Source organism: Chlorocebus sabaeus, chromosome 11 (assembly GCF_047675955.1).
Source record: "Chlorocebus sabaeus isolate Y175 chromosome 11, mChlSab1.0.hap1, whole genome shotgun sequence".
NCBI classification, from domain to species: domain Eukaryota; kingdom Metazoa; phylum Chordata; class Mammalia; order Primates; family Cercopithecidae; genus Chlorocebus; species Chlorocebus sabaeus.
Genome location: NC_132914.1, coordinates 90575585 through 90647673, shown reverse-complemented (window position 1 = coordinate 90647673; position 72089 = coordinate 90575585). Strand labels below are relative to the sequence as shown.

The 72089-nt window shown below is 41.7% G+C and overlaps 1 protein-coding gene and 2 non-coding genes across 3 annotated transcripts in view; 2 read left to right on the top strand and 1 right to left on the bottom strand.

The window, feature by feature from the left end:
* LOC140712822 (protein GVQW1-like) overlaps nt 1–1540 on the top strand; it is a 6860-nt gene extending 5320 nt beyond the window's left edge. Inside the window, exon 2 of the mRNA XM_073021311.1 lies at nt 1415–1540. Within this exon, the coding sequence (XP_072877412.1) occupies nt 1415–1540 (126 nt within the window). The remainder of the gene's footprint in view (nt 1–1414) is intronic.
* Nucleotides 1541–52642: 51102 nt separating this feature from the next.
* Nucleotides 52643–52722, bottom strand: LOC119624045 (small nucleolar RNA SNORD74). Its single transcript, XR_005240134.1, has one exon. It is a non-coding gene; the product is annotated as a small nucleolar RNA SNORD74 (small nucleolar RNA).
* Nucleotides 52723–53006: 284 nt separating this feature from the next.
* LOC119624077 (small nucleolar RNA U13) lies at nt 53007–53110 on the top strand. Its single transcript, XR_005240165.1, has one exon. It is a non-coding gene; the product is annotated as a small nucleolar RNA U13 (small nucleolar RNA).
* Nucleotides 53111–72089: the final 18979 nt, after the last annotated feature.

Genomic DNA, 72089 nt, shown 5'->3' with positions numbered 1-72089 from the left:
TCAAACTTGCACTTCATATCAAAAATGTCACTGCCACATGGCTGATGGATAAATACTTCATTGCTAGGAGCAGAGCCAAATAAACAATCACAGCTTTCCCTTGCCCTGTTTTATAACCCACTGTAACTATCTCTCCATATATTTATTTCATTGCTGCAAAAATTGATGTTTGCTGATTCAAAGTCTAGTTGGGGCTCATCTCTAGGGTCAACTAAAAAGGTCTTTGTGTTTGGAGAATCAAATTATAATTTCAGCCAGTTTCATCATCTCTTCAGCAGAAAAATGGGTGTGTGACCAGAATGCACACTATGTATGTAGGCTGGAAGGTGGGACTTCATTATTCCAAAGCTGCAGCCAGGCACCAAAGGGCACAAATCAGAGAAGGAATGGGTATTGTTGGAGTCCTCTGTTTTCCAGCCCTCTTTCTTTCTGTGTGACCTTGGACAAATCTCACCTCTCTACGTTGCAGCTTCTTCCCTGTGAAATCAAGAGGGTGGATTGGATTATCTGTGGGCTCTGGAAGGCAGCCAGAAAATTTACTGAGGGGGTTGTGGAAATCTCTTATTATGGAAAATTTATTTGGGAGGGTTGCTAGGGGGCTCAGTGGGGTAGCTTTTGGCTGCTTTGAAACCAGTGAGACAGAGAGAGACAGAATAGAAAATTGTGCTTACTGTGTAAACAGTTAATAGTGCTATCAATTTCGACCTCATTGCCATATAATGGAGATAAGAATCTCATTATTCAGAGACATGCAAATGTGGCGATTTTAGTCTTTACACACAGCCACTTAATCACCATGCCACTCACACTATGTAATTTGCTCTGTGAACTCAGGCACATAAAAAATGTCACCCTAATCACTGCCAGTCATGGCATCACTGAAGACAGCACCAGAATAATAGGTGTTTGAAAGGGGACATGCTGAGGACTGCACTCTTGCAAGGCAAAAACAGACAGCCTAACATAATGGGCTCTGATTGGCTTTGCAGAGCAACTGGCTGGAAATTGACACGGCTGCCCCCAAAATGGCGGCAAAGTTTGAAGTTGGCCCTAAAAGATCAGTCTTCAAACTGGACTAGTAGGATTGGAAATGAGAGCTCTCAGTGGCCTTGAAGAGAGCCATGTCACTCATTTCCACTATGCCAGAAATATAGACCTTTAGGAATTTCTTTGGCCTAGATCTGTGCTGTCCAAGATGGCAGCCACTAGCCACATGTGGCTACTGAGTACTTCTTTTTTTTTTTGACAGAGTCTCGCTCTGTCACCCAGGCTGGAGGGCAGTGGCACGATCTTGGCTCAATGCAACCTCTGCCCCAGGTTCAAGTGATTCTCCTGCCTCCCGAGTAGCTGGGATTATAGGCACCTGCCACCATGCCCAACTAATTTTTTTTTTTTTTTTTTTGTAGTAGAGACAGAGTTTCACCATGTTGGCCAGGCTGGTCTCGAACTCCTGACCTCAGGTGATCCGCCTGCCTCAGCCTCCCAAAGTGCTGGGATTACAGGTGTGAGCCACTGCACCCAGCTGCTACTGAGTACTTGAAATATGGTCAGTGCCACTGAGTGTAAATGTAAAATGCACACTGGATTTCAAAGACTTTGCCCAAAAAAAAAAAAAAGAAATAAAGAAATGTAAATCAAAAAGAGAATGACAGGCGCAGTGGCTCACACACTTTGGTAGGCGGAGGAAGGCAGATCATTTGAGGTCAGGAGTTTAAAACCAGCCTGGCCAATGTGGTGAAACCGTCTCTACTAAACATACAAAAATTAGCCAGACATGGTGGCACGTGCTAATTAATCCCAGCTACTCAGGTGGCTGAGGCAGGAGAATCGCTTGAACCCAGGAGGCAAGGTTGCAGTGAGCCGAGATCAAGCCACTGCACTACAGCCTGGGTGACAGAGTGAGATTCTGTCTCCAAAAAAAAAAAAAAAAAGTAAAATAGCTCAGTAATAATTTTTATATTGATCACATGTTGAAAAAATATATTGGATATATTAGGTTAAATATAATGTATTAAAATTAATTTCTTTTGTTTCTTTTTACTTTTTTAGTGTTAGTATTTAGAAAATTTAAAGTTATATGTAGCTCACATTTTGTTTCTGTTGGACAACACCGGCCTACAGAAATGAGATGCTTGCTTCCTCTAGTTGCTAAGAGACTCTATCTTGTTTTTCTTGCTGTCTTTACAAACTCAAGTTCCTTTAAAGATTCTTCACGTTGATACAAGGAGCCTGCTTCCTCATTTGCCATTTGGGTAGAGTTCTTCCTATCAGCCCACTCATCATGCTCATCATACCTTGCTGCCAACAAGACTCTCTATGCTGATGACTTGAGGAAAACACGCTCCTCTGGTTGCAAATAAGGCATTGTTTCTAAAGGCATCTGTCTCATAGTTCTAGATGGATTATGACCCATGGCGGTCATTGGACTGTAAACCTGACACAGGTTTAACCTTCTGATGGAGCTTGGTTTTTGTCCTAGAAAAACTATAAAGGAGAAAAACAGTGGCACATAAAGAACAGCTTATGGTGTAAAGAGAAGTGGGAGTCCTGGGTCGATGTTAGAAGACATGAATGCAAATCCCTGGCTGGCTATTAACTAACTTAGTTTGATTTGGACAAATCACTGTATTTGAGCCTCAGTTTCTCTATCAGATGCCTATAAAATGAACTAAAAAATGCTTTCTTCAGAAAATTGCCCAAGTATTAAATGACCAGCCTGGCCAACATGGTGAAACCCTGTCTCTACTACAAAAAAAAAAAAAAAAAAAAAATTAGCCAGGCATGGAGGCAGGCACCTGTAATCTCAGCTACTCCGGAGGCTGAGGCAGGAGAATCGCTTGAACCTGGGGCAGAGGTTGCATTGAGCCAAGACCATATTTGTGGGCTGAAAGTAATTGTGGGCTGGGCATGGTGGCTCACACTTATAATCCCAATACTTTGGGAGGCTGGAGTGGGAGGATTGCTTGAGCCCAGGAGTTCAAGACCAGCCTGGGTAACATGGCAAGACCTCATCTCTACAAAAAATAAAAAACATAGCCTAGCATGGTGGCATGTGATTGTGGTCCCAGCTACTTGGGAGGCTGAGATGAGAGGATCACTTGAGCCCAGGAGGTTGAAGCTACCATGAACCACATGTCACTTCACTCCTGCCTTCCAGCCTGGGAGACAGATTGACACCCTGCCAAAAAAAAAAAAAAAAAAAAAAAAAAAAAGAGCTTGTTAATTACAAAGCTTTATTTATGGTGGCAGTTTTATCATAGAGGGGTAAATCCTGTGGACAGATTGTTGTGTTTGGCCAGAAAAGTGTTTTTTGTTTAGTTGAATGGGAATGCCTCTAGTTTGTCACAGTCTTTATCGCTTTTATCTTAATTCTCCTGCCTGGCTGCTGAAGACAGATATGTTTGTGTACCTTGCAAAAGTGAGAAGTGCAATGCGTAGTAACACAGCTATGTTACTGAGCGTAGCCTGTGTAGTAGGCACTATGTACTAGGTACTATGCTAGATGCTAGCTGACGCAATTCCTATCCCTGGGAGCTCTTAGCCAGCACACAAATTATAGCACAACCAAGGCCAGATGAACAGACACTTACCAAGTACCTGCTGTGGGCTGGCCACTGTTCCAAGCTACTGCGATAAAATTTGTTCTGCTTAGAACAAATTATATGGGGATTAGGAAGAAAGACGAGCAACTAACTGCCTTGGAGGCGGCTGTTCAAGAGGAAGTGGGGATATTCAAGAAAGAAAAGTAACGTTTTTGAGCCAAGACTGGGCCATGTGTAAGATAAGGCACTTGTCATGCACTTTCATCCTCTGAAAACAGCTCTCAGAAGCAGATATTATTATCTTTGTTTTGCAAAGGAGTGCAGCTTATGAGACCTGCCCGAGGCTACATACAAGGGACAAAGCTAGGATGTGAATCCAGGTCCTTCTTAGTGGGCCTCAGCCCACAGTAAGCCCACTCTGCTTCTCCCAGGGATTAATGAAAGAATGATTAATCACAATTGTTTTATTTCTGTTTGTAGGGTTTTCTCTCCTACACCCTAATAAACCCAAAATTTATTTACTATTAAAGTTATAATGAAGTACTTATGAATGCATACAAATTTGTACAAGTGCTTATTTTTTCAAGAAAATTACCTGATATAATATTAACGACAAGATGAAATAAAGATACGACTCATGACTTTTGTCTTTTTTTTTTTGAGATGGAGTCTCGCTGTGTCACCCAGGCTGGAGGGCAGTGGCGCGATCTCAGCTCACTGCAAGCTCCGCCTCCCGGGTTCACGCCATTCTCCTGCCTCAGTCTCCCGAGTAGTTGGGACTACAGGCGCCCGCCACCACGTCCGGCTAATTTTTTGTATATTTTAGTAGAGACGGGGTTTCACCGTGTTAGCCAGGATGGTCTCGATCTCCTGACCTCATGATCCACCCGCCTCGGCCTCCTAAAGTGCTGGGATTACAGGCGTGAGCCACTGCGCCTGGCCTTGTCCTGTTTTAAAGTCACCTTATGGAACAATACATCATGAAATCAATCGTTGTACCTCTAGGAAATTTACCACTGGAGCTCTCTTCCACTGGTGTGGATGTTCTAATTGGTTTCAGGTGGCTGTCTCTGCCATTTTGGTGACTGGCTAGAATCCAAGGGTATTTTTGAAGATGGCACCTGGAATTCACAAAACACGGCTAATTCTTCTGAAAAGAGATGGGACACGCACGTCAAAGAGGTGTCGTAAAAACGTCAGGCATCAGTCGGTGCTCCTTCATCTCCTAAGGAGCTTCTCCCAAGACAGGTCTCTGTTCCCGTATTCTTTCCTTCTGCCTGGAGGGTAAGTTCCCGGATGCCGGAGGTAGTTTGTTTGCCCGAGAGCGCTGACCAGCATTGCTTGCTGAGGCAGATGGGTCCGGTGGTGCAATTTTTTTTTTCAGACGGAGTCTTGCTCTGTCGCCAGGCTGGAGTGCAGTGGCACGATCTTGGCTCACTGCAACCTCCGACTCCCGGGTTCAAGTGATTCTCCTGCCTCAGCCTCCTGAGTAGCTGGAATTACAGGCGCCCGCCATCACGCCCAGCTAATTTTTCTATTTTTAGTAGAGACGGGGTTTCACCATTTTGGCCAGGATGGTCTCGATCTCCTGACCTCGTGATCCGCCCGCCTCAGCCTCCGAAAGTGCTGGGATTACAGGCATGAGCCACCGCGCCCGGCCCCGGCGGTACACTTTGAATCCAGCAGTGACCAGAGCTGTTTGTTTACAAAAGCCCGGGGCTCTGGTTCTCCACTGTAGTGTCATTCAGCAATGATTCCTTCGTGACAAACAACCCCGCCCTAACTCCAGGTGAGTTTGTCCCTTTACTGTTGCTATGCCAACCACGAGGCTCCGCCTCCTTACCCCAGGCTTCCTTGGGATTGGCTTTTCCAGTGGGCAAAGGTCAGGGAAGGAGGGTTGCCACGGATCATGCGCAGCGCAGTGGCTTTGGCTGTGGGTTTCCGCCTGTTTGCCTTTCTTCCGCTCTCGGGGTAAAGGTCACTAGGGGCTGGTTCAGACCGCGGGCCGTCGAATCCGCCACACCTAGGTTGGAACTTTCACCACCGTCCCCCTCTCCAGCCACATTCTAGTGAGTTACCTGGGGCAAGTTTAGGTCTAAGCCTCAGATGTTTTCTTCAGATGTAAAAATGTGTATTACCAAGGTTGTGAGATTTTGATGATAGCCGCACGCACTTCTACATTCTTACAACATGCTAGGTGTTTTACTGAGTGTTTTACATATGCCACCTCAGTTCATCCTCACAACAACCCTACAAGATAGGTACGTTTGTCATCCCACTTACAGATGAGGAAACTGAGGCATGGGAAAGTTACAGGACTTTCTCAACATCCAGTAGTTTGTAGATGCAGATCTGAGACATCAAAGCAGTGTGAGTCCAGGAAACACCTTTGGACGGCACATGCTTGTAATCCCAGTGCATTGGGAAGCTGAGGCGGGAGGATTGCTTGAGACCAAGAGTTCCAGACCAACCTGGGCAAAGATAGTGAGACCCCCATTTCTACCAAAAAAAAAAAAAAAAAAAAGAAGAAGAAGAAGAAAAACACATGCCATTTTGGGACACAGTAGGTATTTAATAAATTCTGTTTGTTTTTAATCCCATTACTATTATTGGTTCTGGTTTTCATGGCTTCCATGAGTCACTTTGGAAGTGGAGTGAGACAAAACATTTTGGTGAGAGTATGATTTAAGAAAAATATTTTTGGACTGGCTGAGGTGGCTTGTACCTGTAATCCCAGCACTTTGGGAGGCTGGGATGGGAAAATTGTTTGAGCCCAGGAGTTCCAAACTAGCCTGGGTAACAGTGAGGCCACATTTCTACACAAAATAATTTTTGAAAATATATATGGTTTTGAACTTGAGTAAGGATAGTGTGATTGAATTCAATTTCTCTTTTAACTCCAGCTTATTAAAGCTTAAGATTTTTAACACATTTTGCAGTTTACATTTTTATATACATTGTTCTTAATGATGAACATTAGTATCTTCTTGTAGGCTTCTTCTAGGCTAAAGTGAGCTAATATGTGTAAATAACTTAAACAAGTTCTTAGTACTGAGTATGTGCTGAATAAGGAAAGTATATATGGAGGGTCCTGAAGGTATGACTGATTTCACCTGGTCCCCAACTCTAATATTTCCTTGTGGGGATGCATTTGTTCCCAGGTTGTCTAGGACCAGTTGAAGCAGTGTACATTTGTACACTGTATTGCCAGTTGCCAGTACAAGAGTGGGGAGCTTCTTGAGGCTAGAGGTCTTCTTGAGGCCACTTTGCTATTTAGGAAAAAGTTCACAGAGGAGCAAACAGCTGCTGACCACCCAGGAGAGGTAGCCTGATGGGAGCCTGCTCAAAGGGGTTTGCAGCCCCTTCTGAAATGCCTGCAGTGGGTTTTTCAATGGAACTAACAGTGTTTTATATGTTAATTGCGTATTAGAAATAGAAAATACTTGATCAAAATAAGCAGTAGACTGCTAACTGAGATGCATAAGATACCAAAGCCAGACTTCCAGGGTCAAATCTCACCTCCAACACTTACCAGCTGCGAGTCCTTGGGCAGTGGCTTAACTTCTGTGCTGCAGCACCTTGTCCGTAAAATGGGGATCATAAAAGTAGCAAGCTACCTCATGGGGCTATCATGAGGATTAAGTGAGCCAGTACACATAATGCTTTTAAAGCAGTGCCTGGCACATGGCTGGATCTCAATAAATGTTATATATAATATGTGGGTATATATACATACAAAGAAATTATGTACAGGAATCCTAGTTACACGAACAATGTAAGAGAAAAAAAAATACACACAGTCTTTTTATTGTAGCTGTGATCTCTTAACCCTGTTTTCTATGTAATGTGACATTTTCATGTCTAACATTTTGCTTAAGGTAATGTTGGCTTAGCTGCTGATTTGCCCAAAGGATCTGTTCCTACTTGTGTCATGAAATCATTTAAATCAAGGACGTAGACGGTGGAGTAGAGAGTTGAGAAAATGAAGACATGCTTCTCTTGGTCTTTCTGCCTTGCTTCTTATGGCAATTGGCACAAAGAAGTGTAATTCCATTTCTTTCGAAGTTAATGCTTCCTTTTAGCATATGTGGTGGATGTTGTCCCTTAAGACAGGGGGCCCCAGAATGTGACTGTATTTGGAAATAGGGTCTTTAAAGAAGTGGTTAAAATAAAATTATGGGTGGGCCCTAATCCAGTATGACCTTACAAGAAGAAATGTGGATATAGACAGGTACAGAGAGAAAACCGTCTACAAGCTGAGGAGAGAGGCCCTAGAAGACACCAACCCTGCTGACACCTTGATCTTGGACTTCTAGCTTCCAGACCTGCGGAAAAATAAATTCCTGTTCTTTAGCAACTCTGTGATACTTGGTTGGGCATCTCTAGAAAACTATCACAGCCAGGGTGGGGCTCTAAGCAAGGCAGAGAGAGACCTTAGCATAGTTGAGGCTGGAAGCTTCGGGCAAAGAGGTGAGTGTAGGTTTCAGAACTTTGGGACTGCAAGGGGAAAGTCATTTTTAGATGCCTCTCTGGATGAAAACAGAAAATGGGTGGTATGATTGCTCACTTTAAAATAAATTCTTCACTTTACAAATGACTCACTTGTTATAGCCAAGAGATAGATTAGAAACCATGATAAAAATACTAGAGAATCGGAATTAAAGTCAGTGGAAAAGTATTATTTGTACTGTGAACATCTCCTTCACACAGAATGTTTTAGGAATGTGTTTACCTCAGGAAGGCAGACAAGTGGGACCATGTACAAAGGATTAGGCAGGGTCCCTGGAAGGAACTGATTGGAAATACAAGAAGAGCCCTAGACTGAGGACAAGATTATTGCACTCATACCAAAGGGAAAAGGAAATGCAGAACCTTGATTATTTGCTAAGTAGGTTTACTGCCCCTACCTTTGTGTTTCATCTGTATTTAAGTCTTTTATTTATTTTTGAGATGGAGTTTCACTCTTTTTGCCCAGGCTGGAGTGCAATGGCGCGATCTCAGCTCACTGCAACCTCCGCCTCCTGGGTTCAAGTGATTCTCCTGCTTCAGCCTCCTGAGTAGCTGGGATTACAGGTACCTACCACCACGCCCGGCTAATTTTGTATTTTTAGTAGAGACGATTTCACCATGTTGGCCAGGCTGGTCTCGAACTCCTGACTTTAGGTGACTTTAGGTGATCTGTCTGCCTCGGCCTCCCAAAGTGTTGGGATTACAGGCGTGAGCCACTGGGCCTGGCCCGGTCTTTTCTTTTTTAAATGTTATATTTCCTGGAGATTTAGACTTAGCAGTATGGCCAGGTTCTAGCATGGATTTGATAAACCTGGGACAAGTGGATTGGCAAGGCTAAGGGGATTGAGAGAACACCTAAAATAGATTTTGCCCTCTAGCCATTATTTCCAGGATTTGACCACTGATGTCACATCAGACAGGCAGAGAGACAGACACAACTTGCTTTCACAGGACTTCATCTGAAGTCATTATCCTAGTGCTCGGTCTATATTTCATCTGTCTGCTTTTGGAAAGTGCTGAGAAGAAAGGCTTCCTTCTTTCTCCCCACACCCTCCCCCAAGTTTATACTACACATTTTTAAAAATGTTATTTTAAATGATCATACCATAAGTGGGCAAAAGGATGAGTTTCCTTGTTTTAAAGAGTCACTTTTTTTTTTTTTTTGAGACTGTTTTGGTCTTGCCACCCAGGCTGGAGTGAGTGCAATGGCACAATCTCAACTCTGCAACCTCTGTCTCCCAGGTTCAAGCAATTCTCCTGCCTCAGCTTCCCGAGTAGCTGGGATTACAGACACCTGCCACCACATCTGGCTAATATTTGTATTTTTAGTAGAGGCAGGGTTTTACTGTGTTGGCTAGGCTGGTCTCGAACTCCGGACCTCAGGCGATCCACCCACCTCGGCCTCCCAAAGTGCTGGGATTACAGGCATGAGCCACCGTGCCCAGCTGAGTCACATGATTTTTTAACATTGAGTATGACGGGCAGACATTCTGGTTCTAATGATTTTTCTTTCTTTCTTCTATTGGAAAACTCTTCTGGGGAATCTCCAGCAGGCAGAAAGCATGAAAACTGTATGATCAGACTGAAGGTTTGACCTTTGAGCTCTGCTGAAAGTATTCACTCAGCCATAGACCATTTTTCTGTCATAATGATTTCCACATAAAAGTTTTCTCCCTGTTCATTCATGAAAAAAGTAACATGCAGGAGGCTCTCTGGGATGGAATGCATTTCATGTGTCAGTCACTGGCGTTTGGTAAGATACTGTCAGTGCTGGCAAGGGGCAGAGAGAAGAGTGGGTCACTGGCATGAGGTTCACTGCTGGGCGGCCTTTACATGGGACAAGGAAGCTGGGATCAGTCTTGTGCTGAGCATAAGATGCTGCATTACCTTGGTGGTGACAAGCCATCTTACCTCTGGTAAGAAAAAGTTCTATAGCTATGATTATCTTTTTCTAACAGCCTGCTCTTTCTTTAGAAGGTAGCCTTACTGTCTATTGTGTCTACATAAAGGTTTGCCTAGTAAGAGTGAATGAGTAGGTGATTCACACTTAGAATAAGCACTGGGTGTGCTGCCCAGATCTCCCACTTCAGGGCTGAAACTGGCAGTCTGATTGGCTGACAGCTCACACCTGTCTCCTCCTGCGCTCCTACAACCCTAGTGATGAGAAGCCACCTGTCCAAGGTCACTTCCCTTCACATCATGATGTGAGGTCTAAAGGTCCAGCCCCCTTGCTTTATTTTGGGATATTTCTGTAAGGCCATCCTAGCTCGAGGGCTCCCCAGGAGATGGGCAGAGGACCTTGCTGTGACTGTGTTGCCGCCCAACTTCTCCCTCTGCCTTAATCAACAACTTTGGTATCCCCACAGGTGCTGATCCCAAGATCACTTCCCAATAAACCTCCTGGGTGTAAGCCTCCATCTCTGAGTCTGTTTCCCTGGAAACCCAACTTGCAACAATATTTTTCTTAAATATGGCTGTTTTATTTGTACCTTTTTTTTTTTGAGACAGAGTCTCTCTTTGTCGCCCCGGCTGGAGTGCAGTGGCTCGATCTCGGTTCACTACAACTTCTGCCTCCCAGGTTCAAGTGATTCTTCTGTCTTAGCCTCCTGAGTAGCTGGGATTACAGGGACCCGCCACCATGCCTGGTTAATTTTTATATTTTAGTGGAGACAGGGTTTCACCATGTTGGCCAGGCTGGTCTCAAACTCCTGAGTTTAAGTGATCTGCACTCCCCTTGGCCTCCCAAAGTGCTGGGATTACAGGCATGAGCAACCGCGCCCAACCTTAAGTCTTCTAAATTTGTTGAAATTGGTTTTATGGCCCAAGATATAGTCTATTTTGGGATGTGTTCCATGGGCGCTTGAAAATAATGTGTTTTCTGCTATTGTTGGGTGGAATAGTCTATAAATGTAGATTAGGTCCTATTGGTTAATAGTATTATTAGTCTGGAAGCAGTGGCTCACACCTTTAATCCCAGCACTGGGGGAGGCCAAGGCAGGAGGATTGCTTGAGCCCAGCAGTTTGAGGCCAGCCTGGACAACATAGTGAGGCCCCTATCTCTACAAAAAATAAGATAACATAAATTAGCCAGGTGTGGTGGCAGGTGCCTGTAGTTCCAGCTACAAGGGAGGTTGAGGTGGGAGGAGCACTTGCATCTGAGAGGTCGAGGCTGCAGAGAGCTGTGATCATGCCACTGCACTCCAGCCTGGGTGACAGAGTGAGACCCTGTCTCAAGGAAACAAACAAGAAAAGTATTCCCGAGGTCTTCTACATCCCTGCCAATTTTCCACTTGTTCTATCAGTTGTTGAGAGAAGGCATTGAAGTTTATGAGTATTAGTGTGGATTTGTCTATTTATTCTTTCAGTTCTATCAGTTTGTGTTTCACATTTTGCAGCTCTGTTGTTTGTTGCACACACATTTAGGAAGCTATGTCTTCTGGATGGACTAACCCTTTTATCATTATGGAATGTTTTGCCCCATCTCTGGTAATTTTCTTTACTCAGTGGTCTACTTTGTTTAATATTAATATAGCAACTCCTGCTTTCTATTAATTAATGTTTAGATGAGATATATTTTTTCTATTTATTTACTTTGAATCTACCTATCTAATTATGATTGGAATTTCTTGTAGACACATGTATAGTTGGGTCATGTTTTTTCATCTACTTTGCGAATCTCTGTCTTTTAATTGGTGTGTTAGGTCGTTTACATTTGATATAATTATTGATGTGGTAGGACTTGTGCCTGACATTTTATTTTTTGTTTTCTATATCTTTTGTTTTCTCTCAGTTTTATGTTTCTGTTTTTTTTTCTAACTTCCTATGGGTGATTAAAACTTAGTGCATTTAGGCTGGGCACGGTGGCTCACACCTGTAATCCCAGCATTTTGGGAGGCCAAGGTGGGTGGATCACAAAGTCAGGGGATCAAGACCATCCTGGCTAACACGGTGAAACCCCGTCTCTACTAAAAACACAAAAAAAAAAAAAAAAAAAAGAAAAAAAAAATTAGCCAGGTGTGGTGGCGGGTGCCTGTAGTCCCAGATACTTGGGAGGCTGAGGCAGGAGAATGGCATGAACCTGGGAGGTGGAGCTTGCAGTGAGCCGAGGTTGCGCCACTGCACTCCAGCCTGGGCGACAGTGCGAGACTCTGTCTCAAAAAAACAAAAACAAAACCAAAAAACAAACAAAAAAAACTTAGTGCATTCAAGTATATCTTTGCATAGTATTTTTAGTGGTTATATATGGTTATACATGTATAACTTATCACAGTCTACTGGTATTGAGATTTTGGCAGTTTCAGTGAAGCATAAAAACCTTACTTCTCCTTATGTCTTTTTACTCTCCATATTTATAAGTTTTTTTTTTTTTTGTGAGACAGGGTATCACTCTGTCACCTAGGCTGAAGTGCAGTGGTGCAATCATGGCTTACTGCAGCCTCTGCCTCCCAAGGCTCAGGTGATCCTCCTGCCTTAGCCTCTGAGTAGCTGGGATTACAGATGTGACTCACGGTGTCTGGCTAATTTTTTTGTTTTTAATAAAGATGGGGTTTTGCCATGTTGCCTAGGCTGGTCTTGAATTCTTGGGCTCAAGCGATCCATCTGCCCCGGTATCACAAAGTGCTGGTATTACAGGCGTGAGCCACCGCACCCAGCCCATAACTTTTAAATAGTCCATCTATATGCATTTATAACCACATCACTGTTATGTTTGCTTTAGCTATTTAAAAAAATCTGGAAAACTTAAGTGGAGAAGAAAAATACATTATTTTTCTCATAATTTTACTGTTTCTTCCTGATGTTCCAAGATTACTGCTTTTATCATTTTTTTTTGTGTGATGGAGTCTCACTCTGTCACCTAGGCTGGAGTACAATGGCATGGTCTCAGCTCATTGCAACCTCTGCCTCCTGGGTTCAAGCGGTTCTCTCACCTCAGCCTCCTGAGTAGCTGGGACTACAGACGTGTGCCACCACACCTGGCTATTTTTTTTGTATTTTTAGTAGAGACGGGGTTTCACTATGTTCCAGGCTGGTTTCGAACTCCTGACCTCGTGATCTGCCCACCTCGGCCTCCCAAAATGCTGGGATTACAAGCATGAGCCACTGCGCCTGGCCTAGCCCTTCTTTTAGCTTATGTCTGATGGTGACAAATTCTCTTAGTTTTCTTACATCTGAGAATGTCTAAATTTTCCCTTTATTCCTGAAGATATTTTCTCTGGATATAGAATTCTGGATTGATAGTTCTTTCCTTCCAGCACTTGACAAACACTGTGCCACTTCCTTCTGGCTTCCATGATTTCTGATGAGAAACCTGTTGTCATTAGAATTGTTTTCTCCTATGTGTAAGGTGTTATTTCTGTTTTACTGCTTTCAATACTTTTTTTTTTTTTTTTTGTCACAAACCGTGGATGAGACTTAATTTAATAATTTTTTTCTTTGTCTTTAGTTTTCTCAAGTTTGACTATGATGTGTCTTGGCGTGGATTTCATTTGGTTTTTCCTGTTGAGGTGCATTGAGCTTTTTAAATCTCTAGATTTACATCTTTTGCCAGACTTGAGATATTTAGCCATTATTTCTTCAAATACTTTTTCAGCTCCATCCTCTTTCTTTTCTTCTGGGATTCCAATGATATTAATGTTAGATTTTAAAATAATCTATAGATCCCTATTGCTTTATTAATTTTTGGGAGGTGGGGTATCTATTTTCTTTCTGTTGTTCAGACTGGATAATTTCTAGTTGTCTATCTTCAAGTTCACTGTTTATTTCTATTGTCTCTTCCATTCTGCTGTTGAGCTCGTCCACTGAGTTTTAAACTTTTATTGTTGTACTTTTCAGTTCCAAATTTCCATTTGATTCTTTAAATCTTCTATTTCTTTGCTGAGACTTTCTATTTTTTTCATTTGTTTAAATATGGTTATTATAGCTAATTGAAACATATTTATAATAGCTGTTTACAAATATTTGTTAGATAATTTTAATGTCTCCATCATGTCACTGTTGGCACCTATTTGTTATATTTTTAAATAAGTTAAGATTTTTCTTGTTCTTACTACGATGAATGATTTTTTTTGATCAAAACCTGGACATTTGGGTATTGTGTTATGGGACTCTGGATCTTATTTAAGCCTTCTGTTTTAGCTGGCTTCCTCTAATACTGCTCTGGCTGGGGATGAGGGAATCACCTCTTTATTAATGCCAGGTGGGGTAGAAATCCAGGTTCCCCGCTCAGCATCCTCAGGACAGAAAGGGCTCCTCATTAGTGCCGGGTGTGGGTGAGAATTCTGGCTCCCCATGTTGCCTCCACTGATACCACAAGCATTGGAGTGGCCTTGTTACTTTTGAGCATTGGAAAGTCTTCTTATCTCCACTAGAGCTCTTCTGACACCATCCCAGTGGAGAAGGGGAAGGGTGCCCCATTAACAGAAGTGGCCGTCCGGACTCCCTCTTTCACCTTTGCTGGCATGGATGGAGGTGGAGTCAAAGTTTTTTCTATGATGTTTGGCTGCAGTAGAGTGGTTATTATTAAAAAGTTTTCTGTCTTGCTGTTTGGCTAGACTTCTCTTTTCCTGGTCCTTTGGCTAGAGACTTCAGGTTTTTTTTGGACTTTCTTTGTCTATATCCATTGGCATTCTGTGCATCTACCTTCTCCAACTCCAGCACAGTTTGGGATATAGGAGGCAATAAAGAAGCCCAGAGAATTCACTGCCATGTCATTCTTTGGGTCCTGAGATACCTAGTAGTCTGCATTCTTCTTTCCACCTTTATATATAAGGTCTAGGATTTTTAGTTGTACTTTGCAGAAGGAATAGGGAAATGTACTTCTCCATTTTTCTCAAAGCAAAAGCCCCTAATGTATATCCAGCCCATTTATTTAGAAGTCTCTTTAATTCTGCCCCCCCAAAAATGTGGATATTAATGAAACCTTAGTCTTCCAAATTGAATCTAATTATTATTATTGAGACAGGGTCTCCCTCTGTCACTCAGGCTGGAGTGCAGTGGCATGACCCCCAGGCTGAAGCCATTTTCCCACCTCAGCCCCCTGAATAGCTGGGACCACAGGCATACATCACCATGCCCAGCTAATGTTTTATTTTTAGTAGAGATGGGGTCTTACTATGTTGCCCAGGCTGGTCTTGAACTCCTGGGTTCAAATAATCCTCTCGTCTCAGCCTCCCCAAATGCTGGAATCACAAGTGTGAACCTCCGCACCTGGCCAAAATTGAACCTAAATAGAAGAATTGTTGAGTTTGGATTATTTGAGACATTGAGACTCACTCACTCTTAGGAGTAAACCTCATGCCCTAGATTTTTCAGGGAAGTTTGGGTTTTAAATAATTTCATTATTTTAACCTCCCCAAAAAGACATTTCATCAACTAAAAAAATGTGATATTTTAAATATTAAACAACTGACAAATATGAGAAAAACCTGTATCTGACCTCAAGTCCCTTTTTTTTTTCATTTTGGAAAATGAGGTTACTTTATCTAGTCCTGAGATACAAGAGGCAACCCATAATAATTATTTTGAGGCATTCTTTTGCTAAACATCTGGATGATTGTTAGAGAATAATAACAATGATAATAAAAGTGAATATTTGAAGAATATTTTACTATAAATCAGGTAGAATGGTGAGTTTATGTTCACTGTCTCATGTAAAATTCACTGTATGCCTATTCAGAATATTGTAATATTTTCTTTTCTTTTTTTTTTTTGAGATGGAGTCTCGCTCTTGTTACCCAGGCTGGAGTGCAATGGTGTGATCTCGGCTCACCACAACCTCCACCTCCCGGGTTCAAGTGATTCTCCTGCCTCATCCTCCCAAGTAGCTAGGATTACAGGCATGCACCACCTGGCCCAGCTAATTTTGTGTTTTTAGTATAGACGGGGTTTCTCTATGTTGGTCAGGCTGGTCTCAGACTCCCAACCTCAGATGATCCGCCTGCCTTGGCCTCCCAAAGTGTTGGGATTACAGGCATGAGCCACCGCACCTGGCCAATATTTTCTTCAGTTTACACATGAGTAAACAGTAGTTTAAAGAGGTTAAGTAGACCAGGCACGGTGGCTGACACCTGTAATCCCAGCGCTTTGGGAGGCCTAGGTGTGTGGATCACCTGAGGCTAGGAGTTCGAGACCAGTCTGGGCAACATGACAAAACCCCCTCTCTACTAAAAATACAAAAATTAGCCAGGCGTAGAGGCAGATGCTTGTAATCCCAGCTACTCGAGTGGCTGAGGCACGAGAATCGCTTGAACCCGGGAGGCAGAGGTTGCAGTGAGCCAAGATTGTGCCACTGCACTCTAACCAGGGCAACAGAGTGAGACTCTGTCTCAAAAATAAAATAAAATAAAATAAAATAAAATAAAATAAAATAAAAAAATAAATAAAATAAAATTAAAAAAGAGGTTAAGTAGATGGCTTAAAGTCACACAGCCAGCAAGTCGGGGGAGCTTAGTCTCTGTGACACGATCACCCATGCTGTAGACCATCACCATCTGATAGAAATAATGTGAGCCACATATATTATTTAAAATGTTCTAATAGCCACATTAAAAGGTAAAAAGAACCATGTGAGATTTTAATAATGTATTTCCTTTAACCCAATATAGCCAAAATATTATCATTTCAACATGCAATCAATATAAAAATTATTAATGAGACAGTTACTTTTTTTGTGCTAAGTCTTTGAAACCTGGTGTGGATGTAACACATAGCACATATTGGTTTGGAGACTAAATTTTCATTGGAAATATTTGATCTGTATTTAGATTTCATAAAATTTCATAAAATTAGATTTTATAAAATTTAGATTTCACAAAATTTACAGTTGAAAAAGTAGATTTACATATCAAAGTTATTCCAAACATGTGCAGAAGTTCTCCAATAACTAAATTATGTAGAAGTTCTTCAATAACTAAATCTGGTCTAAGTTTTCAAATTAAAGCTTAAATTAATTACAATCTCCTTTCTCTGTCACTGTAGCTATATTTTGAGTGCTCAGTAGTCATGGCTGAGTGCTCTAGAACATTCTGTTACCCTGCCTGAATTATTTCTGTTAAGGGCTGAATCTCAAGGGGAACAAAACTTATGCCATAGCCAGAAAGAGGTAGAAAATTCGTGGAAGTGGAAGAAGGATCAGCCAAGGGTCAAGAGAAAAGACCTTCTTTTTTGGCTGCTATTAAGGTTACAGTAAGTTCTAGAGTTTTGGTAACCAGGGAAGGAAGCTAAAAGTGTTTTCTTTCATTTCTGAGAATACGTCATGTGTGTATCTTACTAAACCTGGCTTTTCAAAGAAGGCTATGTCTTGATCTAGGAAAGATTAAAGCCAAATGAAAATAGCACTGAGCTCCTGGCAGAATAGCTCACCAGCTGAGCATGTCCATGAGGTCACAAGCTCTGTGTATGTAATGGTTAGTCACTCAGTAAGGGGTCCAAGTCAAAGCTAAACCCTCTACCACAAACCCTGGAATGGAAAGGCCCTCACATTTATTCTTGTCGTAGTTGTTCATGGGGATCACTGGGTTATGGAATATGTCGCAAAATGGCAGAAATTATACCTCGGTGCCAAGCAGTAGTTCCTGATCTTTTAAAACTCAAATCTAGGCCGGGCGTGGTGGCTCACGCCTGTAATCCCAGCACTTTGGGAGGCCAAGGCGGGTGGATCACGAGGTCAGGAGTTCGAGACCATCCTGGATTACACGGTGAAACCCTGTCTCTACTAAAAATACAAAAAATTAGCTGAGTGTGGTGGCGGGTGCCTATAGTCCCAGCTACTTGGGAGGCTGAGGCATGAGAATGGCATGAACTTGGGAGGCAGAGCTTGCAGTGAGACGAGATCACGCCACTGCACTCCAGCCTGAGCAACAGAGTGAGACTCTGTCTCAAAAAAAAAAAACAAAACAAAACTCAGATCTATTTTACAGTAATAAATAAATGTTATGACCCCCTCTAAGGAACTAAAGTCATTATGTTATTTCTGCAAAGTAGTTAGAAAATAAAGAAATGATTTTAGGTTTTAAAAAATCAACTTAATGCTGGGTGCAGAGGCTCATTTCTATAACCCTAGCACTTTGGGAGGCCGAGGTGGGAAATTAGTTGAGGTCAGGAGTTCAAGACCAGCCTGGGCAACATAGGGAGACCTCATCTCTACAAAAAAAAAAAAAAAAAAAAAAAAAAAAAAAATTAAGGCCTGGCGCAGTGGCTCATGCCTGTAATCCCAACACTTTGGGAGGCCGAGATGGGCAGATCACCTGGGGTCAGGAGTTTGAGACTAACCTGGCCAACATAGTGAAACCCCATCTCTACTAAAAATACAAAAAAAATAGCCAAATATGGTGGCAGGCGCCTGTAGTCCCAGCTACTCAAGAGGCTGAGGTAGGAGAATCACTTGAACCTAGGAGGCAGAGGTTGTAGTGAGCTGAGATCTCACCACTGTACTCCAGCCTGGGCAACAGAGCAAGATTCCATCTCAGAAAAAAAAAAAATTTTTTTAAATTAGCCTGACGTGATGGTGGACACCTATAGTCCCAGCTACTCAGGTGCCTGAGGCAGGAGGATTGCTTAGGCCCAGGAGGTTGAGGCTGTAGTGAGCTATGATCATGCCGCTTCACTGGGTGAGAGAGTGAAATTTTGTCTCAAAAAAAAAAAAAAAAAAATCAACTTATGAGAATTATGTTTTTAAAGATTATATTGAAGTATGCCTTAATATGTTCTGCATATAAACACCAGCTTTAACTTTTCCTTAAACGAATGACATATGCTACTTAATTTACTCTAAATAGATTATATAAAGAAGCATCATTTAGGGCCGGGTGCAGTGGCTCATACCTGTAATCCCAGCACTTTGGGAGGCGAAGGCTGGCGGATTACTTGAGCTCAGGAGTTTGAGATCAGCCTGGGCAACATGGTGAGACCCCGTCTCTACTAAAAATACAAAAAAATAGCTGATGTGGTGGGATGCGTCTGTCGTCCCAGCTATTTGGGAGACTGAGGTTTGAGCCCAGGAGGCAGAGGTTGCAGTGAGCCAAGATTCCACCACTGCACTCCAGCCTGGGTGACAGAGCAAGACTGTGTCTCAAAAAATAAATAAATAAATAAATAAATAAATAAATAAATAAATAAAGCAGGACTTGACAAGTGCATATAAAAAAATCACATTACATCTTATTTGCTTTGGAGATCATATGTATATTAAAATGTAGATTTAGATTTAACTATTAATATATTTTATAGCACCAAAAATAATGGCATTCACAATCTGAGGGTTGGAATTCTTGCATTTTGTGTGCTTAAAAAATGTAAATCTCTGATTTGATTATTTTTTGTTTTGTACTTCTCCATGAGGAGAGAGAGTGATGGCTTTGTGCCCTCACTATATGGCAAATATCCGTTTACACGGAGGTTCAGAAAGTGGGATTTGGAGTCCATTGTCTGAGTTTGAATCTGACTCTGCCACTTACCAGCTGTGTGACCTTGAGAAGTTACTTAAACTCCCTGTACCTTGTTTTCCTTGTCTAAAAAAGGGACACTAATAATGGTATCTATCTCATTGGGCTGTTGCAGGATTACACAAGTTCACATTTGTGGGGGACTTGAAACAGGTTTTGGCGTATGGGAAAGGCTCAGTAAATGTTAGCTGTGGTTTATTTCCACCTGGATATTCCACTCAACATTCCAAACCGAAGTTATCAGTCACTTGCACTTTATGCACTTTCTATATAAACTAGTGTTACTATCAAGAACTTTATTACCCTAAAAGCCCATGATTCAATTTTTCTTCCACTTACCTCCCTCATCTAATCACCCAGCAAGTGCTGTCTGTTTCAGGTCTGGTTTCTCCAAGCCATTTGCTCTTCACCCTCTCTTTGATCATTGGTTCTTCACTGGTCTTTCTTTTCTTTTCTTTTTGATGGAGTCTCACTCTGTCGCTCAGCCTGGAGTGCAGTGGCGCTATCTCAGCTCACTACAACCTCTGCCTCCATCTCCGCCTCCCGCATTCAAGTGATCCTCCTGCCTCAGCCTCCTGAGTAGCTGGGACTACAGGCATGTGCTTCCGCCCCCGGCTAATTTTTTGTTGTATTTTTAGTAGAGACGGGATTTCGCTATGTTGGTCAAGGTAGTCTCGAACTCCTGGCCTCAAGTGATCCTCCTGCCTCCACCTCCCAAAGTGCTAGGATTACAGGCACGAGCCACCACGACCGGCCTTAATGGGTCTTTCTGTGCAATTCCTTGTTCTCCTAAATTAACTCCTTATGTAGCATAGACCCTAGCTACAACCTAAGTCTGAATGAAGTCCTCTGTCCTCAGTGGTTCTCTATTGCCTCCAAGAGACATTCATGTTTCTTTTCTTTTCTTTTTCTTTTTTTTTTTTGAGACAGAGTTCTGCTCTTGTTGCCCAGGCTGGAGTGCAATGGTGCGATCTCAGCTCACTACAACCTCTGCTTCCCGGGTTCAAGCGATTCTCCAGCCTCAGCCTCTTGTGTAGCTGGGATTACAGGCGCCTGCCACCACGCCTGGCTAATTTTTGTATTTTTAGTAGAGGTGGGGTTTCACCGTGTTGTCCAGACTGCTCTCAAACTCCTGACCTCAGGTGATCCGCCTGCCTCGGCCTCCCAAAGTGCTGGGATTACAGGTGTGAGCCACCACGCCCGGCTGAGACATTCAGGTTTCTTAGCATAGAATGAACATAAGGTCCTCTGTGATCTGTGTCTTCCTCTCCCTCATTCATTCATTCAACAGCTATTTACTGAGCACTCACTGTGTATTAGCCACTCCTGCCCAGCGATTCTACTGAACACCGTGCTGCTTGTAGTTTCTTGATCTCACGTGCTTTTTCTTGTCAGTCTGTGATGGCTCACAAGTTATTCTCTGCTTGGAATGCCTTTTCCTAAAGCCACTTAGTGTCTGAGCCAGGACTGGAATTCATATTTCCTGACTCTTCACCCAGTGCTCTCTGTCTACGTGAACTGTCACCACCATTCAGGATCAAGCACCTGTCCTGCGTCGACCATGAGGTGTGTAGGTACGTAGCAGCCTTTCAGTAAATGCTCCCTGAAACAATGATACTTTCTATGATAATAACTACCTGTTTAGGGAAGTTTTACCAGTTCATATGGAAGTTATCATGCAACATGTTCACAGTTCTCTTCCCCTTAGTGAGTTTCAGCTTTTTAAATCTTAGGCCTAGGAGCTTATATGAGCTTTTTAAAGAAAAAAAAATAAGACTAGTCAAGTGCAGTTGTAAGGAGGGGAGAAAGAGGAGAACAAGCAGTTCCAACTGTAACTGACTGTGAACAATTAATTGAGAAAACTCCTATGATCTTTATTGTGAAATGTAGGTGGGGAGGTACTGATTCTCCTATTGTTCCAATGCACAGGTCTGGACAAAGGGGCCCTAAGGTACCTAGATGTGTCCTCTCTTTTTTTGACCCAAATTTGACAGACTAGAGAAGCATAAGAATAAGCTTCTGGTGGTCCGCTCCCTGTCTTCTCTTTCCTGGGCTTGCCATGGGCCCGCTAGCTTAGCCAGTCACTCATGCTTTTATTGATTCAATCTGCAAACATTCAGTGTTCATTTTGAACCAGGCCTTCTCCCAAATGATCTCTTGTGAACCCGCAAGCCCCCTTTTTTTCTTTTTATTAATTTTTTTAATTTTTAATTTTTGTGGGTACATAGTAGGTGTATGTACTTATGGGTTACATGAAATATTTTGATATAAGCGTGCAATGTGTAATAAACACATCGGGGTATCCATCACCTCAAGTATTTATCCTTTGTGTTACAAACAATCCAATTATGCTCTTTTAGTTATTTTAAAATGTACAATTAAATTATATTTGACAATTAAATTAAAATGTACAATTAAATTATATTTGTCTTCCTGTTGTGCTAGCAAATGCTAGATCTTTTTCATTCGTTGTATTTTTTTGTAACCATCCTTGCTATCCCCTTACCCCCATGTACCCTTCCCAGCCTCTGGTAACTATCCTTCTACTCTCTGTCTCCACAAGTTCAATTATTTAATTTTCAGCTCCCACAAATAAGTGAGAACATGTGAAGTTTGTCTTTCTGTGCTGGCTGTTTATTTCAAGACAAGGTCTCGCTATGTTGACCAGGCTGGTCTTGAATGCTTGGGTTCAAGTGATCCTCCTGCATTAGCCAGCCTCTGGCTTATAATCCTTTTCTTCAACCCCCACAAAGTTCCACTCGTAGTGTGTAGGTTTGATGTTCTTTCTCCTGGGTCTAGACTTTGTCTAACACTGAAGTCTGGCCACTCACTCCTATTTTCCTGCTCTTTTTTTGGTGCAAACTGATTTGCAGTTTTAAAGAAGCTTCTTAATTTCTGTTGCTCTTGCTCCCTTTGTAGGTGAATAAGCTTCCAGGACATCTCTTTTGAGAGCCTGGGCATAGACAGTGTGTGTTTTGGGAGATGATCCTGGTAAGGGTATCAGGAGTAGAATTTAGGGGCTTTATTTAAAAGTTAATTTGACCAAATCCAATGCTACACCCTATTGGCAGCAGAAAAACAGGAGCGGAAACAAGGCATAGAATAAATTCTATAAGCATTTAAAAAAATCCCCTAAAGATTAGGAAAAACCCAAGCAGTTCTGGCTTCTGAGAAGAATGTATCTTGTGTGCCATTCAGTTGCCCTGCAAAGCTCTTGCTTGGAAAACACAACACCTGGTGTAAGAAGCTCTGGATTTAAATTTGCAGACCATCACTGTCTTTTTCTAGGAATAATTACCCTTTTATCTCTTGCCTCATCTCCAAAGGCCACCTGTGACAGTGACGGAGCAAAGCTGAAACTGCAAGAGGATTCATTATTTTAATTCTTTGTTTTTGAAAATGATCAGTTTACAGCTGGGTTCTCCCTGGTTCATAAGGGTAAATAGGGCTCTTGAAAGCTTTGAGCTGTTTTGGCTTTCCCCAGACAGCTGTCCTAGCTGGGGTGGACAGATGATGGTACTGGAACCCAGCCTGGAGCTGAGAGCTACTCTATCTGGGTCACTTGCTTTAGCTTCCTTCCATCCTCCTCCTCCTCTCCTCCTCCCATGTCTTCCTTCCCCATCTTTATTCCTTCTCTGGGGTCCGGGTATTGTCCCTAGATGTCTTGAAGCTACTCAAATAGGAGGCAATAGTAATGTGAGCATAAGCCCTCAGTGGGGCTTGGAAAAGAATACCCCAAAGTGAAGGTATCAGAAGCAGCCACAGAAGCAAAGTTTTTCTCTGACTTTCCCCTGCCTTCCTGTCTCTCACCCTTTATTCTCCCTTGAGGCTAGCCGTAGAAGCTAGAATCCTTCCGCAAGGGAGGTCATAGAAACCATAACTGCTCTTCCCCAAAGTCAGCCGGAAAAGTTAAAAATACGACTTTAACCTTCCCAGGCCTTTCTGTGTAAGAGGGGCCATAAAGAAATTATCTGACCTACCTTGTTTGGTAATAGGTCATAAGACTCCCATTGCAGAAAGGGTCCGGCCCCATACTGGGAAGAAAGAAATGCTGCAGAGAGGCCAGGAAGAATCTGAGTCCACAGGGCTTCATAGTTTTCCCCACACAGTCTCTTTCCTTTCGATTATTCCTTTTCTGTCCAACCACAGTTCTACATGGCTGTCCATTCTTCATTGAACCTAAGCCATAAAAATGGACAGTTTTCCCTGTATCTCTGGGTCTTTATTCTGAAGGCTCTTGTGTCACATAAAACTGTGATCAAATAAATGTGTTAGGCTTTTCTCTTGTTGACCTATCTTTTGTTATAGGTGTCAGCTGTAACCCCTATGATGGTGAGGAAAGGGATCACCCCCTTTCTGACCCTCGATCCTCTTCTCAGGTGTTCTAGAGTCATAAGCCAGCCAGAATCCTCCCCACCTCCTTGGGCTGTCTTTCTGGCATCTCAGGGCCTTAACACGTCTCTGCCTGGGCTGGCGCATCCTTTCTCAAGCTGCAGTCATTTCCAAATCCTCTTCACAATTTTGAAAAATATACAAGTAATGCCCACACTATCAATTCTTTCATAACTTTATTTAATTTGACTCACTTAAAAAACTTAAATAAGCTTATTTTAAAAGGAGATTAAATTAATTATCATAAATGGAAGACTACTGTGAAATAGAAGTTAACTGAATACAATAAAAGCAAAATAATAAGTGACCAACTGTGTGCCATTTAGAATCATCTTTCAGACCACTTGGGGTTAAACTCTTTTTTGGAAAATCCCTGTGACGACCCTCAGGTTTCCTCCCCAGTTACAGAGGATGGGGCGAAGGCAGCATTCTCTCACTGTGGCAAGGACCTTTGGCTCCGTGTTCTCTCTGTGAATGACCTTAACCAACTTACTGGTTCCTGGGAAGTTTCTAAGCTATAGGAACAATGACCATCTCTTAGAGTTTCCATTAAGATCAAATGAGACAATACCTGTAAAGGGCCTACCATAGGCCTAATAATAGGAAGCCCTCAAGAAATGGGCCGGCTCTGCTGGCTCATGCCTGTTATCGCAGAACTTTGGGAGGATTACTTGAGCCCAGGAGTTTGAGACCAGCCTGGGCAACATAGTTATTTTTAATCAAAAAAACTTAAAAAATTTAGCCAGATGTGGGAGTATGCGCCTGTAGTCCTAGCTACTTGGGAGGCAAAGGTGGGAAGATTGCTTGAGCACAGGAGGTTGAGGCTGCTGTGAGCCGTGATCACGCCACTGCACTCCAGCCTGGGTGACAGAATGAGACCCTGTCTCAAAAAAAAGAAAAAGAAAACAAGGAAGCACTCAAGAAACATTAATTATTCACCTAATGCTTCCTCTGTGGCAAGGAATAAAATTTGAATGAAAAGCCCTCTTGCTCTTGCCTTTGTATTTGGCAATCTGCTAAGCTAGGCAATTTGGTCTTCAAAACAGCTATCCTCCTGCCCCATTTCACCAGTGATGAGACTTAAAGCTTACATTGGCTAATTGACTTTCTTAGAGAGTACACAATTACTAATGGTAAAGCTAGGATTCAAAGCCATGTCTGTACACTTCTAAAATCCATGTACTTGCTGTTAATAATTAAGCTAAACTGATTTTTTAAAATATTAACCTTTTTGAGGTATACTTTACATACAATTAAACAATCATTTAAATATATATTTGGATGAATTAAAAAAATGTTTATGGCCTGGCATGGTGGCTTATGCCTGAAATCCCAGCACTTTGGGAGGCTGAGGTGGGCAGATCACCTGAGATGGGGACTTCGAGACCAGCCTGGCCGACATGGTGAAACCCCATCTCTACAAAAATACAAAAATTAGCCGGACATGATGGCGGGTACCTGTAATCCCAGCTACTCGGGAGGCTGAGGTGAGAGAATTGCTTGAGCCCAGGAGGCAGAGGTTGTAGATTGCACCACTACATTCCAGCCTGGGTGACAGAGCAAGACTCCGTCTCAAAAAAAAAAAAAAGTTTATATTCATGTAACCACCAACACAGGATTTCACCTCCCAAGTTTCCATAGTGCTCTTTCCTGGCCATTCTTTTTGGCTATTCCCCTAAGTTTCTGTCCCATTATTGCATTGAGTCTATTTGGAGTGTATATTCAGTGCTACTTGAATCTATCCTTCCGGATTGCAGTCCTCAAATTTGGCCCAAATAAACTCTATACTTACACAAATTTTGCCTCAGTTTTTTCCTTTAGGTTGACACCATGGTATGGACAATTTTTCTTAACCTTTACTTATTTATAGGCATTTATTTTCCCAGTATCTCAGCCCTGTCAATTTCTCTTCATCTCCACTAAGGGAACCAGCATCCCTCACCTGGACAACTGCAGATCCCCTTAAGTTGGTCTCCCAGCCTCCTCTTTAGCCCCTTTCAACTTACTCTCCACTATGCAGGCAGAGCGATCTTTAGAAGTACGCAACTGCTCAAGAATCTTCAACTTGGCCTAAAACTCTCCTTCCTGGTATAAAGATCAAAATCTATATTTTGGTCAGCCAGACCCTGCATGGGCCAGCCACTTCCTACCTATGGTACCTTCTTTTCTTCTTCAGAGTCTTTTTTTTTCTCTTTTGAGACACAGTCTCACTGTTACCCAGGTTGGAGTGCAGTGGCATGATCTGTAACCTCCGCCTCCCAGCTAGCTTCAAGCAATTCTCCTGCCTCAGCCTCCCTAGTAGCTGGGATTACAGGCACACTCCACCACCATGCCTGGTTAATTTCTGTGGTTTTAGTAGAGATGGAGTTTCACCATATTGACCAGGCTGGTCTTTTAACTCCTGTCCTCAAGTGATCTGCCTGCCTTGGCCTCCCAAAGTGCTGGGATTATAGGCATGAACCACCACACCTGGCCTATGCCACCTGTCTTATCACTGCTTTGCTCGATGGTTCTTTGCTCTCCTGCTTGGCTGGCCTCTCTTAGATTCTTCTTATGCATTTGCTTCTCACTGTTGCAAGTCTTAAGATTTTTGCAAGTGCAGTTTCCTTCAGATAAAAGGCTTTCCTCTTCCTAAGCCCGCTCACCCACTCTCTACATCTACTTCTCTCCTCTTAACCTCAACAAACATCTCATTTCTTCCGGAAAGTCTTTTCAACCCCCTGGGTTGGGTCTGATCATTTGTTTTCTTTTTTTTTTTTTCCCCCTGAGACAGAGTCTTGCTCTATCGCCCGGGCTGGAGTGCACTGGTGTGATCTTGGCTCACTGCAACCTCCACCTCCCGGACTCAAGTGATTCTCCTGCCTCAGCCTCCCGAGTAGCTGGGATTACAGGTGTGCACCACCACACCTGGCTAATTTTTATATTTTTAGTAAAGACGGGGTTTCACCTTGTTGGCCAGGTTGGTCTCGAACTCCTAACCTCGTGATCCACCAGCCTCGGCCTCCCAAAGTGCTGGGATTGCAGGTGTGAACCACTGTGCCTGGCCTGATCATTTGTTTTCTCAAAGAATTGTATTTCTTTTCTTCTTCAGAGTACTTTTCTCAGGTTATAATTTTGCCTTCTCTGGCAGGATTACAATGTAGCTTAATTTGTCAATGTTTGCTTCAAAGACCTTAGGGATTCAGACTGGCATGGTCCATGTCTTTTTCACATCCTGTTGACTCATAGCAGATTTCTCAGCCCTTGGCACATAAAGCCAGAAAATAGAAGATGAATGAATGAATGAATGAATGAACTCACTCTTAGATCTGCCAGTGTCCCCCACGAGCACTTCTAAAGTTCCACCTGTACGTAAAACTGTTGTTAACCTTTTGGAAGAAGGGCGTTAAGAAAGGGGATTACGTTTCTGGAGCATTTGTTTGGTGCTAGACTAGGTGAGTATCTTACTGTTGGTGTATGGAAAAAACAGGGATTTACTTCCCTATGGGCTTTGAACTTCAGAAAGGAGATTGCCTTCAGAGAGAGCTAAATTGCAAAACAAACATAAAAGGAATCAGATTATATAGGCAAATTACCTTAAAGGATGGAATGGCTTCTGGGTCCCAAGACTTGACTAATAGGCTTGAAGTTATTCACAGAGACAAAGAAAGAATGTGCCCTTCAGAAACGAAATTAATTCGCCTGAGAGGAGGGCAAACTAAACTGTGCCTAAGGGGGGTTGGCTACAGAGCAAAGGCCCCGCCTCATCAGGCCCCAGTACAAACTCTTCAATTCCAATTCCTCTGGAGGTGGCTGACTCTGCCTGCTTTCTGGCTCTGCATTCATCAAGCAACCTAATTATACTCTGGCCTCCAGGGAGCAAATATAGCCATCAACTAATCTAGTCTCAGGCCTGCTTGGTGGGCTGTATCTCCTTATAAATTAATAATTCAGCGTTCTGTTTGGGAGGCCAAAGCAGGAGAATTGCTTAAAGCCAGGAGTTTGAGACCAGCTAGGGCAACAAAGTAAGATCCCATTTCTATAAAAAATAAAAAGAAAAATAATTTGACATTTTAGTTTTATATATGGGCCTTGATGATGAGCCTGGTCAAGGGGAGTTTGTCCCGGAGAGATGGCTGTGTTCTCTACTTAAGCTTCCAAGGCTGTCCAGTGTGTGGGACACAATGTGGACAGTGGATAATTCATCCTAAAGTGCCCTGCTGTGAGGACTAGTGTTGGTTTCCCATTTTACAGATCAGTAAACTGACTGCTATTGGAAAGATGATTTAATATAATAGTTATTGCAGAATGTCTCCAATCTGTGGAATTTTAATGTGCTCTGGATTTATTATCAGGAATGCAAGAAGGGGATGATAGTAATGGACTAGTATTTAAATGTTTTGTATGGCCAGGCACAGTGGCTCATGCCTGTAACCCCAGCACTTTGGATCACCTGAGGTCAGGATTTCGAGACCAGCCTGGCCAACATGGTGAAACCCCATCTCTACTAAAAATATAAAAATTAGCTGGGTGTGGTGGCATGCACTTGTAATCCCAGCTGCTCAGGAGGCTGAGGCAGGAGAATCACTTGAACCTGGAAGACAGAGGTTGCAGTGAGCTGAGATTGCACCATTGCACTCCAGCCTGGGCAATAAGAGCAAAACTGTATCTCAGAAAAAAAAGAAAAAAAAATTTTGTATTAGAAATCTATAGTTGGAACTTTTTAGGTGTTGACAAAAAGTGTTAAACTCTGTAAAATATGTAAAGAGGTTTTGTTTTATTCTGAGCCAAATATAAGTGACCAAGGCTGGAGACCAGTCTCAAGAGATCCTGAGAACATGTGCTTATGGTGGCTGGGTTACAGCTTGATTTTTTACACTTTAGGGGTACAGGAGCTACAGGCAGACATCAATCAATACATGTAAAGTGTACATTGGTTTGGTCCAGAGAGGTGGGACAAACTTGAAACAGAGTGGGGTGGTTCCAGGTCATAGGTGGATTCAAAGATTTTCTGACTGGCAATTGATTGAAGGAATTAAGTCATTATCTAAAGAGCTGGAATCAATCAAAATGAATGTCTGGGTTAAGACAAGGGGTTGTGGAGATCAAGGTTCTTATTATGTAGATGAAGTCTCTAGGTAGCAATGAGCGCCTGGGTGTAGGCAGGCTGAGGCCTAAAATGGCATCAGCACCAAATGAGGATGGTTGTCTGTTGGTGTTCTCTCGGGGTTTGAACCGATACAAGAACCTTTCAACCTCTTTGCTTATTATAGAATAAAAAATAACTATCATGTGTAAAATATTTACAAAGTACCAGATATTACAGGTTCATTAGATATTAATTACTGCATCTCTAGCAAACAGACTTTCTATGTCTCAGTTTCCTAATGTAAAATGAAAATAAGAATGGCAAACAATTAAGCACCGACATTGTGCCAAACACCATTCTAAGTGCTTATGGTTAGTATTAGCTCATTAATTCTGATAAATAACCTAGGAGGTAGATGCCATTGAAGCATCATTATACAGAAGAGGAATTTACCCAGGATGATATAGTTAGCAAGTGGGAAAGTTTTTGAACTCAAACAGTGTAGCTCCAGAACTTATCCTCCTAAACACTTCACAAACTCATAGAATTAAATGAGTTAATGTACACAAAACACTTAGGACAAGGCCGAGCACAGTGGCTCATGCCTGTAATCCCAGTACTTTGGGAGGCTGAGGCAGGTGGATCACTTGACATCAGGATTTTGAGAACAGCCTGGCCAACATGGTGAAACCCAGGCTCTACTAAAAATACAAAAGTTAGCTGGGCGTGGTGGTGCACACCTGTAATTCCAGCTACTCAGGAGGCTGAGGCAGAAGAATTGCTTGAACCCAGGAGGTGGATGTTTCAGTGAGCCGAGATTGCACCACTGTACTCCAGCCTGAGTGACGGAGACTCCGTCCCAAAAACAAAAATAAAAACAAAAACAAAACACTTAGGACAGCCTGCCACACCTTAAGTTTCAATAACTGTTGGCTGTTATTATCAATTTATTATTGTTCAAGTTTCTTGTCTTGGGAGAGTCAAAGTGGGATTGAAATCCCAGACCATCTGTAGCCAAGCTCTCCAGCCCTTTTCATTATCCTTTGCTACTGTGTGCTTTTCCCTAGGGAGAACCAAAGTCAGAAAACACCTTGGCTTGAATGACCCAATTTGAAACTGCCTGCAGAACAAAAATTACGTGTTTTAAAGTTAACGTTTTTTCCTTTATGATTCTACCTCACCTCTATTATTTAGAATCTTTCCTCTTTATTCCCGGCACATTCCTGGAATTGCTTCTCCACTGTTAGCTATATGAAAAGTCATCTGTTTATAGGGACTGGGTGTTTTGAATCCTGTGATAGCTTTGCCCAAATCTTAAGGATATTTACACACAGTACTTTTATTGCTAATATCTAAGAAAAATGAAAAGTTAAACCTGTCAGGGAAGGCAAGATTTATGAGACTATTTACAGTCCTGGGAATCATATTCACTGCTGCTTGGAACTCAGAAGGCTGTAAGATCTGGGGAGACACTTTTATTATTTCCATGCTTCACAAGCCAAGGAGAGGGATAAGACTTTTTAGCTTATAGCTGATGCCTAAGATGGTTTATATCTAGAATGACAAGCCAGCCACAAAAGTAAATTGTCTCCAGGGGAATCATTGTCCTGGGCTCTTTAAAGGGCAAACTGTTTTTTAAGGAAACTAAGATTAGGACTTGAAAGCAGATTGGAAACCAACTTCCAATTTTGTTGGCCAGATATGTGGGAGCTTTCTGTGGATGATACAAAATGACTTTTAGAGCATTAGTATTATGGAAGTATATTAGACTAGAAGCCTGCTTTTTCTTTTTCTTTTTTCTTTTTTTTTGAGACGGAGTCTCGCTGTGTTGCCCAGGCTGGAGTGCAGTGGCGCGATCTCAGTTCACTGTAAGCTCCACCTCCCGGGTTCACACCATTCTCCTGCCTCAGCCTCCCGAGTAGCTGGGACCACAGGTGCCCACCACCACACCTGGCTAATGTTTGTATTTTTAGTAGAGACGGGGTTTCACCGTGTTAGCCAGGATGGTTTCAATTTCCTGACCTTGTGATCCCCCCGCCTTGGCCTCCCAAAGTGCTGGGATTACAGGTGTGAGCCACTGTGCCCTGCGAAGTCTGCTTTTTCAATAGTGATTTTTTTTCTTCATCAGTTAATTGATTGCTCATCTAGAAACATTACCAGCTATTGAGCTTGTTTCTGTCTTGGTATCTACATGATGTTATTCTTTTTCATGGCTGTTTTATGCTTTGCTAGGATAAGGTTTAAGTGAATTATTTTGACATTAATGAGGCATTTCTGTGGAATACTAATCTCACTATATATATGACAGTCATTCAAATTTTTCTGGCATTTTTGGGTGGATTCTTAGAAAGTTTCTAACAGATCAGAATTAAACAATTATGGCTTTGGTATAGACTTGGGTAGTTAGAAATTCACTGTTAAAAACCACTAATGAGAGCAAAAAATTCAGTAAGAAACCATATCCTAGGGACCATGGCTTGGAAGAGCAGTCAGTGGTTGCAGACGAGGAAGCTAATTTATCTTTTCCTGCTAATTGCTTTCCATTTTATTTTATTTTATTTCATTTTTTGAGACTAAGTTTTGCTCTTGTTGCTCAGGCTGGAGTGCAATGGTGTGGTCTCAGCTCACTGCAACCTCTAATTCCTGGCTTCAAGCAATTTTCCTGCCTCAGCCTCCTAAGTAGCTGGAATTACAGGCACCTGCCATCATGCCCAGCTCATTTTTGTATTTTTAGTAGAGATGGGGTTTCCCCATGTTGGCCAGGCTGTTCTCTAACTCCTGATCTCAGGTGATCCACCCGCCTCAGCCTCCCAAAGTGCTAGGATTACAGGCGTGAGCCACCACCTCAATTTTAAAATTTGAAAATGCCAACAGTATGTCTGCCTCCCTTCTAAAGATGCTGGCAACACTTCATTGTGCAGGATAATAGAGATTTATGTTTTACACCTAAACAAAGTAAGAGAAACTCACCCTTTACCCTTTGGCACGCACTACAAATGTTTCCTTCTTTTACTCTCAGTATTCCAGTCCCTAGAATTCAAAGCAAAGAGGGGTTTGAGAATGAGAGCCAGGTATGGTGAATCAGGCTACGGTTTCAAACTTCAAACTTTCCATGTGCTCCAGACCTTTATAAAGGCTTTAATTACTTATTTTCAAATGTCACACACACAAAAAAACTGTTATCACAGATGCATGATAAAAGAATGGAAAATCTACAACTAGCAATTTGGATATTTCACACACACACACACACATACACACAAGTGTGCGTTGTGAGAATGTTTACTGGGGAGAGGAAAGGGTGTGTGCTTAGGATCTGGGTTTGAGTCTTGGTGACATCACTCCTTAGTTATCTTATCTTGGGGAAGTTCCTTGGCCTTTCTGAACCTTGATTCTCATGTGTTAAATATCCCTACCCCACCTTTTTTTTTCTTTCTTTTCTTAAGGCAAGGTCTTGCTCTGTCACTTAGGCTGGGATACAATGGTGCCATCACGGCTCATTGCAGCCTCAAACTCCTGGGTACGAGCAATCCTCCTGCCTCAGCCTTGTGAGTAGCTGGGACTACAGGTGCACACCACCATGCCCGGCAATTTTTTTATTTTTATTTTTAAATTTTTTTGTAGAGATGGGGTCTTGCTCTGTTCATAAGGCTGGTCTTGAATTCCTGGCCTCAGGCAATCCTCCTGCCTTACAGGCATGAGCCACCATGCCTGGCTGTACTGCATATTTTTAAAAAGTAGAATTTAAATTAACTAATGAATATAAAAAGCCAGAGCAGTGCCATGTTCTTGTATAAATTATGTATTAAAACAGTGTTTGATTGTTTTGTAGTCTGTTTGTAGAATGAATGAAAGAAGGAGGGTCTTGTGTTAAGATGTTGATGATACCTCTGACTAGAATCATAGACAACCTGTTTAAAGCCTCAGATTTCTGCCAACTAATCCTAAAAATGAAAGCACAGTGGATAAAAGATAGATCATGTGTTGATCTTTCTGGCCAGTGTGGAAACATAAGTTTTAAAAATGAGATATATTTTACATACAGGAAAATGCACCGATTTTAAGCGAATTTGTCAACAAATTTGGACAAATGATACACTCATGTGATTCGCACCCAAGTCAAGATATGTATAGAACATTTCCCTCACCTTGAAAGTTCCTTCATGTCCCTTTGTGGTCAATACCTGCCTTTTGCAGAGGCAACCATTGTTCTGGTTTCTGTCACTAGTTATGCCTGTTCCTAAACTTTATACACATGGGATAATATAGAATATACTCTTTTGTTTCTGGGTTCTTTCAACAAAGCTGATGATTTTGAGATGTATCCATAATGTTCTGCATATCAGTAGTTTGTTCCTTTCTATCACTGAGTGTTTGTTATCTCATTGTATGAACATATCACACTTTTTAATCCATTCTCTTGTTGCTGGACACTTGGGTCTATTATGAATAGATCTGCTATAAACACTCTTGCCCAAGTCTTTTGTTTGACTTAATTTCATTTCTCTAAGTACACACCAGTTTGCTCTGGCTGCTCCACATCTTCACCAACACTTGATATTGTTAGTTTTTTTTGAGATGGAGTCTCGCTCTGTCCCCCAGGCTGGAATGCAGTGGTGTGATCTCGGCTCACTGCAGCCTCTGCCCCACAGGTTCAAGCGATTCTCCTGGTTCAGCCTCCTGAGTAGCTGGGATTATAGGTGTGCGCCACCATGCCTGGCTAATTTTTGTATTTTTATTTATTTATTTATTTTTTGAGACAGAGTCTTACTCTGTCAGCCAGGCTGGAGTGCAATGGCACAGTCTTGGCTCACTGCAACCTCTGTCTCCTAGGTCCAAGTGCCTCAGCCTCCCAAGTAGCTGGGATTATAGGCATGCACCACCACGCCCGGCTACTTTTTATATTTTTAGTAAAGACAGGGTTTTGCCATGTTGGCCAAGCTGGTCTTGAACTCTATTTAGGGAGGACTGATATTTTAACATATTGTGACTTCCAATCCATGAACCCAGTGTATCCCTCCATTTGTTTATTTTTTTTTCCCTACCATGCAAGAAATGTCAATTGCAGTTGAGCAGAAAAATACCCTACTTGAAGTCTGCAAAGTCGAAATGATCTCTGGTTCTGCAAAGTATGGGACAAAATCCAATGATTCAACTTAATTTAATTTCTTTAAGGTCAACTTAATTTATTCAGGTATTTATCTTCAGTACATTTAAATAATCATTTTTAGAAAGGTCCTGATGGTTTGACACTTCCTAGAGTCTTAAAATGACCTTTCTCTCTATCTTAAGAATTGAGGCCTGGAAAGGTTGTTTGTCTTGTTTGTTTATAAATGATTCCACCAGTTACTAATGAGAAAATACTTGGAAACACTATTTGTTTCCACAAGAAACTTGACCTTTTAGTTTAAAAATACCATCTTAACTTCATCAAATTATAGTTGTATACTAACTTGTTTTTATTTTATTGTAATCTGTAAAATTTACATTTACTGTCTAAACATTGATTTTCAGTCTAAGAGGGTCATTAGTCACAAAAGTAAGATGTATTCTCAGCCTTCTTAAACACAATTCTAGTATGTTCTAGGTATTCAAAAAACGTTAAATAAAATAGAAACAAGAACAGTTGCCATAAAAAAAAACTTTTACCACTAAAAGTTATCTTTTTGAATAAAAACCGATTGGCAGATTTTTGATAATTAGAGAACTGAGGTGGTAGTTTGAATTTTTTTTCTTCTTTTATAGAAGAAACTGTGAAAATTTCCATAAAAGTTTATGTATCTGTTTTTTTTTTTTTTTTTTTGAGACAGAGTCTCGCTCTGTTGCCCAGGCTGGAGTGTAATGGTATGATCTTGACTCACTGCAACCTCTGCCTCCTGGGTTCAAGTGATTCTCCTGCCTCAGCCTCTGGAGCACCTGGGATTACAGGCGTGCACCACCATGTCCAGCTAATTTTTGTGTTTTCAGTAGATACAGGGTTTCTCCATGTTGGCCAGGCTGGTTTCGAACTCCTGACCTCAGGTGACCCGCCCATCTCAGCCTCCCAAAGTGTTGGGATTATAGGCGTGAACCACCACGCCCGGCCATATCTGTGTGTTTTTAAGGAACTTTCTAGTTAAAAGCTTTCTTCCTTCTGTGAATTCAACTTTAGGAGAAGATACTTTTAATTGAAGTGTCAAAGACATGTTTTTCTTATTTTTGAGATTGAGTCTCGCTCTGTTGCCCAGGCTAGAATGCAATGGTTTAATCTCGGCCCACTGCAACCTCCGCCTCCCAGGTTCAAGTGATTCTGCCACCTCAGCCTGCCAAATAGCTGAGACTACAGGTGCCTGCCACCACACCCAGCTAGTTTTTGTAATTTTAGTAGAGATGGGGTTTTGCCATGTTCGCCAGGCTGGTCTTGAACTCCTGACCTCAAGTGATCTGCCTGCCTCAGCCTCCCAAAGTGCTGAGATTACTGGTGGGAGCCACCACACCTGGCCTCAAGGACATATTTTTCTTTTCTTTACTTTTTTGAGACAGAATCTCACTCTTTTGCCCAGGTTGGAGTGCAATGGCATGATCTCAGCTCACTGCAACCTCCACCTCCCTGGTTCAAGTGATTCTCTTGCCTCAGTCTCCCGAGTAGCTGTGATTACAGGCATGTGCCACCACACCCGGCTAATTTTTGTATTTTTAGTAGAGACGCGGTTTTGCCATGTTGGTCCGGCTGGTCTCAAACTCCTGACCTCAGGTGACCCGCCCTTCTCGCCCTTCCAAAGGGCTGGGATTACAGGAATGAGCCACGACGCCCGGCCTCAAGGACAGATTTTTCTTAATCTGAGTCTAGTACAGTTAAGTATAGAATATAAGAACTTAAAAAATTTTTTTAAAATTCAGAGTAGCAGTTAGCAAACTATTTCTGTAAAGGGCCAGATAATAAACATATTGGGCTTTGGGAGCCACACAGTCTCTGTTACGACTACTTATGGTAGAGATCATACACCAAAGCCAGCCTCAGAGGACATGTAAATGAGTAGGTATGGTTCTGCTCCAATGAAACTTTTTGACTAACACAAACAAGGGGCCAGATTTGACTTCTCTGATGTATAGGGTTTTGGGGGAGTGAGCTATTATAAAGATTTTGGTAAAGGAAAACCATTCACCATTTACAGGAGGGCTCTCTCATGTCTTTTCAGGAAGCCTCGAAGTTAAACTCATCTTGAACCGAGGGTTAGTTGTCCATACAGCTCCAGCTGTGCCACAAATTATCTGAGTGAGTTGGGAGAATTTGCTTGATACTTCATGCTTCTATTTCTTAATTTGTTTGTTCTTTTTCTTTAAATTTCTTTTAAATATTAAAAAAAAATTCTTATTGGGCAGCCTCTTGAGCCAGAGTAGGTTCAGAGACTCCCAATTTCTTAATTTACAAAAGGAGGATGATGATAGATTTGCCTCAAATGGCTGTCGTGAGGATTAAATGGGTCAACGTGAATAAAGTGCTTAGAATGCTGCCTGCCATGTAAGTTTTATGGAAGTGTTAGCTGATATTATTAGTAATCCATAATGAAAACAGAAATTAATCAAACTTTAATTTCAAGCATCTTTTATAAATTGAACAAAGGTTGGTGCTATCTTTGGGAGGCTGAGGCAAGCAGATCACTTGAGGTCAGGAGTTCGAGACCAGCCTGGCCAACATGGTGAAACCCCATCTCTACTTAAAAAAATACAAAAATTAGCAGGGCATGGTGGTAGGCACCTGCAATCCCAGCTACTTAGGAAGCTGACACAGGAGAATCTCTTGAGCCCAGGAGGTGGAGGCTACAGTGAGCTGAGATTGTGCCACTGCACTCCAACCTGGGCGACAGAGTGAGACTCTGTCTCAAAAAAAAAAAAAAAAAAACCCAAAAAACAAACCCCAAAATAGGTTGGTGTTATGATCTGAATGTTTATGTTCCCCCAGATTCATATGTTGAAACCTAATCTCCAATGTGAAGTATAAGAAGGTGGGGTCTTTGGGAGGTGATTAGGTTTTGAAGACAGAGCCATAGTGAATGGGATTAGCACCCTTATGAAAGAGGCCCCAGAAAGCTCCCTCACCCCTTCTTCCCCGTGGGGTTATAGCAAAAAGGAAGCAGTTTATAAACTAGGAAGTGGGCCCTCACTAGACACAAAATCTGCCAGTACCTTGATCTTGGACTTCTCAGCTTCCAGACCTGGGGGAAATAAATTTCTGTTGTTTATTAACCACTCCGCTTATGGCATTTTATTATAGAAGTTCAAATAGACTAAGACAGCTGGAAAAATAACTTTTAGAAAATATGTGGGAATGTAAAAGTAAATCGATCTAGCAACCCAGGCCATGCTTCTCTGTGGCAGCAATCGACTGATTAACAACTGCCTGCGTCCACAGAGCATTTGTGTTCCAGCCTCTACACCCCCACCTAGCACAGTTTCTTGTTTATCGAATCTGCCTGACTTCTATAGGCATTTGGGTTTCTCACCCTCAATCTAGACAGACATACATTAAATCTCATTGGTATTTAATAGGCCAGGCCAGATTAGGAACCTTGGTGGTCCTCGCATGGAGAAGAATATGATGTCTGTCTTCCAGTCCCTACCTTCACCTGGCTTCTGTGTATTAAAACTAAAAACAATATTTAAACTATACAAAAGTTCAGGCCAGTCCAACATAGTTCAGATTTTTTCCCTCAATGTGATTTTCAGAGTGTTTTTTGGGAAGTAGGGAATTCTTTCCGAAGTAATTTTTTGGGTGCTGCTTTGCTGATGTCTAACTATGGGCTCAGTCTGTCTCTGGGGGCATCCTGGACACTTCCTTCCCTCTGACTTGCAGCATTTCTTTTTGCCTGGATTTCCTTGTACTCTTGCTCTGCATCCTCAGTTTGGAGTGTAATCTGAGCCCCAGCCTGTGTGACTGCAGCTGGGATACTCTTTGTTACTTTCAATTCCCTCTCTTCCCAGGTCATAGGACCTGTTCTGCCTACCCATCTGCAGCACTAGATGCCAGACTTATGGCTGCAAAAATAATTACGAGTCCCTTGGGCAGATGGGGCCAGGGCTCTGACATATTATATTAGCACAGGAGCTGAGCTAGATGGTTGTGCAGGTGAAAGTCTGCAGTGACTGGTTATGAGAGTGTCCCAAGAAGGCTTTGAATTTGATCATGCCTAAGGCTAGAGTCTTTGCACCTGTTAGGGATCATTCCCATTCTCCAGATAAGGACACTGATGATCTCTCAGTAAATGGTGGAGTCTGCCTTTGAACCCTGGTCATTGTGGTTGGTTTTGATGCTTTGTTGGGGGATGGAACATGGACAATCATTCTTGCCTGTGAAGACAGAATAGATCACAGAGAAGACTGCATACTTGCTCAGCAGGCTGTCCTTGCTAGCTTTGTCAGGACAATGGTTAGTAACATGAGTCCTTTGGACTGTGATAAGGAAGAAGACATTTAAGGGTAACAGGTAAGATCTCTGAGTGCTTCTTTATTGCTCTTTCCCCTGATTTTTACTTGAGAAGTGTCCTCAGATTAGATTTCCTTTTCATTTTGTTTTCAACCTAGATTCTTGCAGAAAGAAGCAAACATAAGCAATCCTCTTGTTCTTGTTTCAACATGAAACGACAGTCATCAAACTGTAGGCTCCAGAGGAGCAGATTCCAAATCTGAAAGTTGTTAGCATGTTAGTCTGTTTGGGTAACTTAATTTACCTGGAGGAATCCTCCTGAAGTTTTCTTGAGCTGATTTTCCCATCATGATGAACACAGGGCCTTAAATGAAGACTTTTTGAGCAGAGGAGGAAAAACAGGAAAGGCATACAAGTGTGTGTGGGTGGCCCTATCCTAGGCTCACATTGTAGAACCTCCTATGCATGGTGTTGTCTCTTTACCTCTGTGCATTCTCTGTGGACTGTAAGCTTCTCAAAGTCAGGGACTGCTGTCAGGGACTACTGTCTTAATCTTTGCATCCTCCTCACCTAGCACAGTGCCTGGCATATAGCTGGTGGCCAGGGATATTAAGGACAAATGAATGCATGCATGAAAGGTAAAGAAGCATAGAGGGATGAGAAGCAGAAGAAAAGGTCTATGGCCAGAAGCATTTTGGGGGCATCTAGGGAGGCAGTGCTAGTGAATAGTGGGCCCTGGAGTCAGACTGCTCAAGATGACTTCCTGGCCCCCCCTCCCATCACTGCATAACCTTGGACAAAGTGCTTGACCTCTCCAGGCTCCATTTAAAAAATTCCTGTAAAGACTGGGTGTAGTGGCTCACTCCTGTAACCCCAGCACTTTGGGAGGCCAAGGTGGGCAGATCACGAGGTCAAGAGAGCAAGACCACCCTGGCTAACACAGTGAAACCCCATCTGTACTAAAAATACAAAAATTAGCTGGGTGTGGTGGCACACACCTGTAGTCCTAGCTACTCGGGAGGTTGAGGCAGGAGAATCACTTGAACCCGGGAGGCAGAGGTTGCAGTGAGCAGAGATCATGTCATTGCACTCCAGCCTGGCAACAGGGTGAGACTCAGTCTCAAAAAAAAAAAAAAAAAAAAAAAAAAAAAGTCTGTAAAATGCTGAGAAGATGGATTGTGATGGTCTTCATCTTACAGGACTGTTATGAGATATTTATTGGGTTACATGAGGTATTTATTATGTCCTGGCTTGGATAGGGCATCATATGCCTAGGAGGCAATCTAGATTTTTGAGTATAAATGTGTAAGTTATATTGAGTCAGAGATCTTAGAAGACTTTGATAGATGGCATGGAGGCTAGAAAAGTCCAAGACGGGTTGGGTGCGGTGCCTCATGCCTATAATCCTAGCATTTTGGGAGGTTGAGGCGGGTGGATCACCTGAGGTCAGGAGTTTGAGAAAAGCTTGGCCAACAGGGTGAAACCCCATCTCTACTAAAAATACAAAATATTAGCCGGGCGTGGTGGGGAGCACCTGTAATCTCAACTACTCAGGAGGCTGAGGCAGGAGAATAGCTTGAACCCAAGAGACAGAGGTTGCAGTGAGCCGAGACTGTGCCATTGCACTCCAGCCTGGGCAACAACAGTGAAACTTCATTTAAAAAAAAAAAAAAGTCCAAGACAGATTGGTGCGGCAGAGAGGGAAAAATTAAAAAAGGAAAGTCCAAGATATGTGAGGATATTGCATTCTGAAAAAGAGGTCAAAAATGGCTAGAAAAAGTTGAAAGTAGGAATTAAATAAAATTCTGATCAAACTGGCTGGGGAAAATGAGGGAATTGAGTGGTTAGGCAGCCCTTCATCCTGAGCATATAAAATTTCCCACAGCGAGCAATGGGGCATTTCCTTCAGATGACTTAGGGGCTTTTGGTTAGTCTGATGCTTTTCTGTTGTTGTTCTTAAGGAAAATAGATGCCATATTAAGTCTTTTGGAAAACTGGCTAACCAATAGGTACATTTTAATGCCATTTTAAAAATTTTAAGTTATTCTGAGTTTGAGAGTCATTTTTATTTCTTTCCATGAACCTTCCTGCAGTGGACAAGACAGGGGTAGGACTTTTCTAACCCTATCTTGCGATCTGTTACTTAATACTATGTACCTGTTTTTCATTTCTAATTCATCATTTTTGACTACGTAATACATTCACATAATTCAAGAATCAACCCAGCCAGGTGCGATGGCTCATGCCTGTAATACCAGCACTTTGGGAGGCCAAGGTGGGCAGATCACTTGAGGTCAGGAGTTCAAAACCAGCCTGGCCAACATGGCGAAACCCCATCTCTACTAAAAATATAAAAATTAGCTGGGTGTGATGGTGCGTGCCCATAATCCCAGCTATTTGGGAGGCTGAGCCAGGCGAATCACTGGAAGCCAGTGGGTAGAGGTTGCATTGAGCTGAGATCACGCCACTGCACTACAGCCTGGGCAACAGAGCAAGACTCAGTCTCCCCCGCCCCCCCAAAAAAAAAATCAAGCTGATATGAAAGTTACGCCTTGAGAGATCTTCTTCCTCTCTCACCAGCTATCCACCCTGGTCCCTGCTCCTACCCAGGTTATCTTCCCAGTTCTCTAGAGAAGGGCCTTTTATTTGGTTTAAATATCTTGTTATGAGCAATGCAGCAATGTAACCCTATACACACAGCCATTTTATGTTTGCAGATATGTAAGATATTCTGCAAATATCCCCCAGAAGTGAGATTTTTGTAGCAAGGATACACATATTTGTAATTTTGATTGACTTTGCCAAATTGCCCTCCTAAAGGACACATCATTTCACACTCCAAGTATGAGCCTGCCTGTGCCCCACTCCCTCCCCAGCCTCCTGATACGACATGTCGTCACACTTGCCATGCTAAGAGGTAAAATGTGTTCTCAGCATGGCTTTAACTTGTGTTCTTATTATGACCAGAGTCGATGTGACTAAGTACGTGCAATTAGGAGCCATTTGTATTTCTTTTATTTCATGAATTGTGCACTTATGTCACTTGCTTATTTTTAAAAATTATTTTACACTTTTTGTTGTTTGAGTTCTAAAATACTCAGAATATTCGTCAACTATTTGCTGATCAACTATGTTGCACCAGGCTCCACAAAGGCACAGACTAGATGGAGATGAATAGGATGCTGTCCCCACCTTCCAGAAGCTCACAGTCTAATGAGGAAGTCTTGCTCTGTCACCCAGGCTGGAGTCCACTGGTGTGATCTCTGCTCACTGCAACCTCTGCCCCCCTGGGTTCAAGTGATCCTCCTGCCTCAGTCTCTCAAGTAGCTGGGATTGCAGGTGCCCACCACCATGCCCAGCTAATTTTTGTATTTTCAGTAGAAACAAGGTTTCACCATGTTGGCCAGGCTGGTCTCTAACTCCTGAGCTCAAGTGATCCATGTGCCTTGGCCTCCCAAAGTGCTGAGATTATAGGCATGAGCCACTTCGCCTGGCCTTTTTTTTTTTTTTTCCCCTAACAAAAGAGAAAAACGTGCATGTCTCTGTCTAGATCTAGGTCTATATGTAGGTCTAGATAGAGATTGAGATATATGAGTTCTCCATTAGACTGTGAGCTTCTGGATCTGCTTTCTTTGAAATCTAGATCTAGATACAGATAGAAAGAAGCAATACAGCTACCAAGCATTAAAGTTGTACGGAAGGTATCACGGGCCCAGCAAGGTGGTGAAGGCCCTAGCCAAGTTGAGGTGGGCCTAGAAGTCTGAGCGGACACTTTCTAGGCCGATCGGGAAGTGAAGAGCAGTCCAGGCTGAAAACGTCATAGGGCTCTCCCCTTCCCTGGGTCCTTAGTGCCGCTCTCTGACCCTGGCAGTCCTCCCCACCTCCTGCTTCAGTGCCTGTCACTTTGTGAGTGCTAAATACATGTTCCCTGAGTGCAGTAACTGAAGAAGAGTCTGACGCAAGAGCCCTGTTGAGGTGTGAGAAGGCAGGGGCGGTGGCATGGGCAAGGTCGTCCTCAGGGGTGGACGGTGACAGCATCCTGCTCTTTCTCAACACCTCCCCTCCTGGCAGGGACCTTGGAACCTTTTTTGACTCTCCTGTGTTCAAGGAGCTGACCTGTCTCACTTGGGTTCCGGCTCCCTTCTCTTTCCTTCTGGTTCCCTTACTTCAGTTAAACCCTTTGTTTCACTGCTTTCACCCCGCTGCTCCCCTCAGTTTCTCTCTCTGTCTCTCTCTCTGGTGGCTGGCATCTTTGCCTCGTTCCTCAGACCACTATGCTAGAGATAATCTTTATGTTATTTGTTTGAAGTTGAAGTCTTGCCTTACTCCCACCCCACAACACTCTCTGTCTCTCTGTCTCGGTGTCTCTTTCTCCAAACTCAAAAAGACAGATGTGATGTTAGTTTGCTAGGGCTGCTATAACAAAGTACCACACACTGGGTGGCTTAAAACAACAGACACTTACTCCCTCACAATTCTGAAGGCTAGAAGTCCAAAATCAAGGTGTTGGCATGACATGCTATCACAGGCTCTAGGGGAGGACCCTTCCAGGCCTCTTCCCAGCTTCCAGGGGCCGCGCAATCCTTGGTCTTCCTTCACTTAGGCAACACAACTCCAGCTCCCTCCTCCGCCTTCGCTCCGCCATCTTCCTTCTGTGAGGATCCATGGCCAAGTCTCCCTCTCCGAATAAAAACAGCAGTCACTGGATTAGGGTTCACCTGAACCAAATAAATCATTTTAACCCGATTACATCTGTAAAGACCCTGTTTCCAAATACGTTCACATTTACAGGTACTAGACTGCGGGTTCAGACTTTAAGGTATCTTTTTTGGAGTCACATTCTCACCAATAACAGATGCCCTACAATTGTATCTTGTTTGGTACTTTTCAGAGTTACACTCAATCCCCGTGGGAAGCAGTTTTATAATATCTGGCCAAGAACACACATTTTGGTGCAGATCTGAGTGGAGGTCCTGCCTCTTCTTTTGGACAACTGACTTCAGCTCTCTAAACTTCAGTTCTCACATATGTAAAGTGGGAAAAGTAAGCCTACCTACCCCATGGTGGCTACATGTGAGGTATTTAGCACAGGACCTGGCACATGGGGCATACTCTGTAAAACAATAGGCCTCCTAGTTATGCAAGCAGACCCTTTTCTTTCTTCTGCCCTTGCACATAGTCACATGGATTTAGAGCAGAGAATGTCATCGGACTTGTGAGTCCCACCTGAATACTCACATACACAGGCCAACCCACTGTTACCACCTTAATCCCTCTGGACTAGATGTCAAGTCAACTCAAGATTTATTTGTGAGACAACTTGAGCTTTCTTTTTCCTGTGTCCCTCCTTGTCTCAGTCCCATCTGTTTGCCAAGCTTGATGTGGCATAGGGGAAATGCTAAGAAAACAAACTTTTGCCATCCTCAGTGGGGTGTTCCTCTGCACACAGCTCCCTCCTCCCCTCTCTACTTTTTGTTTCTTTTGTAAACAGCCAAATTCCACCCCCTCCCAGGGTGGGACAGAAGTCCCCTGGCTTGAGTTTCTGCTGATTTCATGCTCTTTGATGCTGGCATGGCTCTGAAGTAGCGGCTGGTAAAGAGAAACCACCATTTGTTGTTGGAAAAAAAAAAAAAAAAGAAAAGGAAAAGAGAAAAACCCCGCTCTTTTATCTCTGTCCCCCTCTAAATTGCAGAAAGGTGGTATTGTGGAGAGACAGAACAAGTGGGATTTTATCTTCCTGCCCCTGCCAGGCAGCCACGTGAGCATCAAAGCTCTCAGGGCCCTCGGAGTGGTGGGAGGGAGATAATGTGAGCAGAGACAAAGGTGCTCCCAGGGAGCTGGGCTGCTTTTGATGGTGGCTGGGCAGGAAGAGCAGGAGCTCCAAGTTTTAGTGTGGACAGGGAGGCTCTAAGAGGCCTGAAGTGAAATTGATGACACCACTCTGTGGTGTTGGGAACAAGATGCTTTCTTTCCATTCAAAATGCTGGCTGCTGGCTGGGCACGGTGGCTACGCCTGTAATCCCAGCACTTTGGGAGGCCGAGGTGGGCAGATCACCTGAGGGCAGGAGTTCAAGGCCCGCCTGACCAACATGGTGAAACCCTGTCTACAAAAATACAAAAATTAGCAGGGCATGATGGCGGGTGTCTGTAATCCTAGCTACTAGGGAGGCTGAGGCAGGAGAATCGCTTGAACCCAGGAGGCAGAGGTTGCAGTGAGCCTAGATTGTGCTATTGCCCTCCAGCCTGGGCGACAGATCTAGACTCCATCTTAAAAAAAAAACAAAAACAAAAACAAAAAAGCAAACAAAAACAAAAACAAAATGCTGGCTGCCTACTGAATAGGGTAACAATGAGAGGCACGATAATATTAATAATTGCCATAGCCATCATTCTTTTTCTGGGCATGCAGAAGTACTTTACATACATAGTTTCACTGAGTCTTCATCATAACCTTATGTTATAGTAATTGCTATCTTCATTCTGCCTAGAGAAAAGGAGCCCTAAAGAGGCCCTGAGGTCACACAGAAGCAGGATTTAAACCCAGGTCTGCTGACACCAAAGTTTTCTCTTAACCACTAAGCTCTATGGTCTAAGAAATGTTTCTTTTCTCTTGAGCCTGGGAGGCGGAGTTTGCATTCAGCTGAGATCGTACCATTGCGCTCCAGCCTGGGCTGCAGTGTGAGACCCTGTCTCACACACAAAAAGGAAAGTTTTCTTTTTTTCAACTTTTTCAATTGAAATACACATAACACAAAATTTACCATCGTAACCATTTTAAATTGTACAGTTCAGTGGTATTGAATACATTCATAATATTGTATATCCATCACCAACATCCATCTTCAGAACCCTTTTCATCTTGTAAAACTGAAACTCTATACTCATTAAAAAATATTCTGGGCATGGTGGCTCATGCTTGTAATTCCAGCACTTTGGGAGGCCAAGGTGGGAGGATTGCTTGAGCCAGGAGGTTGAGGCTGCAGTGAGCCGTGATTGAGTCATTGCAGTCCAGCTTGGGTGACAGAGTGAGACATGTCTAAAAAAAAAAAAAAAAAGAAAAAGGAATAGCTCACCATTCCTCCCTCTCCCCAGTCCCTGGCAATCACCATTTCACTTTGTCTCTCTGATTTTGACTACTCTAAGTGTCTCATATAAGTGGAATTATACAGTATTTGTCATTTTGTGACAGGATTACTTTACTTAGCGTAATGTCCTCAAAGTTCATCTGTGGTGTGGTATATGTCAGAATTTCATTCTTTTTTAAGGCTGAATAATATTCCATTTTATGGCTATAACCTATTTTGTTTATCTGTTAACCCATTGATAGACACCCAGGTTACTGTCATGTTTTAGTTATTGCAAATATTGCTGCTATGGACATGGTTGTATAAATATCTCTTTGAGATCCTGCACTCGATTCTTTTGGGTATATACCCAGAAGTGGAATTGCTGGATGACATAGTGATTCTACTTTTAGGGGAACCACCACACTGTTTTACTTAGTCACTGTACCATTTTATTAAAAGTAATTGCAGTTTTTGCCATTACATTCAGTGGCAAAACCGCAATTACTTTTGTGCCAACCTAATACATTCCCACCACCAGTGTACAAGGCTTCCAGTTTCTCCACGTCATCACCAACACTTGTTTTTTTCAATTTTTTTTGATAGTAGTCATTGTAATGGGTGTGAGGTGGTGGTATCTTGTAGTTTTGATTTTCATTTCCCTAATGATTAGTGTTGTTGAGCATCTTTTCCTGTGCTTATTGGCCATTTGTATATGTTCTTTGGAGAAATGTCTATTCAAATCATTTTCTCTTTTTTCTTTTTTGAGACAGGGTCTCACTCTGTTCCTCAGGCTGGAGTGCAGTGGTTTGATCTCTGCTCATTGTAGCCTCTACCTCCTGGGCTCAAGCGATCCTCCTACCTCAGCCTCCCAGGTAACTGGGACTATAGGCATGCACCAACACACCTGGCTCATTTTCCTATTTTTTGTAGAGACGGGGTTTTGCCATGTTGCCCAGGCTGGTCTTGGAACTCCTGGCTCAGGTGATCCATTGGCCTCAAGTGATCTCTCCCAAAGTGGTGGGATTACAGGCATGAGCCACCTTTACAGGCGTGCCCAGCCTTTTTGCCCAATTTTTTAATCAGGTTGTTTGTTGTTTTTATTAAGTTTTGGAAATTCTGTATATATTTTAGATATTAATCCCTTATCAGATATACGATTTGCAAATATTTTCTCCCATTCTGTGGGTTGCCTTTTTGCTCTGTTAATACTGTCTTTTGGTGCACACATATTTAACATTTTCATGAAGTCCAATTTGTCTATTTTTTTTCTTTTGTTGCCTGTGCCTTTGGAGTCATATCCAAAAAAGTTGTTGCCAGATCCAATGTCATGTAGCTTTTGGCTTTCTTCTAAGAGATTTATAGTGTTAGGTCTTACATTCAGGTGTTTGATCACATTTGAGTTAATTTTTTTATATGGTGTTAGATAAGGGTCCAACTTCATTCTTTTACATCTGGATATCCAGTTTTCCCAGCACTATTGTTAAAAAGACTGTGTTTTCCCCATTGAATAATATTGGCATCTATGTCAAAAATAATTTGGCTGTATGTGAGAGGGTTTATTTCTGGGCTCTCCATTCTATTCCTTTGGTGTATATGTCTGTCTTTATGCCAGTATTATGCTATTTTGGTTACTGTTGTTTTGTAGTATGTTTTGAAATCAGGAAGTATGAGTCCTCCAGCTTTTTTTTTTTTTTTCTTCTCTCAAAATTGTTTTGGCTATTCAGAGTCCCTTCAGATTTCATATGAATTTTAGAATGGAACTTTCTATTTCTGCAAAAACCTCACAAGGATTTGGATAGGGAATGCAGTGAATTTGTAGATCACTTTGGGTACCATTGACATCTTAACAATATGAAGTCTTCCAGTCCATGAATGTAAGATATGCTTTCATTTACTTATGTCTTTTTTTTTGAGACGGAGTCTCACTCTGTCACCCAGGCTGGAGTGCAGTGGCACCATCTCGGCTCACTGCAACCTCCGTCTCCCCAGTTCAAGTGATTCTGCTGCCTCAGCCTCTCAAGTAGCTGGGATTACTGGCGCCATGCCTGGCTAATTTTCGTATTTTTAGTAGAGACGGGGTTTCACCGTGTTGGTCAGGCTGCTCTCAGTCTCCTGACCTCAGGCGACCCACCTGTCTCAGCCTCCCAAAGTTCAGGGATTATAGGCATGAGCCACTGTGCCTGGCTTTACTTATGTCTTCTTTACTTTCTTTCATTAATGTTTTGTAGTTTTCATTGTACTTGTCTTTCACCTTCTTGGTTAAGTTCATTCCCAGGTTTACTTTTTTTTTCCTGATGCTAGTGTAAATGAAATTGTTTTGTAATTTTCTTTTCAGATTGTTAATTGTTAGTGTATAGAAATGCAACTGGTTTCTATATGTTGACTTTTTAACCTGCCACTTTGCTGAATTAATTTATGAGCTCCAACAGGTGTTGTTTTTTTTTGGTGTGGAATCTTTTTAAGTTTTTTACACTTAAGAGCATATTATCTGCAAACAGAAATAATTTATACCTCTTCCTTTCCAACTTGGATGTCTTTTATTTCTTTTTCTTGCGTAATTACTCTGGTTAGAACCCCTAGTACTAGGTTGGACAGAAGTGGAGAGAATGGGCATTTTGTTTTTGTTTTCGTTTTTGTTTTGAGATGGAGTCTCACTCTGTCACCCAGGCTACAGTGTAGTAGTATGATCTTGGCTCACTGCAACCTCTGCCTCCTGGGTTCAAGTGATTCTTCTGCCTTAGCCTCTGGAGTAGCTGGGATTACAGGTGCATGCTATCACGCCTGGCTAAGTTTTGTATTTTTAGTAGAGATGGGGTTTCACCGTGGTGGCCAGGCTGGTCTTGAACTTCTGACCTCAGGTTATCCACCCACCTTGGCCTCCCAAAGTGCTGGGATTATAGGCAGGAGCCACTGCACCCAGCTGAGAATGAGCATTTTTTTTTCCTTGTCTTAGGGAAAAAGCTTTTTGACTTTCACCACAAAGTATGATGGTTGCTGTAGATTTTTCATATATGGATTTTAGTATGTTGAGGTAGCTTTTTTCTGTTTTTGGTTTGTTGAGTGTTTTTATCAGGAAAAGGTGGTGAATTTTGTTAAATGCTTTTTCTGCATCAATTGAGATGATCGTGTAGTTCTTTAACCCTTTCATTCTGTTAATGGGTATATTACATTGATTGATTTTTCTCTTTTTTGAGAGACAGGGTCTCACTGTGTGGCCCAGATTGGAGTGAAGTGGCACAATCATAGCTCACTAACAGGTTCAACATCCCAGGCTTAAGTGATCTTTCCACCTCAGTGTACTGACCAGCTGGGACTATAGCTGTGTGCTACCATGCCCAGCTATTTTTTTTTTTTTTTTTTTTTTTTTTTTGAGATGGAGTCTTGCTCTGTTGCCCAGGCTGGAGTGCAGTGGCATGATCTTGGCTCACTACAACCTCTGCCTCCTGGGTTCAAGCAACTGTTCTGCCTCAGCCTCCTGAGTCTGGGATTACGGTCACCTGCCACCACACCTGGCTCATTTTTTTTTTTTTTTTTTTTTTAGATGGAGTTTCACTCTTGCTGCCCAGGCTAGAGTGCAATGGCACGATCTTGGCTCACTGCAACATCTATCTCCCAGGTTTAAGCGATTCTCCTGCCTCAGCCTCCCAAGTAGCAGGGATTACAGGTGCCTGCCACCATGCCCAGCTAATTTTTTTTATTCTTAGTAGGGATGGGGTTTCATCATATTGGCCAGGCTGGCCTCGAACTCCTGACCTCAGGTGATCCACCTACCTCAGCCTCCCAAAGTGCTGGGATTACAGGTGTGAGCCACCTCACCTGGCCATACCTGGCTAATTTTTTTTGGTATTTTTAGTAGAGATGGGTTTCACCATGTTGGCCAGGCTGATTTCAAACTCCTGACTTCAAGTGATCCACCTTCCTTGGCCTCCCAAAGTGCTGGAATTACAGGCATGAGCCACCAGGCCCGGCGATGCCCAGCTAATTTTTTAACTTATGTAGAGATAGGATCTTGTTACGTTGCCCAGGCTGAATGCCAGAGCTCAAGTGATTCGCCTGCCTTGGTATCCCAAAGTTTTGGGATTACAGGCGTGAACCACTGTGCTTGGCCAATTCATTTTCGTATGTTGAACTGCCCCTGCATTCCAGGAATAAATCCTGCTTGCTCATAGGGTATAATCCTTCTACTATGTTGCTAAATTCAGTTTGCTAATATTTTGCTGAGGATTTTTGTACACACATTCATAAGGGATATCGATCTGTAGTCTAGTGTTTTTGGTTTTGGTATTAGGGTAATTAATGCTGGTCTCATAGAATGATTTAGGAAGTGTTTCCTCCTCTTTAATTTTTAAAGAAAAGTTTGAGAAGGATTAGTATTAGTTGTTTATTTTTTTATTTTTTTTATTATTTATTTATTTATTTATTTATTTATTTATTTATTTATTTTTGAGACGGAGTCTTGCTTTGTCGCCGGCCTGGAGTGCAGTGGCCGGATCTCAGCTCACTGCAAGCTCCGCCTCCCGGGTTTACGCCATTCTCCTGCCTCAGCCTCCCGAGTAGCGGGGACTACAGGCGCCCGCCACCTCGCCCGGCTAGTTTTTTGTGTTTTTAGTAGAGACGGGGTTTCACTGTGTTAGCCAGGATGGTCTCGATCTCCTGACCTCGTGATCCGCCCGTCTCGGCCTCCCAAAGTGCTGGGATTACAGGCTTGAGCCACCGCGCCCGGCCGGTATTAGTTGTTTAAATGTTTGGTAGCGTTTACTAGTGAAGCCAGCAGGTCCAGGACCTTTCTTTGTTGGGAGATGTTTGATTACTGATTCAGCCTCCTTACTAGTTATCAGTCTATTCATATTTTCTGTCTCCTCCAGATTTAGTTTTAGTGGGTTTTGTGTTTCTCATAATCTTTCCATTTTATCCAGGTTATCCTATTTGTTGACATACAGTTGTTCACAGTACTCTCTTTCAATCCTTTTTATTTCCATAGAGTTGGTAGTAAGTTCCCCATTTTCATTTTTGATCTTAGTAAGTTGAGTCTTCTCTTTTTTTAAGTCCATCTAGTTACAGGTTTGTCAATTTTGTCCATCTTTTCAAAGAGCCAACTTTTGCTTTTATTAATTTTCCCTTTTGTTTTCCTATTTTCTATTTCATTAATCTCTATTCTAATCTTTATTATTCTCTTCCTTCTGCTAGCATTAGGTTTAGTTTGTTCTTTTTTTTCTAGGTTTTTTTTTTTTTTTTTTTTGTTTGAGACAGAATCTTGCTCTGTCGCCCAGGCTAGAGTTCAGTGGCGCAATCTCGGCTCACTGCAAGCTCCGCCTCCCGGGTTCACGCCATTCTCCTGCCTCAGCCTCCCGAGTAGCTGGGACTATGGCGCCCGCCACCACGCCAGGCTAGTTTTTTTGTATTTTTAGTAGAGACGGAGTTTCACCGTGTTAGCCAGGATGGTCTCGATCTCCTGACCTCATGATCTGCCCGCCTCGGCCTCCCAAAGTGCTGGCATTACAGGCATGAGCCACCGCGCCCGGCCGTTTTGTTTTCTAGTTTCTTATTTATAAAGTTAGGTTGTTGATTTGAGATCTTTCTTGTTTCTAAATGTAAACATTTGTAGCTATAATTTTTCCTTGTAGCGCTGCTTTTGCTATGTCCTGTAAGTTTTGGTTGTTGTGTTTTTGTTTTTGTTCTTCTGTAGTTTCAAATTTTTGTTGCAATTTTGTCTTCAATCTATTTGGTTTTTCATTTTTTTTAAACTGTATTTATTTTTATTTTTATGTATTTTTTAAAAATAGAGGTGGTGTCTCACTATGTTGCCCAGGCTGGTCTTGAACTCCTGGGGTCAATCGATTCACTTACCTTGGCCTCCCAAAGTGCTGGGATTATAGGCTTGAGCCACTGCACCTGGTCTTTTGATTATTGATGCATTGTTGAATTTCCACAAACTTGGGAATTTTCCAGTTTTACTTCTGTTACTGATTTCTAACTTCATCCTATTGTGCTTAGAGAAGATGCTTTATATAATATCTATCTTTTTTTTTTTTTTGAGATGAGGTTTCACTCTTGTTGCCCAGGCTGGAGTGTAATGGCATGATCTCGGATCACGGCAACCTCTACCTCCCAGGTTCAAGCGATTCTCCTGCCTCAGCCTCCCGAGTAGCTGGGATTATAGGCATTCACCACCATGCCTGGCTAATTTTGTATTTTTAGTGGAGACGGGTTTTCTCTATGTTGGTCAGGCTGGTTTGGAACTCCCAACCCTGGGTGATCCGCCCACCTCGGCGTCCCGAAGTGCTGGGATTACAGGTGTGAGCCTCCGCGCCAGGCCTATATCTTTTAAAATGTATTGAGACTTAATTTGCGGCCTAATGTATAGTCTATTCTGGAAAATGTCTCGTGCACTTCAGAAAAATGTGTGATATGCTGTTGTGTGGAGTGTTCTGTATATGTCTATTAGCTCTAGTTGGTTTATTATGTTGTTTAAGTCCTCTCTCTCCTTAATTATCTTCTGTGTGGTTGTTCTGTCCATCACTATTATTGTTATTGAGACAGGGTCTTGCTCTGTTGCATAGGCTGGAGTGCCATGGCACGATCACAGCTCACTACAGCCTTGACCTCCTGGGCTCAAGCAATCCTCCCACCTCAGCCTCCTGAGTAGCTGGGACTACAGGCATGTGCCATCATGCCCAGCTAATATTTTGGTTTTTTTTTTTGGTAGAGACGGGGTGTCAGTATTTTCCCAGGCTGGTCTCAAACTCCTGGGCTTAAGCAGTCCTCCCACCTTTGCCTCCCAGAGTGCTAGAATTACAGGTGTGAGCCACTGTGCCTGGCCATGTTACTAAAACTTTCTGAATCTCAGATTTTTATCTATAAAATGAGAATGTCCACAGATATAGGACTGTTGTAAAGATGAAATTAAATAAACTATTTGTAGCAGGTAAGATAGTTTTGGCTATAAGAAACAGAAAACTCGTCTCAAAATTTACTTCAATGTGAAAATTCACTATCCCACTTATTAAAAAGTCCCAAGGAAGACCAATTCCAGTCTTGGTTAGTCCAGTGGCTCAAAAATGTTACCAAGAATCCAGAATCTTCTTTCTTCTCTGCCATGTTTGGTGTGACAAATTTTGTCCTTAGCCAAGCCAGCTGCTCTCATGATCACAAAATGGCTGCTGTAATTCCAGACATCACATGTAGATGCAAAAAAAGAGTGTGCTTTTGCTCATCTCTCTCTCTTTCCATGAGGGCCACTGACATTCATCTACACTCTCAGATATCTCTACTAACATAGGCTTCATCAGAGGCATCACATAGCTCTTTTTAAGAGCATAAACCCTTTCCTTTCAGAATCTCTTCTTCTGCTCCCACCTCCCAGCCATGTTATATAGTCATATCTAATTAATCACTGGCAAGAGGACTAGAACCACCCTGCAGATCTTAGACCAATCAGGTTTTACTGCTGGGGAAACTTGAGAGAGAGTCCCCGTTTCTTGACCCTTGTGGGGAAATGTGAATGCTACTAGTTCAACACTGGACATATTGTACCACAGAAGGAGGGGAGATCTGTTGGGTAGGCACTTACAAAAATATCCTGTGATCCTTTTGTAGTTCATAAGCATGATAATTGGGTTTTCATGCTCATGTGTGAGCTGCACCTCCCTTAAACCTTGTTATGATGCTGACACGTTACTCGTCTGACATGAACTTTCAAAAAAACTCTAAAAAAGAAAAAAAAAAGAATAAAATAAATAAATAAGAATAAATTAATAGGAGTAAAATAAAATAATAATAAAATAAAATAAAATAAAATATTTTAGATCCTGCAGAATATGTGCCAAGTGCCCTGCATAGAGCCTGGCAGTTGTGTGGGCTCTGATCTCTTCCATTCATTTGTATGAATGAGGAGAGGTGGCCCATTTTGATTAGTTAAGTTTCCAATTATGTGTTGTTTTAAAAAAGATATATTGTGATGCCTTCATGAAACTCAAAACCTCAATGAAAAAAGAGCAAGGCTGGAAACCCTGTAAACCAGGTCCCAGGCCAGTTTTTTCAAGAGGGTTGTATAAGCATTTTATTATTTATTTATTTATTTATTTATTTTTGGAGACAAAGTATCGCTCAGTCTCCCAGGCTGGAGTGCAGTGGCGCGATTTCTGTTCACTGCAAGCTCCACCTCCTGGGTTCACGCCATTCTCCTGCCTCAGCCTCCCGAGTAGCTGGGACTACAGGCACCCGCCACTATGCCCGGCTAATTATTTTTGTATTTTTAGTAGAGACGGGGTTTCACCGTGTTAACCAGGATGGTCTCCATCTCCTGATGTCGTGGTCCGCCCGTCTTGGCCTCCCAAAGTGCTGGGATTACAGGTGTGAGCCACCGCATCCGGCCTTTTTATTTATTTTAAAGACAGGGTCTCGCTATGGGGTCTCACTATGCTGCCTCGGTTGGTCTTGAACTTCCAGGCTGAAGCAATTCTCCTGCCTCAGTCTCCCAAGTAGCTGGGACAACAGGTGTGCACCACTGCACCCAATGGTTTTGTAAGCCTTGACTCCATAAAACAACTTTAGTTACTAGTTACTTGGTGATATACGAGTAAATAAGCATCATTTTCAAATATGACATTCCAGGCAAGTTCTTGGTTGTATAACCAATGTTTTCAATGAAATTCTAGGAAAATTAAGTCCCAAATATGTCCTAATTGCATCTATGGAAATGACTATATTGGTATGAAAAGAAGAATATTCATTAAGAGTTTCCAGATTCTGGAGGGGTTAGGCAGGAAGAATATGATATCATTTACAAATGTTTAATTTCCATTTACAAAAACAGAGTCTACTAAATTGTTATGGGTTATAGTTAAAAGAAAAAAGAAAGGGCTTCTGTATATATCCAGAAAATAGCATACTGAAACCTCAATAATCTTACAGTTGCAGATGCTGAAGAAGAAGAAAAATAATTTTGTAAAAAGAAAAAGAAAAAAATCAATAATACCGCCACTCCCCCATAAACTACAATCATTCCTCATCAGTTCACTTAGTCCTATGTAATTAATTCTTGTTTCACTGGATCTTGGGTTAGCATTTTCCTGACTCCATTTGTTTCTTGCCTAGAGTTCTGGAAATCCTTACTCAGCTTGCTGGTATGGTCTCAAAATTGTTTAAGTGATGCCATTAGCAGCACATACCCCAAAATACCCAGCATAGTCCTTTTCCATGGGTCTCTGAGACAGTCCTTTGCTGAAGAGTAAACATTTTCAAGGAAGCATCAGAGTAAAACAAAAAACTACCTCTAGATGACAAAAGGCTTAAAATACTGTGCTTAATTTATTACTGATAATTTTCAAAAGCAAAAGTTCTGATAAGAATTTATTCCAATAAAAATGCAACTGATAAGAAGATTCGGTTGCTTCCGTGGCATGCCAAAAAGAAAATAAAGTCAATTCAAAAAAATTTTAGATAAAATAATTATAAACATAATGATTAGCCCTATTTTCAAAGAAGACAGGCCAGGTACAGTGGCTCACGCTTGTAACCCCAGCACTTTGAGAGGCTGAGGCGGGTGGATCACCTGAGGTCAGGAGTTCGAGACCAGCCTGGCCAACATGGTGAAACCTTGTCTCCACTAAAAATGCAAAAAATTTGCTGGGCGTGGCGGTGGGCACCTGTAATCCCAGCTACTCAGGAGGCTGAGGCAGGAGAATCTCCGGAACCCAGGAGGTGGAGGTTGCAATGAGCCAAGATCGTGCCATTGGGCTCCAGCCTGGGCAACAAGAGCAAAACTGCATCTTAAAACAACAACAACAACAACAACAACAACAAATAATGATTAGCTCTATTTTTAAAGAAGACCGGCCAGGATCGGTGGTTCACACTTGTAATCTCAGCACTTTGGGAGGCTGAGGCAGGCAAATCACCTGAGGTCAGTAGTTTGCGACCAGCCTGGCCAACATGGCAAAATCCTGTCTCTACTAAAAATACAAAAAAAATTAGCCAGGTGTAGTGGCACACGCCTGTAATCCCAGCTACTCGGGAGGCTGAGGCAGGAGAATTGCTTGAACCTGGAAGGCGGAGGTTTGAAAGAGCCAAGATCGCACCACTGCACTCCAGCCTGGGCGACAGATGGAGATTCTGTCTCAAAGCAATAACAACAGCAACAAAAGAAGACAGTGAACATTATATCTAATTTGTAAAAATGGATGAACATAAACTTTCCAGAGAAAAATACCTTAAGATATAATGTGATAATGCTGAAACATAATATAACATAAATTTGCTAAGTAAGAATATAACAAAAATATATCAAGAATATCAAGTAGAGAGTCTGTAGTCCTCAGTAGCTCTTAGACATGTGTTTATTAGTAAAATTCTGTAAGTGATGTCAATCCCCAGTTGAAAACCACTGCCCTAGATGGTACTAGATTCAAATTAAATAAGTAAAGCTGTGATCAAGTTAACACTTCAAAAACAACTGAAATTGGGCCAGGCACAGTGGCTCTCATCTCTAATTCCAGCACTTTGGGAGGCTGAGGCAGGATGATCACTTGAACCCAGGAGTTTGAGGCCATCATGGATGGCAGAGTGAGACCCCATTTCTATTAAAAAAAAAAAAAACAACAAAAAACAAAACACTGAAATCATGAATGATAACACTATAGTGTCATTGTCTAATATGGCAAAGCAGCACTAGGGCCCTAATAAGAAGAAATGTGTCATGGATGGCGATGACACTTCTAATCTCTGGAAAATTCCCATATAGCATAGAGTTTCTGAAATACACTAAGAACATGTAACCTATACCAGTTTAACCTAGGGAAGGCTGAGCATCTCTTCTGATTTCACAGGTCTTTCATGTGGTTCATCAATAGTAATCCAGCAAGTAAACCTAATTATTTCTAACATCTCTCTTTTCAAAAGGCTAAATAATAAGTCTTTGCGATTTTCCAGGGGCCCCCTAGGAAATCTCAAAATAGTTTTAGTAGCAAAAAAAATCCTGAAAGCTTCATTTTATTTTATATTCAGAGTTCCATTTTAGGGAGGCAAAAACCAGACACGGTCAGGCGATTTGAACACTTATGACAGGAATCAGATCTAGGTGTCTAAAAAACTATTTGGGGGCTGGGTACAGTGGCTGACACCTGTCATTTCGCACTTTGGGAGGCTGAGGCTGGTGGATCACCGGAGGTCAGGAGTTTGAGACCAGGCTGGCCAACATGGGGATGAAACCCCATCTCTACTAAAAATACAAAAATTAGCCAGGCATGGTGGCATGTGCCTGTAATTCTAGCTACTGGGGAGGCTGAGGCAGAAAAATCACTTGAACCGGGGAGGTGAAGGTTGCAGTGAGCCGAGAATGTGCCACTGCACTCCAGCCTGGGCAACAAAGCGAGACTCCATCTCAAAACAAACAAACAAAAAACAAACCCAAAACAAAACAAAAACTAAAACAAAACTCTTTGGCTCCTCATTTCTAAGTGACAATAAAGTATTTAGAAAGTAAACATAGAAGGTAACGTGACTGTAAGGAGCCTTAGATCTTTCCTAAGTGAGAAATTTTTGTTTTCTTAAATAGTCAAGGACATAATAATAATAAAGTCAGCATAAACCACTGAAGGTTATTCCAGTAAAACACAGAATCTTTGCTGTCTAGGTCGATTACATAAGAAAAACAAAAAGCCCTTCATCTTGTAGATGAAGGCAATAAACAGTAACCAAGGGAACAAGCCTGTCAAAACTGAGCAAAATTTGTCAGATTTCATAGCCTTTCAGACTCATTGTTTGAACAAGCCATAACCCCGAGGCAAACAAAATTGTGAGAATAATGAATCAATGAAACAAAAATTTATATTTTCTACAAACTTAAGTATTAAGTAGAAGTAATGGTAGCTTGTTCAATCAAGAAACCTGTTTAAGAATATGCCCAAATAGAATTAAAATACTAGCAGGTATTAAATTTAATGCTGATAAATCAGAATTTATCTAGCTAATCTGATTATCAGCTAATCTGTAGCTGTTTTTATTAAACCAAAATTATTTAACTAGTCTTGGTTGCTGAAGATTTACCTAAATTATGTGAATTTGAAATCTTAAAACATTTCCATGTTACTTTCTATAAAAATTACATTGAAAGTATTAGGAGTTCGATTTCCTTATTTTCTAGCAATTCTAGGAACAATTAATACAAGCACTTATTTATCTCTATAAGCTAATCAGAATAGAGCTCCTTTAATTTCAGAGATTATCTAACCCAATTTATTAATATCAACAAGAGGTGAAAATTATTATGTAAGACTTAAAGGCCTTTCTGAATTACAGAAACATAAGCGTGGAAACAAACAGAAGGAGCTTATAGTTTTAATTCTAGATTTTCGGTCATGAGTCAAAGTAAACATACATTTATAAAACTCGCCAAAGAGCTTTTTTACTAGTAGGTATCGAAGGGGACCAGAATATGTCACCCCAGAATATGCTATTTTGGCATAAGGATTATTTTGAGCTGAAGATAATTGAAAAATAGCGGATGCAGGAAAAAGCTCCCTTCTGTTTAAAAGCAGGACATACACGTCCCTTTTTTGTAAAGTTGTCTCCCTCTTCTATATAAGGAAGAGAACTACTGGAGACAATGCTTATCACTGGAGACTCATCTGTATAACAAACCGTACTAAACAACCTTACTTGCCATACATTTCCTAATTTCCTACTCACCTTCCCATAATCATTTTACACCCCCCCACACTCCAAGAAACCAAAAGGCACCCCCTTTCCTTGGTCTAATCTCTTCTCCACACCTTATCTTTCTTGTTAAGATGATAAATAAGCTCCAGATTCTAGCTGGCTGGTGGCTCATGCCTGTAATCCCAGCACTTTGGGAGGCCAAGGGGGGCAGATCACCTGAAGTCAGGAGTTCAAGACCAGCCTGGCCAACATGGTGAAACCCCATCTCTACTAAAAACACACAAAAAATTAACTGAGCATGGTGGCAGGCGCCTGTAATCCCAGCTACTCAGGAGGCTGAGGCAGGAGAATCACTTGAACCTGGGAGGTGGAGGTTGCAATGAGCCAAGATTGCACCACTATACTCCAGCCTGGGCAACAGAGTAAGACTCTGTCTCAAAAAACAAAAAAAGAAAAAAAAGCAAATTCTAACCATTTCCTCAAGCCCCATTTGTTTGTGAAATCCTATGTGTGCCAATATACTTAATTAAATTTGTTTTTCTCTTGTTAATCTGTCTTTTGTCAGATCGTTTAATTTGTAGGGTCCCAGCCATTGAACTTAGGAGACAGGAGGAAAATTTTTTTCTCCCTTGCAATTTAAACTCTTAATGATTTGCATTCCAAATATAAAAGTGAACAAGCAGAAAAGACTAACAAACTAGATTCTCTGTCATTTCTCACCCAGCAGAAACAAGTTCTATGTAAACTCCTAATTCATTTGCAGAGATCCTCAAATGATCTGATCATAAAACCAAATTCCATCTGGGCACCATGGCTCACGCCTATAATCCCAGCACTTTGGGAGGCCGAGGCAGGCGGATTACGAAGTCAGGAGTTTGAGACCAGCCTGGCCAACATAGTGAAACCCTGTCTCTACTAAAAATACAAAAAATTAGCTGAGCGTGGTGGCAGGCACCTGTAATCCTAGTTACTCAGGAGGCTGAGGCAGGAGAATCACTTGAACCCAGGAGGCGGAGGTTGCAGTGAGCCGAGATCACACTATTGCACTCCACCCAGGCAACAGTGTGAGGCTCTGACTCAAAAACAAACAACAAACAAACAAACAAAACAACCAATTTCCCAGCCAAAAAGGCAAACAAACTAAATTCTCTGGAGCCTTTCACCCAACAGAGACTAGATCTCTATGCAACATTTACAAAGATCATTAAATCGTCAGACCATAAAACTAATTCTCAATGGAGAATAATTTACTGGCTATAAACAAACCAAAACCAAAATTAGTAAGGGCAAAATAAAATTAGAAAAACAGAGTCAGCAAAATTCGATTGCTCACTTTGTGTTACTTGACCTCATGAATCAAGAAAAGATATTTCTGTGCTTCCACTGCCCATGTGGTGCACTTCTCTGTGGATGAAATCTGCCTGGCTCTGGTCAGCAAATCTACAGGGCATCTTGGTAAATCCTCCAAAACTGTTAAAAGATAACTTTCAGAAAAAGGTATTAGGTTGGTGCAAAAGTAATTGCGGTTTGGCTCACTGCTTTTAATGGCAAAAACCACAATAACTTTTTCCCCAACCTAATAAAATCATGAGTCTTCTATAGATATGAAAATGAACATGTGCTAAAAAATTTATTTTGCTCATATGATACTAGGGAATAAGACATATGCTATAACTGGTGTATTTGTTTGCTTGGGATGCCATAGCAAGGTATGACAAACTGGGTGGCTTAAACAACAGAAATTTGTTCTTTCACAGTTCTCGCGGCTGGAAGTTTGAAATCAAGGTGTTGGTAGGGTTGGTTCCTTCTGGGGGCTTTGAGGAGAATCTGTTCTGTGCATCTCTCCCAGTTTCTGGTGGTTTGGTGGCAATCCTCTCTGTTCCTTAGCTTGGAGACATATCACCCTATCTCTCACTTCCTCTTCACATGGCGTTCTTTTGTGTATGCATAAAGAGGAAGGTAATTTGTCTCTGTGTCTAAATTACCTTCTATTTTTCTTAAGGACACAGTCATATTATATCAGGGCCCACTCTCATGGCCTCATCTTGATCGTCTGCAAAGACGATCCAGATAAGCTCACATTCCCAGGTACTGGGGGTTGGGACATATCTTCAGTATTTTTGGGAGAAGGGGACACAATTCAACCCATAACAGCTGGTTCGAAGGAAAAGTCAAAACAGCACAGGTTTTTTTTTTTATTATGAGTAAGGGAATGCTGAGATGAATTGCAAATGGAGGCAAAACTGTTTTATCCATTGGTGAAGGCTAGGGCCAGGGAGAGTCAATGAAATCACTCCCAGACAGGACGGAAGTTATATATCTATCAGTTACCTACAACTTACAAAGATTTACAAAGTAGCTCTAAGACAATAAACAGAGCTAGAATCTCATAACCCAGAAGGGTATGCATAAGTGATGCATTGTTTTCTATTAAAACGTATTTTTTTCTATACAACTATTAATCTGTTTATTTTCTTTCCATGGATTAAGTGGTCCGAAAATCTGCTCTGCATTAAGTGGTCCTGAAGTCTCATGTGCGTGATTCATTTTCTTGGCAAACGTATCGCCGCTCCAATTTCTAGCCCTGCTTCCTGTAACACTGGGAGGGAGGTTTGGCCGTGTTTTCCTCAGTGGGGTTGTTGGATGCTTGAGGAGAGCAGTTCCCTCTGTCTAACAAGGTGTTGCAGATGCTCTCTGTTTATTCCCTGCTTGGTCTCCTCAGGCAGGTAGGAAACTAGGCTTAGATAAATAAAGGAGAAGGCCAGGTGCGGTGGCTCACGCCTGTAATCCCAACACTTTGGGAGGCTGAGGCAGGCGGATCATCTGAGGTTAGGAGTTCAGGATCAGCCCGACCAAAATGGTGAAACACTGTCTCTACTAAAAATACAAAAATTAGCTGGGCATGATGGCAGGTGCCTGCAATCCCAGCTACTCAGGAGGCTGAGGCAGGAGAATCACTTGAACCTGGGAGGTGGATGTTGCAGTGAGCCAAGATGGTGCCATTGCACTCCAGCCTGGGTGACAGAATGAGACCCCAACTAAAAATTAAATAAATAAATAAATAGATAAATAAATAAGAATCACTAAAGGTTACCAGATTCATTATGACAGCTACAGGAGCTGCAACTTCAGAATGCAGTGAGCCCTTTTCAGCACTATTTATTTATTTATATTGTCTAACACTTTCTTTTATTATTGCTTTGTGTTTCCTGGAAGAGTAGAGGCCTGGTGAGGGGGTAGCAGAGTCTTCTTGTTGAGAAATCTATGCCCAGCTCCCAGATGGCCAGGAAGGGGCCACCGGCTCTGGGCTGCTGCCCTGCACCCGAGCTTCTCAGGTGTTCCTTGGATCTCACTTGGGTCAGCACTTTATTTACAACTCTCAGTCCTCATACCTCAGCCTCCAAAATGCATATGGTATATCATTTTATGTCATTTGCTGGGCCTGTTGAAATTCTTCTCACAGCTATGTGGGCAGGAGGGAAAAGGGTTGATACAGAAACAGGTATGCAAAGTGCCTATATCTTTAAAAATTAAAACACACTTTGGGAGGCCAAGGCGGGTGGACCACTTGAGGTCAGGAGTTGGAGATCAGCCTGACCAACATGGTGAAACCCTGTCTTTACTAAAAATACAAAAATTGGCCAGGTGTGGTGGTGGGCACCTATAATCCCAGTTAGTCAGGAGGCTGAGGCAGGAGAATTGCTTGAACCCGGGAGGTGGAGACGGCAGTGAGCCAAGATCATGCCACTGCACTCTAGCCTGGGTGACAGAGTGAGACTGTCTCAAAAATAAAATAAAATGAAGTAAAATAAAATGAAATAAATAAAAAATAAAACACAAGCATGAACTTCATAAGAAAGCGTTTTGGGGATTTATAGATTCAGAGCCTCAATAAGGAAATGTCTTTCTCCTTGATAAAAATAACTTTGGGAAAGATAAATTTAGGAATTCTCTTCCCCATGATTCAGATTCCTGACATTCTTTGGTATTTTCACTATATAGTTGCCTTTTTTTTCCCTGTATTACTTTTTTCCAGAAAGAGAAAATCTTACTGGAGAATGCTGTGCCAAGCCTGAGAATGTTGAGTATCCTAGGCCAAGCTCAGTAAGGTCAAAGAGCTTTCCAGCAGGAAATTCTTCTGTCTGTAATAATTGAGGCCAGTTTCATGGGATGAGGCTACAATCTGCAGGGAGGCAAGGAGGGTCCTTTTGGCTTTTTATTTTTTCTTCCAGCTCTCTGGTTTACTCCCCCTTATTTAAGTTTTTAGCAGCTTCCTAGGCACCACTCTGCCTGGAAGTTTTCCAGGTGGATGTCCTACCCTAAATTCTCTTTTGTCATCGGCCTCTTCAGGCAGAACCCACGCTGTAATGCCTGGGAGGTCCTTGCTGTTTTCTTTCCTGTCTCTGGGTGAACTCATCTCACATGTTCCAAGAGAAAACACAAGAGAGATAGGGCTCTTTCCATTTGTAAATTCCAGGCCTGCTTTCTCTCAGGCTTTTCAATTTCTTTTGAGACTTGGTGTGTGTGGTTTGGCCCCAGCGATGCATCACCTGGAACCCCTGCACTTATGTCTCTCAGGAGCTCCGTGCTCTTTATCTGTCTTTGCCAGTTCCCCTCATCTGTCCCTTCTTTTTAACTTTCTCCCATTTATTAAGTGCTGATTGTATGACCTGCACTTTGGTAAGCTCTTTAATGCATTATTTTTATCTCATCTTCCAAGCAACTCTATGGGATAGGGACAATGATTCCCAGTTTGCAGTTGAGAAAACAAGGTTTAGGGCAGTTAAATGACCTGCCCATGGTCACATGGCTAAGCTGAAGAGTCAGGATTTAAATCTAGGCCTAAGTGATTGAAAAGCTGGTATGGTTTACTGTTTGTTTATGTGCCATGGGGGAGAAACATCTGTTATGACACTCTAGGAACAAAATACTGAATTAATATACCATCATGTGTTGCTTAACAGTGGGGATATATTCTGAGAAGTGCATAATTGTGTGAATATCATAGAATATACTTACACACACCTAGATGCTACAGCCGACTACACACCCAGACCACATGGTATATAGCCTATCGTTCTCAGACTACAAACTTGTACAGCATGTTACTGTACTGAATACTGTAGGCAACTGTAACACAGTGGAAAGTATGTAGTCAAACATATTTAAAAATAGAAAAAGTACAGTAAAAATACAGTATTATAATCTTAAGATGCCTCTGTGGTGTGTGCAGTCTGTCGTTGACTGAAAGGTTGTTATGTAGTGCCTGACTGTATTTTGTCAGCTGTGAAACTTTTAAGGATGCTCAAGCTGATGAAGCTGGTTTAGGATGGAGGACTCAGTTTATGGAGAAAAATGCCAGCATTCTTATAATATGATGTTTACCTCTTTTCTTTGAATTGCTCCTTTTCATAGATTTGTCTCAAAGGCTGAGACCATCTTGGTTAGTCTTGCTGAATGCAAAAGCTTATGTGATTTCCTGGAGATCAGACTTTTAATAAATTCTGGTAGGGCTGGTCTTGGGATAAATTTAGAAAAATGTGAGGTTTGACCTTTGAGGCCCCCATCTCTCACTTCTGTTACTCTCTTTTTCTTTAAAATAAACCCCCCTACCCAAATTCCCATAATAATCTCAGGGACTTGTGGCCATGACTTCTGCTATTAGGGAGAGAATTGATCAGCTAAAACCATTCACTTGACTTAGCGAGTCATTCTTCTGAGCATAAAGGAACACTTTAAGAGACTGATTTGAGTAATAATAAAACTCCGGTCTCCTCCACAGCTGGCTCTGCATAAATTACTTTTTCTCTATTGCAATTCCCCTGCGTTAATAAATTGGCTCTGTCTATGCAGTGGGCAAGGTGAACCCATTGGGCAGTTACAAATTTGGGGGCTTGTCCAGGATAGCCCTGTGGCTAGCTGCCCATAATTTGGTAGCCTGCCTCTGGCCATGGATCCAGAGGTCAGCTCAAGTGGCCACCTAGTTTTCTTGGACTAGTGGCTGACTCTGGCACTGTCTCTTCCAGTAGGGCACTGCCAACCCAATGTGTGTGGATTTAATTGCAATGGAGAAATAGTCTTCAGGAGACATCTCATAACTGAAGCCCTATCACTGGGTGTCTGTACGTAGCTCCATGGTGGGGTGCTGTAGCCAGGTCACGGAGTGTTTGTAGCTATAGCCCCATTATGGGGTGTCTAGGTTGGTGAGTATCCTAGGCACTGCCAATGTCTCCTTCCTTCTCCTGACTGGTTCTGTAACCCCGTGGTGGGGTGTCTATCTGTAGCCCCATTGTGGGGTGTCTGCCTGTAGCTCCACCATGGGGTGTCTATCTCAGTTCAGCTCCTGGGGGGGTCTTATTGGCTCTCCCTAACTAGTAGGAAGAGTCTTGGTTCTGGAGACTTCTTCTCTATCAGGAAGGTTTTGGGGAGATTTCTCAGATGGAGAATAGGAAGACAGTTTGGAAGAAGTACTCTTGGAATTCTTGGTTAGGGATCTTGATTTGGAAGGCCTTCTGTCTGTCTTATGTTTGTGTGTGTTTGTATATGTGGAGGGGATCTCTGGAGGAATTGCTGATGGAAGTCCAACAGGCCTAACTCAGAGAACCCTCCTTATTTGTCTGGTTACATTCAGTGAGCCCTGAAGTAAGCTCAACAGGCCTGACTTGGGGTGACTGTGTGCTCTTTGTCTTGCCTAGAGGTCACCCATTGAATTACTGTTCTGAGGTCATCCCTCCCCACCTGGAGTAGATCAAAGACAACAGGGACCAAGAGGAGAAATTTTGAGCCTTGCCATGTCAATATTGGGTACTGAATGAGGTGACTAGTGTCTGTTTTGTTATGTGTATTTTGCTGGCATGGAGAATGTTAATTTGGTTCCCCAAGCAGCCTGTTGGGCAACATCTTGGAAAATTGAGAATCTTTTGCCTATGGTTCCATAAAACAGAAAAGGGTGATTTTCTTTTGTTGAGTGGCTTGACCCTCACAGTTATGGCACAGTGGTCAGGGTCATCAAAAGCCACTCTGTTCCTGTGGAAGCTTCAAAGAAAGAGAACCTGGAAACCTGGTATGCCAGCAAAAAGGATAAGAAATCTTACTAGCCAAGTTTCTGCTTTCTCTCTCTCTCTCTCTCTCTCTCTCTCTCTCTCTCTCTCTCTCTCTCTCTCTGTGTGCGTGTGTGAGTGTAAATGGTAAACACCACTATTTGTCTCCTCTGCAACGGTTTGATTGGTAGAAAAAAGGATTTGTGAGACTAGTCTTAGGTTGTAGCAAATCTGGTATACTTTGTGCTAAGAATTTGTCTTTCTGTGTTGTTCTGTAATGGAGAGAGGGGCATCACAGGATAAAACGTGTTTAGAACTCCTATAAGCCCACTTTTCAAGCCAGCCTGCAAGGCTGGTCAGTTACAAACTTTGCTGAGGGTCCCTGAAACCAATCTGGATGAAAATTCTCTGTCTTGTTTTGTGTCCTTAAGAGCTTAACTTTGTGACCTGTGGAGATACTTTCTCTTGGGTTCCTCGAACCAGAGGACAGGAATTTGAAGGTTCGTGTCATACTTAGCCCTAAAAATTACCTCGAGCAGTTAAGAACCTTTACAAGCTTGAAATTGGCTGCTCTAGACTTCTTCAGGGAACAGCAATAGAAACTGCTCAATGCCATGTAGCTCAGTAGGTCAGGTTTTGCCTTTTGACAATGGTGGCCCGGGTTCAATTCTTGGCTTCCAGAATGATTCCTTTCTGGTTTGTCAGTTGTGTAACTTTGCCGCTAATATTGAGGTGTATTCCCCCCCACCCCCAGTGGATAGCTTCTGACTTCCTGATTTGATTTTCCTTTCTCTGAATGATCCTTGGGGAGATTCTAAATCTTGTTTAAAAAAAAAAGAAGAAAGAAAGAAAGAAAGGGAAATAAACTGTTTATCATGTCTTTGAAATACCTTGGGCATCCATGGTTAAGTCGTAACCTTAGTTAAAACATACTAATTTCTCATGGAAGGTTACCTGTGGTAGAATTCAAAAGCCAAAAATATTGGCTGTCCTGGGTAATAAGCAATTTTTCTTTTGAGAAACGAGCTTTATGGTTAAATTCAACTTAATTAATAATGGATACCCAAGGTATACATATTTAAAAGGCCTGTATCTTTTTCCTTCTCTTGAGTTGTGTTTTTCTGAAAAAGTTTTTTTCTTCTGAGTAGTCTGAATTGTTTTTCTCCATTTTGTCTTATTGCCACTGTTAGTATCTACAGGAAAAAACTCAAGATAATTACTAACAACTTGGGACTCCTGGGGAAAAACAGAGAAGGCACCACAGACCCCATTCTGGGAAAAACTTGTTTTCCTCATGGAACCCCAGGAATTGAAAACAATAAATCCCTGTCAAAATCTAAGGCTCTGTTCAGTTTTGCCTTGCATTAACTAATGGTTTTGACTTTTGGGGGTATCAGATTATTTTATTTTATGGGAAAGCTTTTAGCCTTGGTGTGTAATAACTAGGTAAAAAAAATACATACTTTACGAAATGGCTAAGGTCAGTTATGAAGAGATACTTAGCTCTTTGCATGTTTGGGTCAAAGAAGCATGCTCTTGGCCACCTGGAAGATAAGCAAACCTCCCCAACCCCCATTGAAAGATGAGACTCCTGTGGGGGATGGGCTAATTAAAAAATGGGCTGATTGGCTTTGAATTGTCTTGCAATGAAATGCATGGTAGAAGCACTGCACTATATTCTCTTGTAGTATTCCCCTCCTTTTTGGGGATCCAGGATCCAGTATAAAATGGCACCTTTAATTTTGAGGATCTGTCTTTGTCTTCCAGTTGTGCCTGCTTATTAGGCCCTAAAAACGTCATGCTTTCCTGGCCCTGTTCCTCCAAGGGATCCACCCTGAAGCCAGTAATACAATTAAAAAACTAGCAAATGAAAAATCTTACAACTACTGGATCTTCTGTCTGTTTGTATATTTATATGTGTTGTGTGTGTGTGATGTTTATATATAAAAGAGATCTGATTAATTGGCTTAGAAAAATAAGCACTTAAATCATATATTATCAGAAAAATAGAAACTTAAATGCCTTCTTTTTCACAACAAGAAGTAACAACAAGAAGATTTTAGTAACCTGTTCAGTTTTAAAGATTATTAGTAAAATAAAAATATCTTCAAAATTTAGACATTTGTTCTAAATTAAGGTCAGATATTAGATTTGCTAAATTCTTTAAGGTCATAAACTGCTTCTTTGAGTTTTGAAAATTGTTCAATTTACCTACTTTGGGGCATGATATTATAGATAAGATCTGGGGACATATGTAAAGCCATGCCCCCTAGCTATGCTGAAAATGGTCAGTACTCCTGATGTCCTAGGCTCCACATCCAGTACCTAAATACATTGCCTACTTACCAGGTTTTTCACCAAAAGTAAAAGTTGTTAAGAGTTAACATTGTAACATATAATTGAGAGTAGTGGAGAAACAATTTTATGTATAAGTTTGTCAGGTATAGAAGTAAAGTAGAATGTAATCTTGGTGGGAGATTATAAGAATATATGGGAATATGGTTTTTGTTAAAGACAATGTAATTTTGTCTAGTTCAGAGGGTTTTAAAAGATTTTCTTAACTTAAAGAGTAATGGGACAAAACTGAAGGTTTAAGCAAATTTAAAAAAGGGTTTGTAAAGGGCTAACCTTGTAAAAATGTTCTGTGGGTATAAGCAAGTTGGCTAAAATTTAAATGATATTATTTAGCTTTTTTCTATAGGTTAAAACATTAAAATCATACTGATGTGGGGCAAGAATCTGGGCCCATGTGTCCAAATAATATAATTTTCTTAAAAAAATTAATCTGCTATTTAGTGGAAAATTATAAAGGGTTCTAAAAAGTTTATGAAAATCTTACCTTCTGGTCAAATTAATTAAAACTGAATAGGTTTATAAAATTTTATTTGAAAACTACCTTTAACATTAAAGATGCACTAATGTGGCTGGGCACGGTGGCTCATGCCTGTAATTCCAGCACTTTTGGAGGCTGAGGTAGGTGGATCACCTTAGGTCAGGAGTTCGAGACCAGCCTGGCCAACACGGGGAAACGCTGTCTCTACTAAAAATACAAAAATTAACCAGGCATGGTGACACACACCTATAAAACCAGCTACTCAGGAGGTTGAGACATGAGAATCACTTTAACCCAGGTGGTGGAGGTTGCAGTGAGCCAACATGGCACCATTGCTCTCCAGTCTGGGCCACAGCAAAACTCCGTTTAAAAAAAAAAAAAAAAAAAAGAGATGCCCTAACGCAAACTTGAAATTTGGTTTCCTATTTTGAAAAACATTTTAAGGTAATGTTGAAGAACAATAAAATATTTTTGATTGCCTTTACGTAAACCAGACACACAAAAAAAGAGAGAGGGGTGAGAGACGAGACAGATTCAGTTGACCTCATGCTAACTTCATTGGGTCTTGTTGTTTGGAAAGTTAAGTCCTCTATCAGAGTAAAGGTTTTCCTTTTTTAAAATTTTGGAGTTATCATTTTGGCCAAAGAAATGATGTATGGCAACCTGGGATTCTATTTTGTAATATCCTGTGGTTTTTGTTGTTGTTGTTTTTTTGTGTTTGTTTGTTTGTTTTTAAAATGGAGTCTCACTCTGTCACCCAGGCTGGAGTACAGTGGCACAATCTCAGTTTACCGCAAGCTCTGCCTCCCTGGTTCACGCCATTCTCTTGTCTCAGCCTCCTGAGTAGCTGGGACTACAGGCACCCCCCTACCACGCCCAGCTAATTTTTTTTGTATTTTTAGTAGAGACGGGGTTTTAGTGTGTTAGCCAGGATGGTCTTGATCTCCTGACCTCATGATCTGCCTGCCTTGGCCTCCCAAAGTGCTAGGATTATAGGCGTGAGCCACCGTGACTGGCCAATATCCAGTGTTTTAAAACTTTAATATTTGACAGACTTTCTAAAATCAAATTAAAAATCATGTGTTTTTCTGACCTAATTAATCATTTATATATTATGTCCCCTGCAAGTCCAAAAATAACATATTTGGCTTATTTGGTATAAAAATCACACAAAAAGCATTGTTAAATATGAAATGGTGTTTAGCTTTCATTGGGTTGTATTTGTATAAATATGTTATTACTATGTGTTCCAAAATTATGGGAAACTCCTATAATTCTAATATAACTTAGCATGTTATATTAATAGCTATAATTGTTATGTAAAGTTGTTGTATCCTACAGAAGTAACCAAAATTCCTAGTCAATTGTGGCTTTAATAATGGCTGTCCTAAGACTTTTTGTTATCTAAAAACAATTGTTGTCTTTTTTAACCCTCTGTGAAAGGTGGTTTATAGTCAGCTATAGGACTGTAACAGATGCCCTTGAATGCACGTTTCTAATAACTTTGGAGAAAATAACATTAGAATAGAGGAAAAACTTTTGTGACTCTCATAGAGAGCTGAAATGTTTATAAATATCAAGCAGGACAAAAGTTAACTAAATGGACTAAACTAATAGAAAAATGAAGTAATCTTTTTTATAAAACTTTTTTGCTTAAAACATTGCTAATCCTTTTTATTTTCTAGAGCCAAAAAACTTTTTCTAAAGCTACTTACAGCTTTTAACAACTAAGCAAAGTATGTTCCTGTGAACAAAATTTGGAGCATATTTATTTCTCTCTACCTAATTTCTCCAAAATTTGAAAATTATTTGTAAATATTCTCAATTTGTGGTAGTACAGTTATTTGCGTAAGTGCAATAGAAATCTGTTTTCTTTTGTAACAGGACACAATTGGAGAAACTGGTTACTTTACCAAGGTTTTGACAGGAATGGCATGCTTTCTTTAAAAAGTCAAAGTTGAGTCAGGCATGGTGGCTCATGCCTATAATCCCAGCACTTTGGGAGGCCAAGGTAGGTGGATCAGTTGAGGTCAGGAGTTTGAGACCAGCCTGGCAAACATGGCGAAACTCCATCTCTACTAAAAATACAAAACATTAGTCAGATGTGGTGGCACACACCTGTAATCCCAGCTACTTGGGAGGCGGAGGCAGGCTAATTGCTTGAACCTAGGAGGCAGAGGTTGCAGTGAGCTGAGATGGCGCCACTGCACTCCAGCCTGGGCAACAGAACAAGACTCTGTCTCAGCAAAACAAAAAAAAGCTAACAACAACAAAAAAAATCAAAGTTGACTTACAAAGCCAATAAAAACCCCTTGGGAAAATTGGCCTCATATCCTGTCTACACAGTCCCTATACAGGGTTCCTGACCTGTAGTAAGTGAAAAATGTCACTTTCTAACAGGCTCAGGAGCCCCAAGTTATCTTGGGATGTCAAGAGAAGAGAAATTTACCCAACTTGTAGGTATTTAAGCTTACAAACCCATGACTGGGCTCAGATTTAAAAAGTCTTTTCTAAGATTCCTTATGGAATAGAGTTCCATCAAAGCCAATTTAAAAAACCTCTGTGGGAAATAATCATTCTTGCTGCACTTTATGCAAATAATCAGACCAAATATAATAAGACTAAAATTTACTTTTGCAAACAAATCAGTTCTATCATAACTTGTTTTTAATAAAAATGGAAACTAGAAAGAGAAAAATTATGCTTCAAAAAACTATAGTACATCTGGGCCAGGTGCAGTGGCTCACGCTGTAATCCCAGCACTTTGGGAGGCCAAGGCAGATGGATCACCTGAGGTCAGGAGTTCAAGACCAGCCTGACCAACATGGAGAAACCCTGTCTCTACTAAAAATAGAAAAAATTAGCTGGGCATGGTGGCACATGCCTATAATCCCAGCTACTCAAGAGGCTGAGGCAGGAGAATCACTTGAACCCAGGAGGCAGAGGTTGCGGTGAGCTGAGATCGTGCCATTGCACTCTAGCCTGGGCAACAAGAGTGAAATTCTGTCTCAAAACAAAAACAAAAACAAAAACAAAAACAGAAAAACAAAAACAAACGAAAAATCTATAGTATATCTGCTGTTAGCTGTTCTTGAGTTTTTTTCTGCAGTTTGGCTAAATCCTAAATTCTTTTTGGGCTACAAGTTCCCAAAGTAATGCTTTAAAATTTTTACTTTTAAAACTGGGAATTGCATTCCTTACACTAGTACTCATTATTTACCTTACTTACTATTTACCTTATTTACTATTCCCTGAAATGTGGTACTAAAACTATAAATAATAATACCAACACCTTTGCCATGCAAGCCTTGGAACCCCAGCCAGGCCTGCACGAGTACTCTCAGACAGTTGCAAAGCAGTTCTACTCCTCTTACCTTGGGGTCAACACCTACCCTCACTATGCCCTTGATCAGCAGGAAGAAGTTAGAGCGGTCTTCGCCCTTTTTCCATCTTCATTAGCCAACATCTTGAGGTTAAGGTGTTATAAAACCCAGAGGGAGGGATCGAAACTGCCATTGCAAAATTGTAACTGAGACAGTGAAAGAGATCTGACCTAACTGACTACATCTTGCTTCTAACCTTCAGGCTGTTCTTGTTCATTCCTAGGTGTAGGCTGAACTGACTTTGGGAGGAAATTATTTTATAGTTTATGGTTTAAAACAAAGACAATAACAATCCATTCCCAAAACAAACCTTATTGCCTGTGGACTAGACTGCTTTTGTAGGACTAATAAATTAGCCACAAGATTAGAAATTATGGTTTAGGAGCTATGCAGTTGGAGGCTACAAGATTCTGACCCTCCCTAAACTGTTCCTAAGATCAGTGCTTGAGATATTTTGCAGACCCTGAACTTGATGGATCAGCTGGCACCACCCAGATCAATAAACTGGCTCATCTGATCTTGTGGCCCCCCCACCCAGGAACCGACTCAGCCTAAGAAGACAGCTTCGATTTTCTACGATTTCGTGTCTGACCCAACCAATCAGCACTCTCAACTCACTGGCCTTCCCCCACCCACCAAATTATCCTTAAAAACTCTGATCCACAAATGTTCAGCAAGACTGATTTGAGTAATAATAAAGCTCTGGTCTCCTGCCAAAAACAAAAAACAAAAAACAAACCCAGAAAAACGAAAA